Below are 60948 nucleotides of genomic sequence, written 5' to 3'. Positions count from 1 at the left end.
GGCTTTTATTCTTTAGGGAAGGGTTTCTTTCATGACCGAGCTCAAAATTTACCTTCTCAATTCTTTTTCGATTATTTATCCACGCGCCTTTGTTTTTCTTGTGCTACATAAACAAAGGAAATATTTTTATTGCTTAATAGTTAACGTGTCATTTACCGTGTCCGTGTGTTCAGCCTAGTATGCGTTTTATCGTAGAGGGTCACATATCATTGAAACAGCTGTGGCTTGAAATACAACTAAGTGTTTTTCGTTTGCAAAACGCATCAATATGGAGGTTGATCACGTTCACAGCTGAAATAGTGCTGAACCAGAATCTGGAAACTAACTGATTGAAAACGTCTCTACACACTTTTAGGGCAATTACCGTTAAGAATTGACGGCAAATTTTTATCCTTGTGTATATAGGGGGTAAGTGTCTGAAGAAATTGTGGTGCTGCCTCTGAGGGAGGTTTAACAGTTAAGATAATTTGATTTTATCACCTGAGTTGATCATGTGAATTTGCATTCATAGAGAGTTTCTGAAGCTGGTGTTTCGAGCGTCAGCCCTTCGTTTTCCTTGTGTATGTTACCTTTGGTGGAAACTTTTAGAAAAGCTTCCAGTTGATCGTTGAGAGTCTCAGATATCACAAGAAAAGCAACCAATGATAAAATCAACAGTTTATTTATTGGCTATGGATTGGAGGCAATTCGCTTAATCACTGACACAGGAATAGACTTAGTTGGAAAATTCAGAAGATCTTGCTTTGGAAAGAGTAAAGGAACAGAAGCTTTCAATGTTATTTTACTCAGATTTGAAGAAATACATATTTGGGGAGAAAGTCGTTGAGTTGTCACTTGGCTTGCTTTTGTCGACCGAGCAGCACTGGGTATGAGAGATGGAGAGCTGCTACTCCCTAAAGGGATCTGGGCACGCGCAAGTGTTGACTGCTTAAATGAAGACGAGAGTAATGATTGTCCCGATAAACAGGATGTAGATTTATCAGATGATATTTTCTTTCGTTCTTGATACCATGATTGTGAAACTTCTGGATCGTATCTGTATGGTAATTTGTCGAACTTGTACGTAAAACGCTGGCCGGGAACCTACGAGAATATGAAAATAAAATTATCGGTAGGTGAATAATAGATAGCCACAAACGACCTATAACATCAGCGAGTGAGTGAAAACCATTCCTCTGTGTTACTGTAATGGCTTGACCACAAATTCACAAGTTTACTTCATACAGTTTACCAAATTGTAAGGATCATTACATGTATTAGCTACCTTGAGCATTCGTTTGAAACTGTGCACGGTCGACGTCGATCAAAGTCTAATTCACTCAGTTAATTTGAAAGACCTGTAAGACTTCAACTTCATCAGCTGAAGCCATTGGCTGAATCCTTTCGTTCCACTGGACCGGGTGAATTATATCATATGCAACAGATACTCCTCGAAATCAGTGGAAAGCCAGAAATGAAAGTCTTGTTTTCGACAACCTGCCTCACTGACTCTTCCCTTTGGCACTATTTTCAATACGGGCACTTGGATTCCTCGCAAGGCCGCTGTCGCGAAGGACTGTTGTCACCAAAATAAGCAAAATGCGCGCCGAATTTAAGATGCCTAACGTAAAGGACGGAACATTGGGATGTTTGGTTTTGGTCATTTTACATGACGCGAAGAAGGAAAAATGAGTTTTTCGGTTTCTTATTCGGTTCTCTTTTTCCCGGCCTAAATCGTTTCATATTGGTTTGAAAAAACTGTTTTCGGTGGTTTTCCTGTTTTAATGAATATCGTTTATGGCCGGTTTCGCTCTTCAGGTCACAACGAAACTTACGAGGTCCACTTTAAAGAAGAAACGGCTTGCATCAGAGGAATATCCTTACTAATTAAGTCAAGCAAGCAATCAGTGTTAAAACGGTTATTAACAGCGAACGTCTTTTGCTTAAACAGTTGATTGAGGTGTAACACGCCTCGTTGATCTCTCGTAGGACTGAACACTTTCGAGGGTACCATAACACGGTACAAAATCATAGAGTAAACGAAAACGCACGCGTTAATTGCTAAATACTTCAAAAATCTTCACGCAAAATCAACTTACAGTCGACATTATGAACTGGTTCTGTGTCCCATCGCAATAAAAGCAAAGATAGTGAGACCACTCAAGATAAGACCCTCATCAAACACCACTTACACTAGAAACAATGTACTACTTAATCCTCTCTTGGAACAACAGTCTCTTGGAACAACAACTTAGAATGTGAATGTAGAATGTAGTGTAACCACACCTTGCATTAGATATAATGTACTATACCATAAAAAGTAACCATAATCCAAGGCAACACACATGGAACAATAGATATTAATGGTATTAATTGCATGTACAGTGTTTTCTGATAACAGGTTACAACCCTTGAACACTATTTAACCAAGTACCAAACGCCATTTAGCATAGACCAGTAAATAGTACAGAGAGCGATGAATGTTTCTTAAAAGGTAGGCACTGGAAAGATATTCAGAGCACCCTTCATGTTCGCAGGAAAGGCCATAAAACCTTAAAGAAATCTTAAAATCTCCATACTATAGGAAAAGCTAGACACATGGGTTATTGCTCATTTTATACATCATTAACCTGTTACCTCTGTGAAGTACATTTGTACTGTGAGTCATAAAAATTGGAAGATCAAATCAATTTTCCCATGTAGGTTAGGAAAAGGTACCATTCTTCACAACAAGTACCATATGGTACCATACCAATGACATACCACATTCAGTGTAACTATATACGATCGAAATATACTGTGCAAGGTATGAAAAAAACAATGTTCATCATGCCAACCCAGATACGATCCATGAACTCAATTAGCAAACAGCAAGATTATTACATTACAGGAAGCTCTGTGGGAAATCTCTTTACAATGATAGAGTCATTGTACTATAATTTTACCAAACACCATGCAACACTCCAACTGGCCGACACCATGTACAATGTACTTTTAGCAGTAAGATTCTTCAGTCTTACGACAACTGAATAAGTTTTGTATCTAAAACTTCAACGGGTATTGCATTTACCAAACTAATTGAGCATCAGGAAACTGGGTTGGTAATACAATGCACGACTATGAAACAGACAGCAATGACACACAATACAATCGCCTCTATGAGCAATATCTCTTCACACGTTTCAAGGACTATAGTTAGATTAAGCCAGGAATAATTTATGGCTGTATATTTTCCTGGGCTTCACCATTTCCAGTCCTTCAACCTTCAATTCTTTAGTAAGATGGCTTTTGCAAGCTTTTCATGTCAACTGTGAGTAAACTTTGGGTTACTTAGCTAAGAGTAAGTGTATCCATCGATCAGTAAACACTTCATGACGACAGTACTAACCTTTTGAATTATTCCCTGACCATAATAGAATCGCAAAGCCCTACTAAGTTTCTCATAATTCATTCCTTTCCTCCTTCTTCTTAGCAGACCCCATCTTCTTGCCACTTCCTCGGGTCTTTTAAGCTGAAACTCTTTGAACTCTTTCCTACTCCAGCAGATTATCGTACACAAATTGTCGTTGGCGAGAAGCTCCAACAAAAATTCCCACAAGTGGATAATGTTCTTGCGACGATATTTTTTAACTTCTGGATTTCTACCTCCATCGTTTGATTTGTTTATGACCTCGATTCCTAAATCTGTCACCGTAGTCTCTACTTTCATGGCAGTGGTTTGGTGAAAGAGAAAAGAGAAAGAAGGACTCATTAGTTTTAACATCTAACAATTTGTCAGCTTTTGAATCGTAACACCAACTTATAAAAGCTTTGATACTTCAAATAAACACTAAAACTGAGTTAAATACGTTCTAAAGTACAAAGCATCTACAACCCTTTCTGCTGGCGTAATATTTATCCCTATAACGAGCCCTTAGTAAATAACTGTGAAAGCTCAAAACCTAGTCCCTCCGTCCTCCTCGTCAAATATGGGAAGTAAGATCCCATCTGCTTTGAAATTTGGCGGAGAGCAGCTCAAAGTTCTTTCAAAGCAAACGCTGACCACATTTTCTCCGGTTAAAGAGGTTACTAGTTTCCTGACAATCCAACTACTTAAAAGTTTGTAACAAAAGCCCTGAATATACAATTAAGAGCCATATGCTCGAATGAAAGAGCTACAACGACTTAAGCTGACAATTGACGCAGTTTTACACCTGTTGGAGGGAACTAAAATTAACTAATTACAACAGATGTGTCGTTAAGCTTGCGTTGAACCTAACTTTGAATATCCGCCGAAAATTTCTTTGACTCAGTAAAGGCGAATCATGTATTTCAGATAAAGTAGGTTTCAATAGATTATTGAGTTTATGGCACACTCATACGATTATATTGTAGATATCAGTGGTAGACTTGAAAATAACTATGTTATTACTGTAAAAATAATTGCCTTTTATTCGTTTATAAAGCAATTATTATCATCAACATCTTTACAGCGAGTGTCTTCATTGCAGGAGGCAAACGATTATTGTGCTTCTGACAGAGTTCTTATCGATAAACAACTCAGTTCGCTTCGATCAATAAAAACAATATTTACCTTTTCAACTCATGATGGCCTGCATAACACCAAACGCTTTCTCTAATTAACTTAAAGAAAAGTTTTGGTTATTCTATGTCCCCCACAAAATTGTTTAAACTTACAAAGAAAACGTAAGCTTATTTAGATTTGCTCCTATTGCAAACGTTTTTCTTTCTCAAGACTACATTTGCTCTTGCTGCAGCTGTTCCTCAACAGAAGAGGATATAGTTCTTCGTGAACGCCTTTTCTAAGCTTTGAATATTTCCTAGGACACAGAACCTAAAACATGATAACATGATTAAAGATAATCCAACGAAACATATGGATGCTTTTCAAAACTTAACTATTAATGCTCTTCACCACAGTTATACTTTTGTTTATTGCACAATCGAGCCTCCTAAAAACACGGATAATGGATGACACAAAATGAAATACTTATCAACTCTACCAAAATATCAAAATCTTTCTTCGCACGAGGGCTGCACAATCACTATGTGAACTGAAACAAGAGTTCTTCGTATGAGTCATGCTTTCAGTTTCCTTGGGAAAGAGTTCCTATCTACAATAAATAAGTCTCTGGAGGCTTATCCTCCAGTTACTTGTGCACAAGACTGATAATGTCTCGATTTTCTTTGTTTCTCTCTGAGTTTTGAAACTTTAGTCATACGCCTCAGTTTCTCAGGACAATATTCTTTCATTAGCCATCGATCACACCCATTGACAGTGAACAAACTTCAGTAAAGATAGTCGAGCTGCGAACTAACACTTTTTTCCTATGGATTGCCGGCTTGGACTCTTGAGTCTTACCAGACGAGAATCCTCAGTTTGAAAACTAGATTTGCATTAATGATCATTAAATTCTGAGAAAATGGCCACTAAATCTTTGGTAATGATTGTAATTTACTTCAAAAATGAACGAGAAAACATTGTAAATTTGGATTGAAACTAGAATTGTTGGCTCTCACTTCGCTGAACTCAGCAAAGTGCATCATTCCCCCTACGTTTGGGTGATGCTCTAAAAATTCAAGTTTTATTTTGACGTGTGTCGATATGATTCCCAAATAAAAGGCTCTAGCCTCTTATCTGTTCACAGTTCAAAGAAAAAAATTGTGTTGCTCGTGAATGACACAATTCAACAAGCAAATTATTTAAATAATGACTGAGAACTGTTCCGTCGCTTAACTCAAGATACGGCTTTGCGATTCTTTGTCAGTCGTCTCTTGTCAGTGAGCCTTTAAAACTTCAAATTAACTTTAAACGAAACGAGGAGATGACACTCACTGGAAGCAACAGCTCTCTTTCTGTTCAAAATTCTAGAAATATCTTCTCTTGGTTGTGGTTAACGACATTCGTCATTATGATATCATCCCAAACAGTCGCGTGTTACCCACGCCGCACTAGCCAGTTGCCGTGAAAAGCTGTTTCAAAGTAACCAGTTGTTTTTTGTCATTAATCGCTTTATAGCTACTTTTTTAGCATCGAAAAGGATCTCCATTTGTAGAAAGTAAGTTCGCTTGTTGTTCTAAGGTGATCAGTTCGCAAAATAATAATTTTTAGACAACTCGTCGCTCATCAGGCGTTGTACTCGATATCATGATTGCCGAGTCAAAGATAATATACTATTCACGCAACCGAACAAAACCTTTCAAAATTAATTGATACATATGAAATTTTAGGCATAAGAAACCCACGGCTTGGGCTGAATAATTTTATTTTAAAATACAAAATCAAGAAAATAAAAGAATGATCTACCTGCTGTTTGCGACGCCATATTGCGCGGGAGTCAAACAGTCAGAGGTGCGTCCTTCTTCGATCACTTTCAATTTGAAATGCAACAGAAAACTGGAGGACTTTTAACTTTACATGGGTCTCACTCATAATGATAGCTGCACCTGGAAGCTTTATTTAAGCATGACTAAAGCTGCAAGGGAAGTTCTATCAATCATATAAAATTATATTTACTTCCTCTCGGCATCTTCCGGTTGAAATCACAATAGGCATGACAATCCAGAAAGTTCTGTTCCGTCACGCAATTGGTTGTGTTTTGTTTTTAGGTTTTGTTTTACAAAAAAAAATTTAAAAAAAAGGATAAAAAAGAAAAAAAGAAGAAGCTTTCAAAACAAGGTCAAAAGGTCTTTTCTCAGTTGCGGCGTTTAATTCAAAGCTCAAAATTCTTGGGGTCCTGCAAGGAAATGCAGTCGTATTTAGTTTGAGTTAAATCTCACCATATCAAATATACCAAAGGGAGGTCGTGATCTTCACCTCCGGTTCACCTCCGGTTAGTGGAAGTTAAACTTTCCACTGTGTTTTTTATTTATTTATATTTTTGAACGGTAGAAAACGCCCAGAAAAGCTGGTTACAACAATTTTGTGTTTTTAGGCACAAGAGATCGAGTTTTGCTTCTATCAACTGAGGCCTGAATATTTGAGCTGTGAGAGCGAAATATAACACAAGAAACAGAAAAGGTGACGTGTTTAACACAGACACGCTATATTTGGTTTAAGAAAAACACTGGGACAAAAAAGTATATATTTGGAAAATTTTAGAAAGAAATAGAAACAAAAAATGAAGCAGAAAGCGGATGTCGAAAACCGGAAGTTACTCTTCCAAGAGTGTCGGTGTAAGCTAATTATAGTTGTAAATTTGGTATAAAAGCCTATTTAGCAACGGCTCATGGATTTTAAAGTATTTATATAATCGATTTTTCCTAGAGGTAGAATTAAATCAGAAGGTTAAAAACGGTGAGAGGTTAAAGGCTTTTGCCTTTTGTCATCAACTCTAATTTTGTTTCCGACTTCTTACCGAAAAGTACAGCAAAGAAGTTAAACCCGTTAAAGAAGGTCTCGCGTTTTAAAATCTCAACTGCAGAACGAGTTCTTCCGGCCTCCAGGAATCATAAAATAAATGACCTGCACTTAACCACAATTGACCCCAGGAAGAAGTTCTGTCTGCGGACGCAAAAAGCAAATAGTTTCTGCGCGTGCATCATTTTTTGGCAGTAACGCCTCGGGGTTTCTTCTAGGCCGCGAAGGAGTTACTCAAATCAGAGATATATTCGTCGCTGGTACGTTCTTTCAAGGGGAAGACTTGCAGATATACGTCAAAAACCATATCAATTTATTTCCATCTTACATCATTGTGTAAAAAAAAAGGCTTTTAACTTGCAAAATTAAATTAAGTTTTACAAAAAAAAAATACGTCTTCAGACTTTTTATCACAAAATCTAAAATACTTTCTACACCTTTTCAAAAAACATACTTTTTTTAAGGGAAAATATATCTTTTTAACCGTAGCGCTTTTGGAATAAAATATTGGTCAGCCTTAAAGTATTGGAAGGATAACCTGAGATGATGACTTACTCTTTTCAGCTCGATGTTATCCCATCGAGCTGGAAAACTTAACGGCAATTTTTCTATTATTCAGACTACTTCAAAGTGGAGGAGCCTAAACGAATATATAAGCAGGATAAGTAATTGAATAATCTGTTATAAGGTAAAACGACTTTAGGTCAAGATACTTTAATCAAATATGTTGTCCTGTTTTTAAGTCCTGTTTTTTCTAATGGAAAAAAAGCTGTGAGGTGTGTCCTAAATCTCGATATCAACGTGCGTTAGACACGCTGAAAGATCGAGACCGGAATCGCAGTAACTTCAGCAGTTATCATTTTACCAACAGGTTCATCGTGTTCCCGTTTCAAATGCAACGGTAATGTATGGTGCACAGGTGGACTGGGACCAAACGGGAATACGATCATTGTCTTAGAGCTGTTAGGAGTGGAACCTGGGTACAAAACGAAAGGATTCGATGGCGTGGAAAGAAGCGGCCAAGACCAGCTCTTTTTGGGATGTCCTCGAACTGGAGTAAAAGCTGACAGTGAAGTGTTAGTATTTGTCTTGGGAGGGGTGGGGTCGGCTCGGCTTCTTTAGATTTCGTTGGTTCTTGGATGGAAACCTTGATTCTGTTCCCTTGGTAAAGAGATCTCGTTACACCAGGTTCACAGTTATATGGCAGTTCGTTAAACTTGTACACTAATCTCTGGCCTGCAACCTACAAAATGAGAAAATAAGAATGTTTAAAACCTGTACATAACAGACTTAACGAATGGTTGCTTGATTGGCCACGAGAGTTTCCGACAAAACAACAGCAAAATTGATAAATGTTCATCTTACATCCAAGAAATCTGCAACCTGACAAAACTGTCGAGCTTTTAAAAGACTGAGTCCTGGCTGCGGTTTATAACACTGTTATTTCACCCTGGATATTTCCCACATGCGATAGTTTGTTCAGCTTTATCTTGAATTTCATTCACAAAAAGGCAGCTATTTTGATGATAAGAAATTTGTTCATTGACAATTGTATGAGGCAACTCGTTTTATTACTGGGACCGGTGTAGCCTTAGTTGAATTCATTTGATTTCGCTTTAGACAACTTTGGGGACGATAACTTTCAATCTTTTTTCTACTGAAGCTTGAAATATTGCTTTCTTGAGGAGAACAATATTCAACTGTCTCCTGGCTCGCTTGTGCTGACTCTGCAAGTATGGGTACCAGACAGGGGGATGTACATCTCCCCCGGGGAGTCTTGGCAGGAGAAAGTGTTGACTGCTCAGATGAAGACGACAGTGAGGATTGTCCAGCTTTATGCAATGTAGACTTATCAGATGAAATTTTCTCTTGTTCTCTGTTGGATGAACTCGTTTTGCTTTCTTGATCACTTGACTTTGAGACTCTTGGCTCATATTTGTAAGGCAGCCTGTCGAACTTGTACGTGAAAGGTTGGCCAGGAATCTGGAGAAGATGAAAAAGATAAAAAAATAAAAAATGTATAGATATATCAGCCAGACGTACAATCATATGGATTGTTATAGAGGAAGGTACAGACTTGCATCCCGCATCCTGCATCTCGCATCCCGCATCCCGCATCCCGTATCCCGCCAAACCAATTATCTGGCTGGAGGAGGGCTTCTCTGGTTATTCCATATTCCTATTCTTTAAAGCTATGATATAATATAATGCACCATGTGCCCTGTGCTAAAACATAGGTAGAAATCACAAAGGTGCAACAGGTCATAAAGTACAAAAATTAAACATCAGAACTAGAGGTTATGTTCGGAATTATTCGCTGTCACACCTACTGTTTAGCCCTCAACCATCTCGTTATTTTGGGTAAATATTTCTTACATGTTAACGCTTTTAATACCATAACGTACCAATTCGATGATTTTGTATCACTTGTAGGCGAAAAAATTAATCTAGAATAATATATTGCAGTCACTTGTAATAAGGAGAAGGAATTCAGGAAAAAATGGAAATTTTTTCTGTCTTTATAAAATTGTATTGTGTCCTTTTTCTTCTCAACTTTTGTATTTTGATTTGTTTCTTTTCGCTACCTATTTATTTAATAATCTATTAAATTCTAGAAAATTAATACCCTATGTAGTTTAATTAACAAACAAAATTCTTATTAGTGACTGGAACAATTAACATGCAAACAATAACGCAAATAGATCAACTGTAATTCAATTTGATTAGTGGAATTGTATTGTAATATATGTATTGTAAGTAGTGCAAGTTAACGTAGTGTAAGCATCGTGTAAGAAGTATGTATAGTGTAAGTACATATGTAAGTATAATATATTGAAAAAAATAAAAATAAAAATTAAAAAAAAATCAAACATCGCATTACTTACTTGAACCATCAACAACAACAAAAAAAGCGAATTAAGGAATTATCTCGTATTGATAGCCAAATTATGTATATTATGTGTGTGGGATTGATTTTCTTAATTTTTTCAAGTTTTACTGAACTTATGGTTAAGATCAAAATGAAATTTGAAAATTTGAAACGGAAATGTAAATTTCTACGAGGAACTACAAAGAAATTAGGTTCAATAAGAAACAGGCAGCAATTTGTCTTAATAGATAATTATTATATTGTATTAATGTTAAATATATTATTAATAGAATATGTTTTCCATGAAGAAATTTTACGTAATCTCGACATTTAAGGTTGTTTATGATAAATAAATCATATGCAACTTAATTGAATGTATGGTTGACATCTTCATTGTGCCTTTTTAAATAGGCAATGTTAGTGTTAGGGTTGACTCTAGTATTGGAGTTGGTGGTACCACCAATCTAGTATTGTAAGCAATGTTGTAGTATAAAAAGTAACAATTGGTATTGTGCATTCTGGACGGAAGTATCATTGATACCATAGGTGATGTGTGTTTTTGAAATAAATGTATAAATATTTCAATCATAATAAAAAAAGGTCAGTAACAACAATAAAGGATAGAAATGCTAATCACTATTACACTTGAGAATCATGCACAAACAAGCAATGCTGTCTACAGTGGCTTGTTTTGGTATATACAAGAAACCGTTTCCCCTCAGTAGGTAAGCTTTAAGTTGATCGTTTATAGTAACAGGTTAGCACATTTATCATCTAACAATACTTGATGACTATACCAACCTTTTGAATGATTCCTTGGCCATAATAGAATCGTAATGCTCGACTGAGTTTCTCATAATTCATTCCCTTCTTTCGTTTAACCAGACCCCATCTTCTTGATACCTCCTCGGGTCTTTTCAGCTTAAATTCTTTGAATTCTCTTCGACTCCAGCATATTATAGTGCGTAAATCATCATTTGCCAGGAGATCCAGTAAAAATTCCCACAAGTAGATGGTGTTCACCCGCCGACGTTTTTTTCCTTCTGAATTTCTAGTTCCATCTTTGCGAGTTGATTTCTTGGTCAACTCGATTTCCAAAGATGATTCTGTAGCCTCTGTTCAAATACCAGTGATTTGGAGAGAAGGAGAGAGGAGTAAAAATAAAATAACGACCTCGAGTAGGGAATTTTACCAGCATTCTTTTTTTCTGTCGAATGAATACCACAACACAATCCATGTCTCTTAGCTTAAAATCATCCCTTACATGTCCATTCTTGCAAGCCAACTTTTTAAAGAAGCATCTTATATATTGTTCTCCCAGGCATTAACTGGATCGATGTCAAAAAGCGCTAACATCATTTGAGATTCACTCGAGGTCTTTCATGTGAGACAAGAGAAGCGAAACACATCGCCCCTCATCTTTATAGCCATGCAAGTAGATCGAAGAAATTCTTTAAAGGAAAGCCTAACAAATGAAGCATCAACATTGAAATCGAAAATGAACGAGCTGTGTTTACATGAGTCACTCTTTTAGTTTCATTTGGAGTTTTCTAAAGAATTTTCATACATCAAATGATCACTTGTCAATGAAATTAAGCCTTCTTATGATTCTTTTGGAGGCAAGAGAGAATATTCCCTTTCCTTCGTTTCTGCATCACTGATCGATAACTGCAGTCTTTCTATAATATCAAATAATTTTACCGGTAGATAAAAGAAATTGTTTTATTACTGTGAAATCAAAACTCGCGTTGAACCTGAAACAATCTAAAATTGACGAAAATGTACAGCTATCATGATCATACTGATTTTTAACAACTTGTGCGGGTATAACTGTGAGATAAAACAACGACGTTAAACGGCCAGTGGAACACACGAATATGGAACAACAACCAACAAAACTGTCGTTCGTTAGCCTCAAAGACCATGAACTCAATTCTTAGTATTTCTAAGGGAATCTCTCAACCTGAAATTCAGTATAAATTCACACCTATAATCCCTGAGTGTAAAATAAAAACAAGCTGATCTGTTTACAAGTCTAAAAACAAGTGTATTTCATGGTTGTTTATGCCACAATTTGGTACGAATGACTAACCAGTCACGCTCACCATCCGCAAAACTTGTGGCAAGTTTTTGGAAAAGGCTATTTAAACCTTTTTTTCTCGTAAATCGTTATCCTTGATCATCACTGAAAAGGATATGAATGCAGTATTTATTCATTTTACGTTCTTATAAAAATAATTTTCGCAAGTTATTTGTAATATCTTTGGGCGTTCTGCACGATATAAAGAGTCAAACACACGAAGAAAACTTGGATTCTAGAGCTAGAACGATTGATATTTTTCCATGCTATTGCTCCAAGTATTTATTAGGAATAAACAAATTTAAGCAAAATTTTACCTGCTGTTGTAGACGCCATTTCAGTTAATCCCACACAGTCCCTGAGGGTGTCGTTCCCAATTAATTTCACATGGAAAAGAAAAGGACTCAGACAGGAGTTTCAGCTTTGCGTGTTTCGTTAGATATAATGATATTTGCATCTTGCAGCTTTATTTAAACATGACGTATAAAACGGAAGTTTTATGTGCTATAAAAGACAATATACTTCCTCTCAAAGCTAGACAGTATTAGTACCTTCCAGGGACTTCCTGTAACAAACACGGCGTGACAGCAGACGAGAACATTTTGTCCCGCATTAGCCTATAAAACAAATAGGAAATAAAAAGATGGCTTTTCTTCAACTATGTCGTTCAAATTCAAATGATTATTATGTAATTTTTTTTTGCTATGGTATTAATATTTATTTACTAGGAAACTTTCTGAACCGAAATATCTACACAGTCTTGGAGGTCGTTATTTTCACCTCAAGACGTTTTTCAATCGTGCATTGTCCTGAGGAAAACTGAACTTTCCTCTGCTTCTTCCACCTACTTCGTCTTGTTAGACAATCCAATTCGTCATAAATGCTAAAAAGCTACATATTTTGAAGCACAAGGAAAGTGATTCTGTTTTTAGAATTTATTTCTGGGTGATCTACGAGCAGTGAAAGGGAAATTCTGAGGTTGAAGAAATTATATTGCTTTTTCCCAAGTATTAACTGGCTTTAAATCCAAGGTACCTGCATTTCTTAGTGGTAAAAGGAAAAAAAAACAGAGAAAGAGAGAGAAGATCTTGAGCCGATTGAAAGTGATGAATAGGACCGGAAGCCGGAAGCAGGTAACCGGATGTTGTTTTGTCCAAATTGCTATTGAAAGTGAATAACAACTGCGAAAGTCTTACAAAATAATTTTCAGCTGCTGTGTAAAGGCTTAAAGGGTTCCTAATCCACCTTACAATGCAGAACTAAGGTTGTTAAGCCACGTTCCTCTTCAGAGGATATGAATATTCGAAAATACCGTCGCAGCTATGAAAACAATAATAATAATAATAATAATAATAATAAAAAAACAGGAAGGTAATTGTCAATCATTAACTATGTAAATATTGATTGGAGTTAAATTTATTTTGACTTGAATTTGATTGATGCTATATTTCTTCAAGCGGAGAGAACTTATAACCATGGTATCATATTACGAGTGGATGAAGTTAATGGTCTCTTTATTTTGTATATTGTAAAAAAGATGTGTTTCTTCTTTTACGAGAACCTGGGAATAAACGGTGAAAATCTAAGGCACCCCAAAGATTCGAAATTTACCCTCAGAGGCAGTTAGCTACAGCGAATCTACACAAATTTTGGGGATTACTTGCTTTAAATGTGACAGGTACCCTATCGCTACGATCAGCGATGTTGCAAACATTGTGAGGAAGGTGTGGAGTTCTTTGTTGCTCTGTGGTGGAGCATCGGAGCGCGGAATCCGAAAAACTTGGCTTTTATTCTTTAGGGAAGGGTTTCTTTTATTTCATGACCGAGCTCAAAATTTACCTTCTCAATTCTTTTTCGATTATCTATGATACACATCCACGCGCCTTTGTTTTTCTTGTGCCACATAAACAAAGGAAATATTTTTATTGCTTAATAGTTAACGTGTCATTTACCGTGTCCGTGTGTTCACCCTAGTAAGCGTTTTATCGTAGAGGGTCACATATCATTGAAACAGCTGTGGCTTGAAATACAACTAAGTGTTTTTCGTTTGCAAAACGCATCAGTATGGAGGATGATCACGTTCACAGCTGAAATAGTGCTGAACCATAATCTGGAAACTAACTGATTTAAAACGTCTCTACACACTTTTAGGGCAATTACCGTTAAGAATTGACGGCAAATTTTTATCCTTGTGTATATAGGGGGTAAGTGTCTGAAGAAATTGTGGTGCTGCCTCTGAGGGAGGTTTAACAATTAAGATAATTTGATTTTATCAACTGAGTTGATCATGTGAATTTGCATTCATAGAGAGTTTCTGAAGCTGGCGTTTCGAGCGTCAGCCCTTCGTTTTCCTTGTGTATGTTACCTTTGGTGGAAACTTTTAGAAAAGCTTCCAGTTGATCGTTGAGAGTCTCAGATATCACAAGAAAAGCAACCAATGATAAAATCAACAATTTATTTATTGGCTATGGATTGGAGGCAATTCGCTTAATCACTGACACAGGAATAGACTTAGTTGGACAATTCAGAAGATCTTGCTTTGGAAAGAGTAAAGGAACAGAAGCTTTCAATCTTATTTTACTCAGATTTGAAGTAATACATATTTGGGGAGAAAGTTGTTGAGTTGTCACTTGGCTTGCTTTTGTCGACCGAGCAGCACTGGGTATGACAGAGGGAGAGATGCTACTCCCCAAAGGGATCCTGGCACGCGAAAGTGTTGACTGCTTAAATGAAGACGAGAGTAATGATTGTCCTGATAAACAGGATGTAGATTTATCAGATGATATTTTCTTTCGTTCTTGATACCATGATTGTGAAACTTCTGGATCGTATCTGTATGGTAATTTGTCGAACTTGTACGTAAAACGCTGGCCGGGAACCTACGAGAATATGAAAATAAAATTATCGGTAGGTGAATAATAGATAGCCACAAACGACCTATAACATCAGCGAGTGAGTGAAAACCATTCCTCTGTGTTACTGTAATAGCTTGACCACAAATTCACAAGTTTACTTTTAGCTAGAGTCCATCTTCATACAGTTTACCAAATTGTAAGGATCATTACATGTATTAGCTACCTTGAGCATTCGTTTGAAACTGTGCACGATCGACGTCGATCAAAGTCTAATTCACTTAGTTAATTTGAAAGACCTGTAAGACTTCAACTTCATCAGCTGAAGCCATTGGCTGAATCCTTTCGTTCCACTGGACCGGGTGAATTATATCATATGCAACAGATACTCCTCGAAATCAGTGGAAAGCCAGAAATGAAAGTCTTGTTTTCGACAACCTGCCTCACTGACTCTCCCCTTCGGCACTATTTTCAATACGGGCACTAGGGTTCCACGCAAGGCCGCTGTCGTGAAGGACTGTTGTCACCAAAACAAAAAAATGCGCGCCGAATTCAAGATGCCTAACGTAAAGGAAGGAACATTGGGGTGTTTGGTTTTGGTCATTTTAAATGACGCGAAGAAGGAAAAATGAGTTTTTCGGTTTCTTATTCGGTTCTCTTTTTCCCGGCCTAAATCGTTTCATATTGGTTTGAAAAAACTGTTTTCGGCAGTTTTTCAGTTTTAATGAATATCGTTTATGGCCGGTTTCCGCTCTTCAGGTCACAAAGAAACTTACGAGGTCCACTTTAAAGAAGAAACTTGCACCAGAGGAATATCCTTACCCATTAAGTCAAGCAAGCAATCAGTGTTAAAACGATTATTAATAGCGAACGTCTTTTGCTTAAACAGTTGATTGAGGTGTAACTCGCCTCGTTTATCTCTCGTAAGACTGAACACTTTGGAGGGTACCATAACACGGTACAAAATCATAGAGTAAACAAAAACGCACACGTTTATTGCTAAATACTTCAACAATCTTCATGCAAAATTAACTTACAGTCGACATTATGAACTGGTTCTGTGTCCCATCGCAATAAAAGGAAAGAGAGTGAGACCACTCAAGATAAGACCCTCATTAAACACCTTTACACTAGTAACAATGTATTACTTACTCCTTAGTGCATAAGGTACACTGGAGTCTCTTAGAACAGCAGCTTAGAATGTGAATGTAGAATATAGTGTTACCACACCTTGCATTAGATATAATGTACTATACCATAAAAAGTAACCATAATCCAAGGCCACACACATGGAATAATAGATATTAATGGTATTAATTGCATGTACAGTGTTTTCTGATAACAGGTTACAACCCTTGAACGCTATTTAACCAAGTACCAAACGCCATTTAGCATAGACCAGTACATAGCACTGGAAAGATATTCAGAGCACCCTTCATGTTCGCAGGAAAGGCCATAAAACCTTAAAGAAATCTTAAAATCTCCATACTATAGGAAAAGCTAGACACATGGGTTATTGCTCATTTTATACATCATTAACCTGTTACCTTTGTGAAGTACATTTGTACTGTGAGTCATAAAAATTGGAAGATTGAATCAATTTTCCCATGTAGGTTAGGAAAAGGGTACCATTCTTCACAACAAGTACCATATGGTACCATAGCTATGACATACCACGTTCAGTGTAATTATATACGATCGAAATATACTGTGCAAGGTATGAAAAAAACAATGTTCATCATGCTAACCCAGATACGATCCATGAACTCTAGTAGCAAACAGCAAGATTATTACATTACAGGAAGCACTGTGGGAAATCTCTTTACAATGATAGAGTCATTGCACTATAATTTTACCAAACACCATGCAACACTCCAACTGGCCGACACCATGTACAATGCACTTTTAGCAGTAAGATTCTTCAGTCTTACGACAACTGAATAAGCTTTGTATCTAAAACTTCAACGGGTATTGCATTTACCAAACTAATTGAGCATCAGGAAACTGGGTTGGTAATACAATGCACGACTACGAAACAGACAGCAATGACACACAATACAATCGCCTCTATGAGCAATATCTCTTCACACGTTTCATGGACTATAGTTAGATTAAGCCAGGAATAATTTATGGCTGTATATTTTCCTGGGCTTCACCATTTCCAGTCCTTCAACCTTCAATTCTTTAGTAAGATGGCTTTTGCAAGCTTTTCATGTCAACTGTGAGTAAACTTTGGGTTACTTAGCTAAGAGTAAGTGTATCCATCGATCAGTAAACACTTCATGACGACAGTACTAACCTTTTGAATTATTCCCTGACCATAATAGAATCGCAAAGCCCTACTAAGTTTCTCATAATTCATTCCTTTCCTCCTTCTTCTTAGCAGACCCCATCTTCTTGCCACTTCCTCGGGTCTTTTAAGCTGAAACTCTTTGAACTCCTTCCTACTCCAGCAGATTATCGTACACAAATTGTCGTTGGCGAGAAGCTCCAACAAAAATTCCCACAAGTGGATAATGTTCTTGCGACGATATTTTTTAACTTCTGGATTTCTACCTCCATCGTTTGATTTGTTTATGACCTCGATTCCTAAATCTTTCACCGTAGTCTCTACTTTCATAGCAGTGGTTTGGTGAAAGAGGAAAGAGAGAGAAAGACTTATCAGTTTTAACATCATGCAATTTGTCACCTTTTGAATCGTAACACCAACTTATAAAATCTTGATGCTTCAAATAAACACTAAAACTGAGTTAAATACGTTCTAAAGTACAAAGCATCTCTACAACCCTTTCTGCTGACGTAACATTTATCCCTATAACGAGCCCTTAGTAAAGAACTGTGAAAGTTCAAAACCAAGTCCTTCCGTCCCCGTAGTCAAAGATGGGAAGTAAGATCCCATCTGCTTTGAAATTTGGCGGAGAGCAGCTCAAAGTTCTTTCAAAGCAAACGCTGACCACGTTTTCTCCAGTTAAAGAGGGTACTAGTTTCCTGACAACCCAACTACTTAAAAGTTTGCACTAAAAGCCCTGAACATACAGTTAAGAGCCATATGCTTAAATGAAAGGGTTACAACGACTTAAGCTGACAATTGACGCAGTTTTACACCTGTTGGAGGGAACTAAAAGTTAACCAATTACAACAGATGTGTCGTTAAGCTTGCGTTGAACCTAACTTTGAATTTCCGCCGAAAATTTATTAGACTCAGTAGGCGAATCATGTATTTCAGATAAAGTGGGTTTCAATAGATTATTGAGTTAAATGGCACACTCATAAGCTTATTGTGTAGATATCAGTGATAGACTTGAAAATAACTATGTTATTGCTGTAAAAAAATTGCCTTTTATTCGTTTATAAAGCAATTATTATCATCAATATCTTCACAGCGAGTGTCTTCATTGCAGGAGACAAACGATTATTGTGCTTCAGACAGAGTTCTTATCGATAAACAACTCAGTTCGCTTCGATCAATAACAACAATATTTACCTTTTCAACTCATGATGGCCTGCATAACACCAAACGCTTTCTCTAATTAACTTAAAGAAAAAATTTGGTTATTGTGTGCCCCTACAAAATTATTAAAACTTATAAAGAAAACGTGAGCTTATTTAGATTTGCTCCTATTGCAAACGTTTTTCTTTCTTAAGACCCCATTTGCTCTTGCTGCAGCTGTTCCTCAACAGAAGAGGATATAGCTCTTCGTAAATGCCTTTTCTAAGCTTTGAATATTTTCAAGGACACAGAACCTAAAACATGATAACATGATTAAGGATAATCCAACGAAACATATGGATGCTTTTCAAAACTTAACTAGTAATACTCTTCACCACAGTTACACTTTTGTTTATTGCACAATCGAGCCTCCTAAAAACACGGATAATGGATGACAAAAAATGAAATGCTTCTCAACTCTACCAAAATATCAAAATCTTTCTTCGCACGAGGGCTGCACAATCACTATGTGAACTGAAGCAAGAGTTCTTCGTCATGCTTTCAGTTTCCTTGGGAAAGAGTTCCTATCTACAATAAATAAGTCTCTGGAGGCTTATCCTCCAGTTACTTGTGCACAAGAATGACAATGTCTCAATTTTCTTTGTTTCTCTCTGAGTTTTGGAACTTTGGTCAAACGCCTCAGTTTCTCAGAATAATATTCTTTCATTAGCCATCGATCACACCCATTGACAGTGAACAAACTTCAGTAAAGATAGTCGAGCTGCGAACTAACACTTTTTTCCTGTGGATTGCCGGCTTGGACTCTTGAGTCTTACCAGACGAGAATCCTCAGTTTGAAAACTAGATTTGCATTAATGATCATTAAATTCTGAGAAAATGGCCATTAGATCTTTGGTAATGATTGTAATTTACTTTAAAAATACACGAGAAAACATTGTAAATTTGGATTGAAACTAGAATTGTTGGCTCTCACTTCGCTGAACTCAGCAAAGTGCACCATTCTCCTTACGTTTGGGTGATGCTCTAAAAATTCAAGTTTTATTTTGACTTGTGTCGATGTGATTCCCAAATAAAAGGCTCTAGCCTCTTATCTGTTCACAGCTCAAAGAAAAAAATTGTGTTGCTCGTGAGTGACACGATTCAACAAGCAAATTATATAAATGATGACTGAGAACTGTTCCGTCGCTTAACTCAAGATACGGCTTTGCGATTCTTTGTCAGTCGTCTCTTGTGAGCCTTTAAAACTTCAAATTAACTTTAAACGAAACGAGGAGATGACACTCACTGGAAGCAACAGCTCTCTTTCTGTTCAAAATTCTAGAAATATCTTCTCTTTGTTGTGGTTACCGACATTCGTCATTATGATATAATATCAAACAGTCGCGTGCACCCACGCCGCACTAGCCAGTTGCCGAGAAAAGCTGTTTCAAAGTAACTAGTTGTTTTTTGTCATTAATCATTTTAAGATACTTTTTTAGCATCGAAAAGGATCTCCATTTGTAGAAAGTAAGTTCGCTTGTTGTTCTAAGGTGATCAGTTCGCAAAATAATAATTTTTAGACAACTCCTCGCTCGTCAGGCTTTGTACTCGATACCATGATTGCCGAGTCAAAGATAAAATACTATTCACGCAACCGAACAAAACCTTTCAAAATTAATTGATACATCTAAAATTTTAGGCATAAGAAACCCACGGCTTGGGCTGAATAATTTTATTTTAAAATACAGAATCAAGAAAATAAAAGAATGATCTACCTGCTGTTTGCGACGCCATATTGCGCGGGAGTCAAACAGTCAGAGGTGCGTCCTTCTTCGATCACTTTCAATTTGAAATGCAACAGAACACTGGAGGACTTTTAACTTTACATGGGTCTCACTCGTAATGATAGCTGCACCTGGAGGTTTTTTTTAAGCATGACTAAAGCTGCAAGGGAAGTTCTATCAATCATATAAAATTATATTTACTTCCTCTCGGCATCTTCCGGTTGAAATCACAATAGGCGTGACAATCCAGAAAGTTCTGTTCCGTCACGCAATTGGTTGTGATTAAGTATTACAAAAAAAAACAAAACAAACCAAAACCAAGAGAGATAAAAAAAAGGAGAAAAGAAGAAGTTTTCAAGACAAGGTCAATAGTTATTTTCTCAGTTGCATTGTTTAACACAAAGCTCTCAATTTCTGGGGTCCTTCAAGGAAATTTAGTCGTATTTAGTTTGAGTTAAATCTCACCATATCAAATAAAGGGAGGTCGTGATCTTCACCTCCGGTTAGCGGAAGTTTAAAGTAATAAAGAACACTGAACTTTCCACTGTCTTTTTTATTTATCTATGAACGGTGGATAACGCCCGGAGAAGCTGATTACCAACAATTTTGTGTTTTTAGGTACGAGAGATCGAGTTTTGCTTCTATCAACCGAGGCCTGAATATTTGAGCTGTGAGAGTGAAATATAACACAAGAAACAGAAAAGGTGACGTGTTTAACACAGACACGCTTTATTTGGTAAAAAAAGACACTGGGACAAAAAAGTATATATTTGGAAAATTTTTGAAAGAGATAGAAACAAAAAACGAAAGCAGAAAGCGGATGTCGAAAAGCGGAAGTTGCTCTTCTAAGAGTGTCAGTGTAAGCTAATTATAATTGTAAATTTGGTATTAAAGGCTATTTAGCAACGGCTCATGGATTTTAAAGTATATATACAATAGATTTTTCCTAAAAGCAAATTTAAATCAGAATGCTAAAAACAGTGAGAGGTTAAAGACTTTTGCCTTTTGTCATCAACTCTAATTCTGTTTCCGAGCTCTTAGCGAAAAGCACAGCGAAGAAGTTGAACCCGTTAAAGAAAGTCCCGCGTTTTAAAACCTCAACCGCAGAAGAAGTTGTTCCGGTCACCAGGAATCGTAAAATAAATGATTTGCACTTAACCACAATTGACCCCAAGAAGAAGTTCTGTCTGCGGACGCAAAAAGCAAATAGTTTCTGTGCGTGCATCATTTTTGGACAGTAACGCCAGGGGTTTCTTCTAGGCCGCAAAGGAGTTACTCAGATCAGAGATCTATTCGCCGCTGGAACGTCCTTTCAAGGGGAAAACTTGCAGATATACGTCAAAAAACATATCAATTTATTTCCATCTTACATCATTGTTTAAAAAAAATATATTTTAACTTGCAAAATTAAAATAAATTTTACAAAAAAAAATACATCTTCAGACTTTTTATCGCAAAATCTAAAATATTTTCTATATCTTTTCAAAAAACATACTTTTTTTACGGGAAAATTTACCTTTTTAACGGTAGCGCTTTTGGAATAAAATATTGGTCAGCCTTAAAGCATTGGAAGCATAATCTGAGATGATAACTTTCTCTTTCCAGCTTGATGTTATCCCATCGAGCTGGAAAACTCAGCGGCAATTTTTCTATTGTTGGGACTACGTCAAAGTGGAGGAGCCTAAATGAATATATAAGCAGGATAAGTAATTGAATAAACTGTTATAAGGTAAAGCAACTTTAGGGCAAGATACTCTAATCTAATATCTTGTCTAAGTTCTGTTTTTTTTTTTTTTTAAGGGAAAAAAAAAGCTGTGAAGTGTGTCCTAAATCTCGGTATTAGCGTGCGTTAGACACGCTGAATGACCGAAACCGGAATCGAAGTAACTTCAGAGGTTATCATTTTACCAACAGGTTTATCGTGTTCCCGTTTCAAATGCAACTGTAATGGATGGTGCACAGGTGGACTGGGACCAAACGGGAATACGATCATGGTCTTAGAGCTGTCAAATATTGTAGGCGTGTTAGGTGTGGAACCTGGGTACAACACGAAAGGGTTCGTTGGCGTGGAAAGAAGCGGCCAAGACCAGCTCTTTCTGGGATGTCCTCGGACTGGAGTAAAAGCTGACAGTGAAGTGTTAGTGTTCGTCTTGGGAGGGGTGGGGTCGGCTTCTTTAGATTTCGTTGGTTCTTGGATGCAAGCCTTGATTCTACTCCCGTGGTAAAGAGATCTCGTTACACCGGGTTCATACTTATATGGCAGTTTGTTAAACTTGTACACCAATCTCTGGCCTGCAACCTACAAAATAAAAAAAATAAGAATGTTTAAAACCTGTACATTACAGACTTAACGTATACTTGCTTGATTGGCCACGAGAGTTTCCGACGAAACAACAGCAGAATTGATAAATGCTTATCTCACATCCAAAAAAAACTGCAACCTGAAAAAACTGTCGAGCTTCTAAAAGACTGAGTCCTGGCTGCGGTTTATCACACTGTTATTTCACCTTGGATACTACATGCCATAGTTTTTCCGGTCGTCTGGGCTGTTTGTCGCCATGAGGTTAAAGATAAGAGAAATTCTATGAAGATCTTTCCATAAATCGCCCAGCGAGATAACGAATGGGAACATGGCTGCTGTCCAGGAGATGTGACGGGAAGCTGTTCCTTTACACTCAACCCTCTTGACCTGACGCACACCCACCCGTACTTTCGAAAGTAAACGAGACGTTTCATTGATTTCATATTACATTGATCGATGTTCTTTCGGAGGACGTTTGTGAGATAAACATCGCCTATTTAAGCAGTTTTTTCCAACCTGGAGCAGTTGAGAGCACATTAAAGTCTTACTTTTTTTTTCCTGTTTTGAATTTTGTTTTGCTTTATTGTGATCGAAGTTAGTCGAAAAATCATATTCCTACACTCAAAGATGCATGATAGTGGCTTTCAACTCTGAGTTACCGCGGCCAATCGAAATGCGAAATTTATCATCCATTCGCTCAGAAGGAACTACCGAAATTCATTGGCTTGCATCTGCAATTCTGATATGACTGTTTACTTGAACGTGATCTCTTCTTTCACTTTCGATTCTTTAGTCCTTCTAATAAAGTTCCTTGATCGTATATGCTTGTATTATGCTAATTAGACGGAGAAAAAAAAAGCATTCATTGCCGAAAGCATTGATGTTTTCGATAAGCCTCATGTCCTCACTCTGATAAATTTGTTTTGAAATTGTGTAATTGCGTCCGTTATCAATAGGAAGGTAACTTAAAACAAAGTGGACGAAAAGACTTGGGGGGAAACAATTACTGAGGACTTTTTTCACATGCTCTCAATGAGATCGTTATTTCCGAGTTGTGAACAGGAGAATGGTTCACCACCTATTACGAAGTTAAGAGGTTTCACCTAATAAAAATTTCATATGTTTGCTCTCTTAGCCTTCGACTAAATTTCTTCTTTATTCGATGAATACATTCAAGATAACTCAATTACGATCACTGCCATACACGCCTTACAAAAATGGATGGGCAACAATGAAACAGAAATTAAGGTCAGTCTCGTGTAAAAACGCTTACCTTTTTAATAATTCCTTTTGGATAGTAATGTCGAAGAGCTCGACTGAGTTTCTCGTAGTTCATTCCTTTTATTTTCTTGTACGCGCCCCACCTCTTTGCGACTTCTTCTTTGTTCTTTAACTTAAACTCCCCGTGTTCCTCTCTGATCCAAGCTATGATTGAGCTGCACTTGTCCCCGCTGGCAAGCAATTCGTAGAGAAACTCCCACAAGTGAACTATGTTCTTGTAGCGTGGTTCACCGCTCTCGGAATCCATGTCAGACACGATTCAACTAAAACTGCGTCTTCTTCTTCAGAGGGATTTTTTGAAGCTCCGCTCAATGCAGCATCAGCTGATAGGACAAGAAAGCCGTGTAAATATACCGCTGTAACAATAGAAGGGCTCAAATCTTGCGTTTATACAGGTGGGTTTGGCTCTTAAGGTTGTTGGAGATATTGTGACGCTTGATTAATTTTCCGAACGCGACTCACTAAGAATTAAACACTTTAGGAATCATGAATTTGCTAAATCATAGTGGTGAGACTCCTTAGGTCTAATATTCAAAACTGCACTAACTTTTCATACTCGTGGTGAAAGGTTCCTGTCACTGCCATCTCTAAATTTAGAATTAATCAAATTTTTAGCAATAGAAAGTCAGGTGCCTACGTGATGTTCTCTCAATTCTAACCTCTATATTCCGGCTCTGGATTTGCGCTAAAATAATCAGCAGAATTCACAACCTTGATAGCAAATTTAAACTTCTAAACAAAAAGTTATGACCTGTTTCATTTTTCAATCACGGCAACTTTTTAATACCTATTTCGCTGTCAGAATCAAATCTCGACTCGTTAATCACTTTCCAACCATGTGGAAACCGAAATTTTTTTCTGGCGTTTGTAACTGATATGGCGATATTTTGTCAGTATGAAAAAGGAACATTTGTAGAGAATCGTGTTTCTCCTAAAATATTCTTAGCAACAAAAATGAAACCCCAGATGCGTTTAGCATGGCTGCGGTCACGAATTTGTTTCTTACAAATGAGCAATATGGGAGTGAGTAATATATATGTCATGAAGTTTTAAGTTTAAGAAGAAAATAAAAATGTTATCCACCAGCCTAGGTCGGTTCGTATTGAGAAAAACTGCGCTCGAGGTCTTGGGTACTGCTCGAGGCCAAATGCCGAGGGCAATTATTAAGAATGCGGGCACATTTTTTCCCAATACGGACCGACTCAGGCTAGTGGATAACATTTTTCTTAAAGTTAACGAAATTCTTTCCAAAAGAACCTGAATGATAAAGGGCTGTAATTACAGCAAGATCTTCCATAAAATGAACAATTTTTGAGCTTGTAAATGGTAGCTAAAATAGCAGCAATGCAAATTAAAGAGAGTGGCCTCACCAAAACATTTTAATTTGCGTAATGATAAAGGTGAATGAAAAGGCTTCCAAACGAACTTTGAAGCATTATTGTTACAAGTATCTGTCACAATCTGACACCTGTCAATCAGAGAGCGCGCAAGAAAAAAAAACGCATGTGCATCTTTGAAAAAACAACGGATGGTCACGACAATGTTTTTTTCTAGAATAGTCTATGATCTTACGGATAGTGTCATTCACTCTTATCGAAGATTTATTAATGTACGAAGATTTACCTCTGTTCAGTAAGTAAATAGCAAGGAAAGTAATTTTATAATCAAATTTTTTATTTTGAAGTTGCAATGGCGAATGCAAATTTAGTTTGTTCAACTAAACACGAGGGGATTTAATGCGGCTTTTTCTCATTGAATTCCTTCAATTTCTGTTGTGCAATTTACGGTACAAATGTCCAAATAGAACGGACTTGGAAAGACTCACCGAAAGCGTCTTTGAAGTAGAACTGAAAACTTCGCTCGCCCGTTCACTACGAAAAAAAATTGTCTTAGAGAATTTAGATATGAAATGGATAAAAGTTCCATCGGTTAATTCAGTTGTAACGAAATACCTCTCATGTTAACTTTCTAGGTACTTTTGGTGAAGGATTGTTATTTACAGACGGTTTATAAGCCGCTTGTCAATCAATTTAATGATACTTGCTTACACAAATTAATTTCGAAACCAATATTTTTCTGTCAACCAAAGTGATTTGAGAAAAGAGAGCATTAATAAATTATATTTCGGCTTGAGGCAGAGACCGACTTCTTTGCTTAAAAATACTACTCAGCCGGAAAAACGAGATATATTTATGAAAAATGGCAACGAAAGTAGGGATGTACTCAGCGACTCAAGAAAGCCTTACTGTGCCCGTGGGCAGAGATAGGAAAATACGGACCGCGCTAAGAACCAATCAGATTGTAGATTCGTTACCGAGCCCTCTGAGGAAAAAAAAAACCAAAGTTGAACTTGCTTTTTATGAGTGTCTCGTGGTGAATAAACTTTTCCTTTAGGCTAACCAAAAACACGTCCTTATATAGTAAACGCCTCCTCCTCCTCCTCCGGAGGCGTTGACTATAGCGGACGTGTTGATCCAGTAGAAAAAAACGATTATACAGAGACTAACTAAGACAGTGTCAAAGGGTCAGAAACATGACAGACTGCACGAGCTACGGCAAACATGACTAAAATTTCAAAAGTTCTCCCATTTTATCTCTGACGAAATTGTTCATTCCAGAAGGTGGCGTCGGCTTCAAAATAAAAAACAACCAGGAGAAGATATGACCCTAAATTTTCATTTGACCTCTCTAAGTATTCCCAGCGTTACTCAGGGTTTAGCTCATACCTTACGATAATCTACCGATCTTCATCGCTGTTCGCTCCCTTGTTGAAGCGTAGTTTGTTCAATAACAAACCACCTGTCAGTTTCACACTCGTATATGAAACCGGCAAATTGATAAAATCTGTTGCTTAGTCTTGATTACTGATCTAGATTCAGAAATTTGCCTTGAAAGGAAAGATACCATGCGTTTAAAGATAATGAGAACAACAAAACAGGAATAACAGTATTTCGGCCGGAAGGAGCACCGGCAGTCATACTATAAGACAGATTTTAAAAACGAAAAGTAAATACCGGCCGTATTGAATTCTAGTTTGTATTACACTAAAGGGTAGCCTGCTTGTTAGCTTCTTCACACAGACCCGGTCAAGCGGATTGAGTCAAAGAGATGCCATAGAATTTAAATTTTACAGACGATGGCTGTAAAATAATAATTTCTAGTCTAAGTCTTGCAAATACTTTCTTAATTTTATCGTGTTGTCTTTTGATACACTGACCTGCCAGATTCCGTACCCCAGATACTCCAGATACAAGGTGTAGCTACCGAGAGAGAAGTTTATAGTGGGCCTGGCCTTAACCAAATTCATATTGAACACCTTGCCGTAGACAGCCACTATCAGCTATATCGAAAGCTTCGTAATGAAACAAAGAAAGACGAGTCCGCTATAAGGTCTAAATTTTTCGTTCAAAGAACGGGCGAGATTATACAATTTGGTTTGTGAAGTATACGTATCAGCTAAGAGATGTAGGAGCCTTTGCTCTCGTATCATTAACGATTGATCACAAGTCCCTGCAGCTAAAAGGCCGACTTAAATATGAACAAGCTATCTCCGAGAGCACTTTAATCTGTCAAATTTCATGCATTTCCAACTATTCCAAGCTGTCTGAGTTTATTATGCAAAGAACGGGTCAAGCAGCTCATCGCACTAATTTGATGAACACCGCAAGTCAAGTTTCCATAGCGAAAAGGCAAGAACCATTTGCCTCAACATTGTGATTATATACAGCTTAACTAAGTCTAAAGACTTACCTATTATGACTATGTTGCATTATCCGGCTCAATCGGTGCGCCTAGTTAGCTTGCATACATTTAGATTTCTAAATATTTCCTAGCTGTGCCACCGCCCCCACAGAAAAAAGTGCAATGGCTACGTTATAAACATACATTCATTGCGCAATGATTACCACATCATATCTTGGGATGTTGAGTTAACTTACGGAGAGAATGTGTCCTGCAGTGTAAACTTACTCAACTGATTAAATGTTCCCGTCTACATGGAGATATCATCAAGGATATTCTTCATTCATTTTTTGGCTAACTTCTCCTGGAAGTTGCTCGTCAGTTGCCTTGCGGAACAGGAAGTAGCGTTTTGTTTAGTTGTTAATTCGTTCAATCGAAGGTCATGCATTTCCTGCTGAGTGCTTTCACTTGATGAGGTAACGCATTTTTTTAGCCTAACATGTGTTCTAGAATTTGAACAGATTGTCTATTACGCATGAATCAGGTATTGTTGATTATTTCTTTGGAATGTCAAAGAAAACCGACCGCAAGTGTTCACTAAGACTTCACAATGAGCGTCATATTAAACGCTTTCCCAAGTTTTTTAATTTACTCATGTGTACACAGAGAAGATTCCCGTTGTTTTAGTGAATTCGTTCGTAAAACTTAAGGCTTGAGCTAAGAAGGCTATTTTGATCTGATTCAAAAGCAATGCTGGAATACAAGCCTAGATTTAGGAACACGCAATCGACATAAATCACAAATCTCCAGACTATATGCAGAATTTCTAATAACCCGGCAACTTTAATAATTCTTGTTTCCTTACGTCACTTTGCCATCTGCAATAATGTTTGTAGTTACCATAACGGCCCCCTGTCCAAGACCGATTTTACGCAATACACAATAAACACTTTTTCACTCAGGTTAATAAGATAATGTGTGCTGTCATGACGAGCCCCCGTCAAAACAAAAAGTTCCGTATGTCACTCACTTCCCTAAACGTTGACAGAGACCGTGACTTCCCGCATGTGAGCTGCAAAAAGTCTGACCGGGAGTGGAAATGTAATAAACTGTTCCAATAGAGCCATTGAGCCTTCATAACTTTCTTCAGAACTTAACCTACTGCTATCGTACGCAGTCGTCCATGACGCATGTCTAGATATGAAATGTTCTCGGAAACAATTTGATTCTGTGGATCGTGTAGAAATAGAAGTTCATAATTTGCGCTGAATTATTTTAAGCTCCACATCATCGAAAAAGTAATGGAACCTGTCCGAATTGCTGTCTTTTTCTCAGCCAGGAATTTGCGTGGGTGGGATAGGGCTAAATGGGATCGAGCATTTTTGACGACAGTATCAAAACAGTCAAGCATAAATGGCGTGACGTGACTGAGTTGCACCAAACGTAGAGTGGTTCACCATTGGACACGAAAAAAGAGAATGAAACACACATTCTGCGCTCTTAAGTCCTAAATTCTTTCTTAAGTTCTAAATTCCTTTAAAATGTTGTTTGTTTAATTTTGAGCATGCTTCAATTTACAAGCTGTAATATTATATTATTTCAAAGCCCGGAAGACATTTGAAAATAGAGTTGTTCCTGTTTCCGGTGTCTAGAGTTTGAAGTTCCTTTATTGGTCACGCAACGATATAAAACGACAAAACAAAGCAAATGAGATCACCATCTCCGTTTTGTCGGTCTGAAAATTAAGAATATTTTTTTACACTAGTCGAATAAACTGCTAAATATCCGAGTGGACGAATATTTCTTTATTCTAAAGAAAGTAAATCATTCTCTTTGAAACCATTCATCGCAACGTGAGCTGATCACGCGAGCGATACATGAGTTTAACCTATCATTCCAACTTATATACACTGCAAGCCTTGAATCCGTGTTCGTGAGCTTTTTCAAGCTCTCTGAGACAATTTTAATCTCGAGCAAGCCTTAGCTGCCTTCTCACAACGAGCTCAAACATTAATGGTTTTGTAAAAAATTTTTCTCGCACATTACGTAGTCGGCAGGTTCAATTTATGTTTCGGGCCAGTTAAATCGTCGAGCGATGTAGCCCAGAGGCTTAAAAATTGTATTTTTAACATTTGCAAAATTCATAGGAACCTTGTTTTAGACGCGAGGCCTTTGAAGTGTTTTGTTATGTAACCAGAAGAGATGTGCGTAATTGCGTGACCTTCACTCACCTCACGTATGCTTTTACGCAAATTGAAAGTGAATAGCAAATGACTAATTTAAGCACTTCCTGTCGCTCCAAATTCTGTTATAAATAAGCCTGTATTGATGCTTGATCAAACAGTCGAACACAGCCAATTTGAGGTTGAAACAAGGAGAAACTCATCCCATAACTCATCATAAGCAAAGCTGGTTAAAAGTTGAGGAGAAACCATTACGAACGAATGAATATGTCGACAATGGAGCGTGAAAGCCATGGTAAAACATATTTTGTTTTAAATTTCGTTTGCTGCAGGCTTGGATATCGTAGCTTATGCACTTCATAAAAATCCCGGGGTACAGGTTCGAAATCACGCAGATCTCTTAGTTTCTAATCAAGAACTAACAGAGTTGCTGCACAAATTGAAAATAACACATTTCAACTATTAGCAAACAATTCCTGATCCATGTAAAATTGAGCGAGTGAATTATAATATTTCCATCTATTCTGGGCGTTAAAGAGAAACAACTTTGCACAGAACGAAACTTTTATAAAACCTTTGTCTAATCTACGTGCAAAAGTAGTTACGTTGCGAGAGGTGAACTGAAAGCGACGAGCAGTGAAGAGATGGCAGAGATAAAGACGTACTTTAAGTTGCAAAAGAGTAGCTAAATTTTCCAAGATGCATCAGCCATATCAAATTGCCTTTAACTGCTCATATAGAGAAAATGTGATTACGTCGGTCTTTATGGACAAAGGCAATGAACTATTGACTATATGATGAGATCAGTTTAACGTTCCCTTCCTTTCATTTCATTGCAAACAGTTGATCACTCAATGCAGAAACAACCTGAAACCTTTACCGAAGAATGTTTGAACCAAGTAGATCTTCAGAAGTCCGAAATGACCTCAGTCGCAAGAGAACCTCGTTACAAAAACATAGTCCACTTGTGGGAGTTTCTATTGGAGCTGTTGGCGAGCGATGGCTGCAAAGGGATCATTTGCTGGAGTAGAAAAGACCACAGGGAGTTCAGGTTGAACAACCCTCACGAAGTTGCTAAAAGATGGGGACGCTTAAAAGGGAAGACAGGAATGAACTATGAAAAACTCAGTCGAGCTTTGAGATACTACTATCAACAAGGAATTATCAAAAAGGTGAGTTAAGGGATCCCAAGCAGATTTTGTTTTATCTTAGTGTTACATGTGATTTTTCAAACTTTGAAGCGCTTGTTATACACGGGTCGCCAGAGAAAACAGTATGTATGTCTTGAATTATTAAGAATAACAAGACTCGAGAAATTGGTAAAAAAAAAAACCCATACAATAAAAAGTGGATGCTAACTTCAAGCATTAATCAGTAGAGATTGCCTTAAGCTCGGAAAGAACGTGGGAACATAAATGTTAGGATGACGTAAATACTCAAGAAATTGACAACGTGTCAAAGATTTTATTCGCTGTAATCAAAACAATGGCAGAAAAAGAGTGAACTCTAAATTTCTTTCAAAGCTTGCGATCAGGTTAGCTTTAAAGTTGTTCGAAAATTCTTTAGCAAGGTTAATTGCTTTGACAAAATCGCCCCCACATTCAAACAGGAAAAAACACTTTTGTCTCATGTGTTGGCTAAAAATAGTGTTTCAAAATATTGGATTGTCGCTTGCTTTTGACTAGTATCTGAAGGTTTCAAATAATTTGAATGTCTTCAGCGAATATTCTCCTGATAATTAAAGCCTCACTTGTCTTAAGCTGAGCGAAACTTTCACTTTTGCCTTCTTTTTGGTCAGAAAAAAATTTGTGAATTTTTTCGAAGTTGAGCAAAGATAATGTCACTCTTGTAAAAAAAAATTATGAAGTCTGTCTTCTCGCCAATCATACTTTTCTCCTCAATAGACAGTTCATTCTTTTATTATTATATGTCTTAAAGTTTATGAGTAAAAATCTTTATCTGCTCGTTACATTGAGGGGGTGTACTCTCTCGTGCCCAAATTAATGTTAATGATAGAAAGACACTAACGTCATTTTGACGCATGAATGAGGACTTGAAATAATTGATCATGATTTCAGACGTAACAGGCTTAATAGACAGGTTAAACACACAAAAAATTGAACGATAACTTCACTTTACTCGTTGAGAGATAACAGAATAGTTGTTAAAATAGTTAGTGGTTGGGGATCTTAGAAAGAGAAATGATTCTCTTGAGGCGCGTTACTGATCAGTTATTTCTTTAACTTTCTCAGGTCCGTGGTCAAAGGCTCGTGTACAAGTTTAACAAACTTCCATATCGATACGAGCCTGGTGTAACAAGATCTCAACATCAATTAAAGAAAATAAATAAAAGCAACACCGAAGAACAACATCAAGCACCATCTCCTCAGACAGTCACTGTGCCATCGCCTGTACCTTCAGCTTTCCTTCCACCAAGTCCAACAAGTCCCATTAGCCCCGTTATTACCCCACTCAGTAAAGATTGGTCATGGCCAGTTGTTCCCGTGCCTACTCGGCCGATGTTGTGGTATCAAGGCTCCTCGCTTCTTAAACCATCAGCAATCCTCATTGGCAGAAGCAGGATTATGGTTCCGGTCATGGATCCGTTGACGTCACTTCCATTAGGTTTTAAACCAATTCAGCCTACACCTTTTAATACGTCAATACCAGTTTCAGTTATTCAGCGAACCATGTAAAGACATATTGTGCTGGAAAGCTCTCCCAGATTCTGTTATTCGAGTAGAAACTCGGTGCCACGGCCCTTCTCTCTTGTATCAACAAAGAGTGAAGGCAAGAGGACAAACCATAGCTACCGTAGTAAACATTTCTTTGTACATAGACAATAAACTTACTTGAAATGTGTATATAATGTTGTATGTAAATAAAAGGAAGGTTGTATGAAAAACTGCTTTTGAAACACAATTTTATTGTTTCCTGTATCATCTCCTGGTCTCAACGCTTACTTCACCCACCAAAGCGATAGCGTATGATCACCCGATTTCAGAGCAACTAAAAAAATCCGGGGCAGAATGTTATTTCAATATACTTCCAATCTCATGCATTGAAAAAATTGAGCCGGTGTAAAATCTCTATCTTAAACAACCAACATCATCCACAACATCTACGGAAACAGCTCGCTCTGCGTGTGCACAATGTCAGCCATGGTAAAATCTTGATCAGTTGACGCCTCACATGAAGTCCGATTGCTGATGTCAGTTCGCCAAAGGTCAGAGCACATGAAAAGATGGAGGGATGAGCCTCGATGAAAATCTTGATGAAAGGGTGTTGATTTGTGTAATAGTACAATACCCTATGACGTGCATTGAACGGTTCAGTGCACTTCATTTCTCATCGGTTGGGGAACACATTTGTATCATAACTTCCCAAGTAATCAACTATACTTTATATAAATTTATAAGTGCATCTAGTGTAAGAGGAATTGTTCAACTTGAGTTCTTCATCAAGTCGTTATAATTAACACTGTTAACTGTTAAGTTTTAGACCTGATATTCTAAAAGCTTTGAAGAGTTTGCTAGCTTTTACGTTCATTTCAGTTCCTGTCAGAAAAGTGGGATCAAATTCGCAATTCTGAGGGAGGAAAAGTGAGAGAGAATACGAGCCGAAATGGAGGGAAGGAAGCAAGGAGATTAGGATGTTATGACAGACTCGATATTGAAAAGAGTTATGACTAAAAAGTCAGTAGGGGGGATAAAACCTAGTGTCATAATATGGGTACGACGTATCAGCTATCTGATAAAATAAGCCGAAAAATCAAGAGTAATTTTCATGGTTCTGCCGCTGACAACATCGCTCTGTTTTGATTCTCCTTCTGTTATCCTTCAACGAATGCAAATTATCAACCACAAGTCAAAATCATGATTTATTTCTTTTATTGTGATCAGTGATTATGAGATTCCTTTACGAGAAAGGACACCTTCTAGACCTTGTCTTGCTACCAAAAGTTGACCGCGAAACTCAGTTGGTTCGAGTGTCCAACCTCATGTAGTATCTGGGAGGCATGTGTTCGAATATCGTCGAAGCCTGAATTTATCCACTCTTTTAGATCGTTTCTTCACTTTCTTTAATCGCAGCTCAAGTGCGAGGGCGGGTTATTTCTTTACTTTTATAAAGAGCTTATTAAAACCAAGTATGGAACTACTTCCTTTGAAGACAATTTTCATCTTCCGCTAATCAGTGTGGTACGAAATGTTGATGATTGATCATGATTGTACACATTGATTAGCGAGCCTTTGCGGTGACGGGAGAAGGTCAATATGCAAGAATCAAAATACGTTCTTCCTCTTATGTGAACATCGAAAATAGCAGATCGGAAGCCGCAAGTGGTTTTATTAATGTTTTTGTCTTTCGTTTTCTTTTCTCGGGGATGATTGCGGACGTCTGTTAGAGGAATAATTCTTAAATCCGTAGTTATTAAAGTAAATTTGCAAGTTTTCTTCGTGTTGTCAATTACTAATGACTTACGATCTCGTAAGAACTTTATTTACTTTTCTTTCAAAGTCAGAATCTTTAAAATATTTTTAAGTGAGGAAACTACTCAATCAATCGATTACTCTGTAGCGCTGTTTATGTTAACAGAAGCTAAGCTGTTCCGAGAGACCATCTTCAAGAAAACCTTTTAAAACTTAGTAATTGATTTGTCGAGTTGCTGGCGAAGCGAAACACGAGAGCCGTTTCCTCAAGGCATTCCGATATTCGACCTGACCATGTTCTGACCATGTCTTTAAATCTTGTTTTCATATTTCATAGCTTTCTTTGAATATTTTTATTCGTGGATGTAGATGGAAGATCAATCGGCTGTGACTGCAAAAGGGGCCACACAAGTCACAAAAATACTATTAATAAACGGTAGTGAAAGAGGCCCTATAATGACTTGTAAGCGGCGGTAGACCGCCGATAACTGACTGTTATTAAAATCGCTATTATCTATTTGAAATATCAAACGTGACGGCCGAACTGAAACATATCCCACAAGTATCCCTAAGTCGCAAATGTTATCCGTTTTAGGACTTTTCTCGTGCACGGAGACTCTTGAGCTAATAATTCTTGCATACATACATCGTTTTAAATACCAAACACGACAGGATTCCAAAGTGCAACTGATTTCACAGTTTACTCTCCTTCGCAAATGTTATCCGTCTTGAAACTTGTCCCTGGGCGTGGAGACTCTCTGTAGCCAAAAATTCTAGCACGTACATCGATTAAGAATCTTAACAAGTTCTAAATATACGTCAACTGTTCTATTTTTACATCAGGTCCCCCATTCAAGCGAGCACTATTCCAAAAATTGTCAAAACGGCCTAACGGATGAGACAAACGGGAACAGGTTTTAGCTGTATGTATTTGTCTAAGAGCTATCTTCATGAAAGGCCTCGTGGGTCCGACTTTTCGTCAAGATTATATTGCTTTGTATGACCTGAGATAATTTTTTATAAGTAGTCATCCAAATATTAGCATCTTCATTGCAATTACTGTATTCAACGAAAACCATTGATGGATCACCTAAAATAACGTGAATTATTCAAGTTCAGAACTAGCTGGTGAAATACATGAAATGTTTATGATATTTGATAAAAATATTTATACAGGTGAATTTACTGGAAATTTTGGCAATATCGAAATTTGTTTCCTTTACTTAGTTTCGTTGTCCCGATCATTTATTTTGTACATTCGCAAAAAAAGATTTGTCTTACGCACCCAAATGGTCCAACCCTTCCTGACCTCAGCCACAGGAATCTGAAGTGCGCAATTATGGGTTCGGAAAAGGTCGCGAGAATTTCACGGCAAAATAAACACGCGACATATCTTTCATTACTGCATGGATGGCTCTATTAAAGATCAACTTTGTGCATTCTTTGATAAACCAGATAAACACCAAAACATCTGTAGCCTGTGGTAGTTTTTTAGACATAAAAACCATACGCTCCAACGTAACTTCGGCATGTTGAATCGAACTCCTGTGCGATACCTTATTTATTTTGATTAATATGGGCAGTTCATCATTCCAGACGTACGTTATACGAGGATTCGTTACATAGGGGTTACAAAACTTTACTAATACCCTTTCCAAGGCAACCGTTTTCTGGATTGGTGAATAAAGGGGGTTGTTCCAGAAGAAACTGTGGTGCTGCGTCGGTTGGGGAGTATAACAAGATCATTTTGGGTTTATCAACTGAGTTTATAATGTAAACTGGCCACCGTAAAGGGTTTCCGAACGTTAGCCCTTCGTCAGAGCGAATGACGAAGGCTAACGCTCGAAACATCACCTTTGGTACTCTTTACGTTGGCCAATTTAAATTATCAACCCACTTCATAAAACCAAAATTATCTTTTTCAAGACTGACCGAAAACACTCGCTAGCTTGAACTGAAAAACGTCTTAACGGGATTCGAGTCAATTGACCTTGACGTCGAAATAGAGTTGCACCTCCATGAAACTCTACTTCATTGAGTGACAAGAACGCTTTCGTCTTCTCCTTATATCAAGTCCAGCAATACTGAATGAAATGTTTCGAATCTTTGGATATAGATTGATTAGAGTCAAATTCAATACTTTGACACGAGAGAAAAAACAAATTGATTATTATGTAAATCTAACACTTGATTAGCTATGCCGCATGTCAGTGACATAGACGGACAAACAGACGTGTTCCCGTTTGTGAAAATGACCTCATAGCATTTATTAGTTTATCGCTAAATTACGTCATTGATTTATTTGTCCAACGACGCGTAAGACGCCATCAGTACAGCGCGATACACTTATGATATCAAAGCGTCAATCTCATTTGTCTTTTCAAAATCCATAAGCTTTCAATCCTGTCTTCCGCTTTATCAAATTATTTTACCCAGTAACAATCAGACGGAACACAGTGCTTTTGAAACTTCCTCGGATATTGATGAGCGAGCACAATTTGCTTGAATTTTAAAATAAATTTTTTAATTGGATATTATTCCCAGAGTTGTTATTGCTGGAGAATATCAGAGAGCCGGTGGGTTCTTAAGATAAATATAGTCGTTTGTAGCGTGATAAGAGTCTCATAAGAATGTTTGAAGAAAACCTGTTGGTCCATCTCAGGGTAAAACCACAGTCTTTATTTATAGTAGTACTTCCGGTGAGCGCCAGGAACGACGTGACCAAACAACTTACGAACGAGTTTCATTCCTTAATGTTTTTTTTTCCTTTGCGGGTGCCTTAAATTTTGGAAACTAGGTTAGACCATAGCAGTGGGAGCCACTTCTCCTACTCTTTGCGAGAAGTGCGTGGGTTTTTTACAATCACCTGTTAACTAGTACAGAGAATTAAGATGCAACAGACATGGCTCAGAGTTTATTGTCCTAATTCCATATTTTATATCCCCCAGTTTTAAAGGTTGTTACACCAAGATGTCTGCCCTACAATCCGAAAAATTCGGTATAAATGCATGACATTGCGAGTCAATCGTCCCTATTGCGCGTTAATGTGTCGATCCCACGCGTCGTTCGATATCCTCACGTGAGTTTGTCTCAAACCCGCAACTTTTAATAGATTCCTTTCTTTATACATCGATGATAATGTAATATTATTCCACGCCCTTAAAATCGAATGATCCTGTTTGATCTGCTTTGTTATGTCCACCGAAATTAACATTCATTATGGGATTTCAAGGTCGACTCGACTGAGATGTTTTTTTCAATCATCTAAACGTTGATAAACGCCTTACAAATCACGAACCAACATTATCAAGCCTTTTAGTCATACTGCAATATTTTTTTAGCACAGCTTACATCCCCTAAAGCATCATCGAATGATTTTCCACATAAGGTGAGAATCCTTTAGATTTGAAGTGGAATACGTAGAGTAATAACAAAGTGCGACTGGCAACGTTCCATCGAAGGTTCAACTTCCTACTTCCTCAGGAGGACGTGCGTGAGCGCACGAGCAAAACAACTTACTGCAGGAAAACTAATATTATACTTTAGACTTGACTGGCTCCTTTGTTCCTATAACTGGTGATATCAAACTATGTCGAACACTTTTTAGAAGCACATTTTGAGAAGCGATTTCACTGTGCTGCATCTTCATGTAAACTTTAATTGACCCTGGGAATTGAGCTTACACGCAAGGAATTTATCCAGAGACTTCTAGTCTCTGTTTTTCTTCTATAGCCATTCGAAATTCGATTCTAACCCTGAGTTATGAAAAAATATATGTTTGTAAAGAACCAAATGTTTCTAGTTGTTTTAAAATTTTTTTTGACGTATGCAAATTGGCTCAGTTCTAATCTGGCTAGGCTCTGGTTACAATCCAAACAAATAAACTCTGCATCGAAGAATATTTTGAACTTCCGTTGAACAAAACAGACTGGCGACCCAAGGAAGTGGTGAAATACGACATTTGGTCCAAATACTATCAGTTTGGGGGAGACACTGAGTCATTCAAAGCAGTTTCTGCAAGAGGAGCTGATGAAATCACGATAGAGGTAATTTTAATTTAATTCTTAAAGCGCAATTCCGTCTCGATCTTTCTAGAAGTTCTTAAGCCTGAGGAAAACCAAATACGCCTTGCAAATTGCATTGTTCAATTAACTCTCTAATGTGATAAAAAGAAAGGAAAAAAGATATGGAAAGTAGTATTTTGCAAGAGCTTTATGACCCGCTATTTTCCTCGCCAGCGAATTCAAGTCGCTTTGTGATCGCTTGAATAGTAAGTTTACCCATAGGGTATTTCGATCGTACGTGATGACACCTATAGTGACAGCCTGTAGAAAGTTCAATGCATATCATTTTGAACTTCCCGTGCTTTGTCTTTTGAATTTGAAAGGAAATTGCTAGTCGGTAACGTTATTACTACACTTCCTTTAAAACCCAACAGCTTTTTAATGTGCAGGTTCAGTTGAACTGTGCGAAAGGAATATTCTGTGTAGCTGCTTGGAGTAAGCTGCAACGTGGTAAATATCCTGTGAACTTTCTTACATATCGGATTAGCTTAACTTAAGTAACGAGTTTGAAAGGACGCTTGTTTCTGGGTTATCATCCTGGTTCACTGTTGTTGAAATTACCTCAATCTATCTCGCAGAGAAACCTTATTCAGAGGCCAAACCACTTCGCCAAAAGAATATGACTCAACTGGGACAGCATGTGAGAACCAAAAGGTACCAAGTAGTCTGTACAAGGCGAAGAAAAGTTCACGGGGACTTTAAACTGAGATATCCTGAGAAAGTAGTGAAGAGAAAGAGGACGTCCAAACGAAGCAAAGACACAAAAGACGGTACGACTTGCGAGAAGATTGATCGAACCTTGAGGTTCTCTTATCAACAGAAAATCACACAAAAGGTGAGTCACTTAGAAAACTGTTCATTGTTACAAAACGAAGATAAATTTTCATCAGCAGATATGATTAATAAAGCCTTGTAAGCTCAACAGATTTGCACAACCTCTTAGCAATGAGAATATGATGAAACAGTCCCACAATTTCTTTTCAGTACAGCCATCAGAGTACCATTTGAACAAACAACAATAAAGTTTTGAAATAACGAGAGCACTATATAGTTGTAAGAACGAGCTTTAACAGAGACTTTAATCGTGACGAAAATGGTGGGAAAGTTTCAAATATTTTGATGGGCATTTTGACAAGTGTGGCAACCTTTTTGGCTCAGGAAAATGCGGAGAAATAGGTTATAAACCTTAGATAAACATGGAGTTTTTTCCGGAGGCCACTGTTACCATAAGCGATTAATTAGAGAAGTTGAAGAGTCAAAATTAAGTAATTTGAGAAGCGTCCTTCCTCTACTGGGGAACAACTACTTTCTAATTAACATATGAAAGTTTCTGTGACCTAAACATTTCATTCAACCCTGCTTTTCCTCCAATAGAGGCGGAAAAAACGAACTTTTTCACAGATTCAACTGTATTATATTGTTCACGAAGGATTATTTGCTTTGTAAATGTATTGACCAATCAAATCATGTGATGTAGTCTAACAAATGTTGTGATTGGTTGAAAATGACATCTTTCATAAGACTTGTAAAGCATGCTGCGTGGCGTTACCTTCGACTCGTTCTGGAAACACATATAATTTGTTAACAACTTAAAACGAATACGTGGCCCTCTATAACCTGTCCTAAGTACCAGAGGAATAAACACAAGCACTCGACCTACTAAAGAATTGTCTACCAGAAGTTCTGCGTATACTCTCTGAACCGCAGCAACCAACTCCTGAGGGAGTTTGTCACTTTAGTAAGCAATAGATTGTCGCAAATCAATTCAGAATCTTCGTATGCAGCAATTATATATTTCCATAGTGAACTTGTGCAGTAATCAAGCAAAAAATTGCATGTGAGGCTTTCTAAATTACAGCGGCTTCTTTCAAGGGAAAGCAAAATCCCTCCCGATTCTGATAGATCAGTTATCGCTTCTCTTCAGCTCATTACTTACAGCCTCCAAAAAGAAAAAAAGAGATAAGAATTTGTCTACAAAAAGTATAGCAATTATAGGTGTTCACAAAACAAACAGGCAAGTCAAGCATGTTTACAGAAAGTACAGCAAAGAAACTGTTTCAAAATAGCCAGGAACCAAACTGTTTCATAAAAGGAGTGTAACAAATTTGATTTCATAGGTACATTGTAAAGCAATCAAATCAATCAATCTTTCTAAAAATGTACAGCAGCCCAATTTGGTCACAAAATGTTTAGTAGCCAAACGCCTTTACATAAAGTATGACAAACAACCTAGTTTGACAAGAACAACAACCACAGTTGACAAAAAAACGTGAAGCAACCAGACTTGTTCAACGAAGGTAAAGCAACCTAAATTGTTTACAGAATGTGCAGAAACTAAGCTTGTTCAAATAAAGCACACTAACTAAACTTATTTTCAAAAAAATGCAACGACCAAACATGTCAACATAAATCATATCAAACAAATCTATTCACTGCCCTGAAAAGTGCAACAAACCTGTTCAAAATAGCAACCAAACTTGTTTAAAATAGTAGAGTGCTCAAACTTTTCTACTGATAAGGCAATCAACAAAATCCTCTAAAAAATACAGCAGCCAAAGTCATCCACCAAAATGATGGCAGAAAAAGAATATAAATTTGCTCATAGAGAGCACAGATACAAGCACTCTTCCGCGTGTGAAAAGAACAATACCCAACTTAAAACGCGTTTGCAAAAAGTATATGCCTGTAAGAGAACGGCAATTACACTAGTAAGCGAAAATTGCAGTTTTCAAGCATATTTATAAAATGAATAGCAATCAGAATTGCTTCTTAGAGAGAAAGCAATCAAACTCATCTGCCAAAAAGGGTAGCAACCAAATGTGCTTACTAGCAAGACAGCATGACATTGTTTACAAAAAACATAGTAAGCAGCGTTACTTATAAAAATCACAGCAGAAAAACCTCTTCTTTCGAGACAACAAACCAACTTGTCTCCAAAAGAAATAAAGCAACTAAACTTGTGTTCACAAAGTACTTGCCGTATCCAAAGCACCCTTCATAGGACACTCCATCCAACCCATCAACATAAATTACAGGGACTAAAGATTTTATGAATTCGACCACAAAAAGAGGAGTAACCATAAGCCCAAACAAAAATACAAAAGACAAACTGCTTTCCAAAAATGCAAGAACAAAACTTCTTCACGAAATAGAGCACAACTACACTAGTTGCAAAATCTACAGCAAGTGACGTTACGTAACAAAATACAACAACCAAACCCTTAAGCGACAGCAACCGCTCTTGAACCCTTCACTGGTGGAACAACTTGTCCTTGAGTTACGACGAGTCATCGAAAATAATCTTTAAAGTAAAATTTTGTTGTCGTAAATGGGAATGAAGTACTTGTTGTAAGAAAGATCGAGATAGATATCGGCTGTTTACAAACTGGAATTGTTTGTGTGTGTCGCCATGTTGAATCATATGAAGCGTTACGGAACAAAAGAGCTATTGTATGATGATGATGGTGGAAACCTTAAAAAGTCATACGAGCCAACAGTTGGCGCCCCCAAGAAATTCGAGCACTAATTTTGCTTTTCTTTGACTAAACTTTTCATACATTTCGGTTCTTATTTCCAAATTGTTGTCACGCATCTTCATAGTACAAGACGTTTTTATCATTTTAACGACAAATTGTTCTACCTTTGCGATGGACGAGCATCCCATCCAGGGGGGAGTAGTGATACTACTAGTCGCTTCATGGTAAAGAAATCGGGATAAGCTTCGGCTGAGTGGGCCACTTGGCCCGAGTAAAGCTACTTTCCTTTCATTCTATCATTGGAGGTTTCCTTTAACAAAATGAAGAGCAATTAACTCGTCTTCATAAAAAAGTGCCACCAGACAACTTCTACAAATTACACCAAAAAGCTTTGCTCACAAAAAGTACAGCTACTGAATAAATCTGCGGAAAGTACGGATGAAAACAGTGAACCAACATTTTTCAACAAGAGTTTTACAACTAAAATATCAAACCCTCAGAAAAAGAGAGGACAGGAGCCATAAGTTAAGAAGGAACCAAAGCTTTTTACAGTACGTAGAATTATACTGTAAAGCTGCCTATAAAATGTACAGAGACCAAAATTTTGCACCAAATCTACGGCAACCAACGTAGCCAACAGCAATGTAAGGTCCCACTAAAAGTATAACAACCAAACATGTTGATATACAGTAAGTGTATCAACAAAAGTTTCCAAAACTTTAACTACCAAACTAGCTCAAAATTATAACGTATAGCCTCAGTTTGAAGTTGTCTACAAATGCATGGCAACCAAAGCTTGTTTTAGAATGTAGAAACCAAAAAGTGCATATAAAGAGTTTGGGTCTGAGTCTTGAAGCGTCATATCACCCCGGATCAAATGGAACCCCAAGTTATACAAAGACAGAAAACAACAGCAAAACGTTAATACTGTAAGCGATATTACGAGATACTCCGAGACGAAAGAGACCATCATAATCTATGAGGTGACGATGGTAAATCCAGAACTCGTTGAAATTGAAGTGAAATAATGTTCTCTCAGCAAATATCGTCTGAACAACAGCAAGCGTTTTTTCTGAGCTTATTTGATTTGGTTGCCGGTTGTTTGTCTGACTGAATGGCCGGTTAATTGATCGAGTGGCTTACCGACTAACTGATAGACTGACCCAATGGCTGACTGGCCAACTGTTCGCCTGACTGTAGTTGGTCTGGTCAGATAGATGTTCATTAAAGCTGCTGTTGGCTCCTTGGAGTGAGAATTTAATTACGGCAGTGACTGATATATACACAATATACAATACAATTTGTTCGCCATTTAAAGAGTGACATTATCACAAATATCACAATATAATTATAAATTTAAGGTGGAGTACATTACCAGATAAACAGGTTTACAATACCTTTTAAATAACGATATTATAATGGATGCAAGACAGCCTTCAGAAACCAGGGGCTTACATTTATCGTTGAATGCGTAATGCAATTCACTTAGCGATCTTTCAAATATTTATTACAGGTTCCCCGCCAAAGGTTTGTTTACAAGCTGAGTAAACACTCAAGCAACATTGAACCAGAAATGAGCGCTTCTCGCCGATCTAAATCATCACCATTTGACAGCCACGCTGGATTCTCTTCCGTAAATTCGTTAAGCTCCACTATTTCGCCTGTGGGGAAGTCGTCGCACCAGTCAGTCATGCCTCTGTCTCACTGTCCTCGCTGCTTATGTCCAAGGTTTCTGTCTGCAACTAAATCGAGTGGAGGTAACGGAAGGATAATGGTTAGTGGGCGCCCATCACAGAAGGAAGCGGATTTACCTCTTCTTCCAGCTTCGGCGCGTTCAATCCCCGTATCCGTCATTCAGAGGATCAGTTTTTTATGAAAGACTCAATTCTTACAATAACCAACGTATGACTAATGTTCTTTAGCCGAAACTTTAACCTTCTTGATGAAATTTTGCAGTAAACAATCGTAATGACTAAAAAACTTTTTTTAAAATTATAAATAATAAATTTAATTTCTTCACGTATCTCGTTACTTTCTCATCGACATCCTGAGCAATATTACCTTAATCCTTAAACTCCAGCATCATATTGCAAATTCTTCATACTGTTACCTATAAATTTCCCGAGAATTTGTCCGACAATCAAGGGCTTCTTGAGTTTACAATCATTACCTTTATTCTCCCTCCGCATTGCTTGATTCAGGTTTGATGTTGTTGGGAGAAATTGGATGCTTATCGTTCTTAGGGGTTACAAGCTTTCGTTAACCTTATATGAAGAGGGCCACCTCCGCTGATCATGAACGTAGATGTTCCTAGATTTTTGGAGCAAACTATTTTCACCCTATCAAGTTACTAGTTAGATGAGCAATGTATGTATTTTTTAAACGCCCCCGCCCGTGTTTTTCCTGGTACAATAAGCCATGAAAGTGGGTGCACTAAGTAAGAAGTCTTTTGAATTAGTGTTCCTCAGTTTAGTGTCGTATACGTCACACGGTGTGTCTCAAGTTCATTTTCAGTCATTAAAAATATTAATTGCTTCTCTTAATGTTGTTGATTCACATTTTGATCTTAATGTGATTTTTGAATTATGCATTTGCGCCCTTGAGGAAAGATCTCGAGAAAAGCTACGCTTTTTCACCTTTTTATCAAATGGTTATTTCAATGACTACCATAATTTTAATGATTACCAGAAGAAACGTTGGAGACACACGTCACGGTGGAGCCAGAGTCACGTTGTCTCATACCACTGTCTAGTTGAGCCGGCTTCTTAGCTCACCGACCTTAAAACTTTTGTTGGATCATTTAGCACTCTCATCAGGATCCGTATAATCACGAAAGTGTCGGCTGAATATTTCGATTGAGGTGAGTTGATAAATACAAATCTAAAAGTAAGGAATGAGGTTTTTTACGAAATAAGTTTGAATGAAGCTAGTTGAGCCGGCTAGGTAGCTCACCGGTCTCAAAATTTTTGTGGGATCATTTAGGACTCTCATTAGGATCTGTATAGTCACGAAAGTGTCGGCCAAATACTTCGATTGAGGTGAGTTGATAAATACAAAAGTGAAAATACGGGGACGTAGGGATGTAGAAAACGTTCGAGTTCGGCAGGAGGATTCAAACGCCAAATTTTCCGATTTCCGCGTTTTGATACTCAACCTTTTTATACATACAAACTTGTTTGATTAGTGTCCTGCATACGGCTAGGCAAGGATCGGGGTTGTCGAAAGCGTGATTCTCGATGAGAAAAAGTTATGTAAATTAGTTCTACCGTCATACCCATCTCTGTTGAGTCTCTGAGATGTTTTTCTCTATCCATGATTGGCCGAGTGTAAATTATATGAACTAAGAGACTTTAGTTTAGCTGTCAGTATATATTTTCAAGAGAATCATACCTATAAAATTGGAGGAAACACGTTTCTAAACAGGAGCGGTTACCGTGGAACCTCTTTGTTATTCTAAAACAAAGCCGCAGTCCCTAAGGTAATCTTTTGTTTCCGCAATCGTTTTATTTGTCCGTAAATTGAATGCTCGATGAATGACAGTTCCTGAGAAAACTTCCGTCAAGACGCCAAAATCTTAGCATAACAATTCTAAAGTGGTCTCCTGTATTTCTGAATGATTCAGGTCAAATATTGATATTATTATCATAAGACTAATTTGTTAAGTCTGCTCAAAATTCGAAAGTTAACAAGACCAGCTTGTGTTTACACATATACATACATGTACACCCGGTTTAAGAAACATTGCAGATTGGAAAAATATATCTTAAATTTACATTCTATTTCTTTCCATGAAACAGTTGATGGACCATGCATGTATATTCCACATCTAAGGAGTAATACCTTATCTTTTATTGTTTAAGCTCACTGTGAATATCAATGTTCTTTTACACTACTGAATTTTACATCGTATATAAAACGACAAAAGAACAAATCAGAATGAAAAAAGCTGCAGCTTTATTCTTCTTTTACCCATCAATTCCTGCTCTTCTCAATGCCTGCTGCGTTATGATAGCTATGATATTTGCTGGTGTATCATACAGCTATACTTATCCCTATGATTTATTCTGTCAGCACCTTTTTAATTGAAAAAGGAAAGGAATATTTATTTTATCTATATTTTCAAATTGAAAAACTTTTAAAAACAGGTGTATATATATATATATATATATATATATATATATATATATATTTGTATATATATACATTCAGATGTATAGGTTTCAAAGGAATATATTTCAAATACCTTGCCTAGACTTAAACTCAGAGACTATTGGATAATTTTTTGCAGTTCTTTGGGCGAACAATTTCTGATTTCTAAATGTAAGTCCAACAGGTACAGAACCTAAATGTTATGTTTATTGTGGCACCAGAGAGATGGGCAACTATTAGACAGCTAATCATATAACCAATATATCAATGGAACCTTACTCATAGGTTACATAATCCAAATATTTTTCTATTTCTCAATACTCTAGGAAAAACATTATCATAATGAATCAGCAAAAAGAAGTTCCTTTCACCAGAAGAGCTCTGAAGAGAGTCAGTGAAGCTAACTCAAAGGAATATGAATTTTCTATTGTCACCTACAACATCCTTGCTGATTATTGGATACAACAGAGTTCAGGGAAAGAAGACTCTTACAACTATTGCCCAAAGGAATACATGATCAGAACAAATGGAAGAGCCTCACATCGTCATGTACTGCTTATGGCTGAGGTACAAAAAGCAGTTTCAATTTTTAATATTTCTTGACCCACAGAGAGCTAGTTATCTTGGGCAGACTACTATTAATTCCTTATGAAGTAAATACTTAGTAAAACCTCGCAGAATACCAACAAAATAATACTACAAATGCTAAAACATAATTTTTTATGCTGTAGTAGAAAGTTACTCATGTTACCTCATGATTTTAAGTGTGAAAATTTTGAGCACTTTGTTATAGCTCTTGATGTCTTTCAAAGGTGTGTGCATGTATAGAATGTGTCTTCATGTACATGTATTTCAAAGATTGTGATAGCAGGGTGACTTGGGTTGCTAGTCTTAATTAGAAAGGAATGAAAAGGGACTGCATGATACAGGATCCTGGTTTTTTCAAATATTTGAAGGTTTTCTGATGAAACCCACCTTACAAACATAAAACACAGTTTACACAACTTCTTTTAAATTTATGTGCAGTTATTTTGTTTCTTTACAACTTTGTTTATCTAACACCCCATCTTTGGTACCATATTTCTATGTTAGTTTCACTTTGTTTACAAATTATATAAATTTCCATCTATTGAGGTACTTATTGGTTTTGTGTGTTTCTGTGTGCTGCTCCTCATTGTGATGCATGCATTTAATGTTTTTCATATTTTACATTTAACACTTTAACTCCTATGCGTGACCAAAATAGAATTTCTCCCTACAATATTATCACAATATCAAGCAGACAAGTGATGAAAATAAAGAAAAATATCAGTAAGGTGATTGTAAATTGATCTAATACCAAATTCTCCAAACTAACATCATAAAAACTGTATGGCAGACAGTAAGGAGAATTACTAATGAGATCTTGGGGGTTTAAGGGTCAATATTTTGTTTATTGGATAAGGCATATATTGCACTAAATGCCTGTTTTGAAAAACAAATTCTAATCATTTATGTACTAGTGAGTCAAAATTTTCACCAGTCCTACCTGGTCCTGCGTGTGTCTAAACAATTTTTTCTTTATTATTTAGTTAAGATGGCTTGACAGTGATATCATCTGCTTGCAAGAGGTTGATACATCTTACTTCAATGAGATTCTGAAAGAGGAATTATCTGAGCTGGGTTATGAAGGTCTTTTTGCAAAGAAGTGTATGGGGATCCCAGAAGGGGAGGCACTGTTTTTTAAGAAGAACAAGTTTTACCTCCAAGAAACAAAGACAGTTTATTTGAATGACATGGCAGAGTGCACCTTTCAGCATACTGAGATACCTCTGTTTTGGGAGGTTGCATTACTTGCTACATTGAGGCACAAACTTAGTGATTCTCTTCTAGTATTGTGTAAGTTATTTATTTGAATTCATGAAAATATGATATCAGCATAAATCATATGAGAATAATTACATTTAAATATATAATAATAACAAGAATAGCCTTTTAATGGTGACTGATATTTTAACTGATACAGAGAGGAGTTGTTGCATGTATGCATTTCTCGGTAATTGTGAAGAACAGCTCCCCTCGGGACAGATTGCTGACAGCTGGCCAACAGATTACCAACAGTCGGCCAACAGATTACCAACAGTCAGCCGATAGATAACCAACAGTCAGCCGACTGTTAGTGAGGGGAGCTGTTCTTCACAATTACCCATTTCTCTTTTCAGTTCCATTCAATCTAAAGTCATAGAACTTTTTGAGAGCATTGGAAAAACTGGACTGTGGGAATAGAATTTCATTTGTTTAAAAGTTGTTGGTTGAATACATTTTTTAACCTTCATCTCTAATGTTTCTTTCCTGTCAGGGCATATTGCTTTTAAAAATTGTAATAAAATTATCATGTTGATAACTTGAAACTGTTAGATGTGCAGTAACATAAATACAAGGTGCTAAGAATGAGTAAATGATCATGAACATAGATTGAATAATCATTATGGTAAAGGTTTCTTTAACCTCATAAGTTTCACTTAACAATTTTGCACAATTAAACTATAAATATAGAATTGAGGTATTCAATAGTAAATTTACATCTTCTAGATAAAGCACTGTACATATATGTGACTTTTCACTTGTAGCATAAAAAATTTCCTATCTTTTGATCTTAAAGAGGGAGTAATAATGATGAAAATTATGATAAAAATGATGATTGTCACAATGTTGAGTTGGCCGGTAATTAGATCTTTGGGGAACAGCCTCTCTATGGTGGATCAGTCTTTTCCGGCAAAATGTTAAGAAACATGTGTATGTACATTAATTTTATTTGGTTGTAAACTCTAGTTGAATGGAAATGTTATACTATTTTGTTATACTGAAATCTGTGCCAGGTGTACATCTACATGTAATATATAAGTTGTACCAAGTACTAACAACATCCTTTCCTTTTGCCTTCCCCAGTGATAGCCTAATTAATCCCCTCTTTTGCTTTAACCTTGAAGGTGTAACACATATACGATGGGGAGATTTGAAAGAAACTGTTTCCCAAGTTTGTCAAATAGCAATGGTCACCAAAGCCCTTTATGATATGGTTTCATCACTGCAGGAGTCTGACGGTAATAGAGTGGCGCACATTCTTTGTGGAGACTTCAATATTGAGCCTCAATTTCCTGCCTACAAGCTTCTGGCAGAGGGAAAACTGACAGATAAAGAGATCAACACTCTGAAGGGTTATGATTACATAAGATGGGGTCGTGACACTTACATGGAGAAAAAATTGCAGGTATGGGGTAGTGCATGAATCTAAATTGCACAAACCATGAAAATGTCTCACTGAATTCACTAATTACTGCATAAAGTAGAGGAATTGTAAATTCAGTTGGTAGATATCAGATTTTGTTTGTAAATGTCTTACTTGGGCTCTCAATTCAAAGAAACTCTGTCTTAGGCACCAAACCTAACAAGCAGAAAAAACATAAGCAGCCACATTAGTGACCTATGGTGATTTTGGACATTAAATGACCTCCCTGGAAATTCTTCTCATTAGCAGCCTTTAAGAGAAAAATTGAGTCTTCAAAAAGTGTAAAGTTGTGTTATTCATTCTATTGCAAGAAACCTTTAATACCACAATAAGTATTATGATACTATCACCCGTGTGTTTTACAATACAGCTGTTACCGGATCAAGTGTCACTTTTACACAAGACTGAGGCACAACTCAAAAATCCACTTGTCAACTTGCAAAGTGCCTACAAGAGCATAATGGTAAGTCTGTAAAAGTAATGGATAAATAATAGTTATTAAATGAATGTCAACAATTACTTCGCACAACTCAGTTGATTTTTGGTTATTGAAATAAAACTTACTTGTGAAATACCCTGCCACATATCCCAGAGGATCTTCTTGTACATCAGGTTTGCTCACTCCTTAACAAGTTAGCATGTAAACATTCAACTATGACACAAACCATCAACTTCATTATTGGGACACATTTATTTTACAACATTACTTACTTAAATAAATGACAAACTCTAGGGTGCAGAACCTCAGTGTACTAACCATGAAGGACCTGAATGTGTGTGGACTCTGGACTTTATATGGTTTGACTCTAGGACTCTAGAGGTCACTGCGGCTTTAGAGACAGTTCCACCTTCTGATATTGAGCCATATACTGGCCTGCCTAATAAGTATTTTCCCTCAGATCATTTGTCACTTAAAGCATACTTCAAGTTTGCCTCTATGAAAAACAAGAATGAGTTTTAACATAGATCTTGCATGGAGTAGAATATTGTGTCGAAATATAGAGGGATTGTGCATCTGAATTTTCTCACATTTTATAACGAAGAGGCAGATATTTGAAATTTTAACAGGATCAGGCTAATTTTATGTTAGCTTTGGTTTTACTTGATATACACTGTGTTGAAAATCAGTTTGTTTCTTGCACGATTGTCGTTAAGTGAGAAAATATTAAGCACAATTTGATTAGATCTTAACTGATGATACTTTTAGATATTATAATTCAACAATAATTACTAAATGAACCGGATGTAAATAAGATGATAAAAGTCAACTCAAGAGGTTGCAGCCAAATTGAATGTAACTATTTTTTAGCTAGTGCTTTTGATTCGCTGTCCATGTTTCCCAACATCCCTTCTTTGTCTATTCCATATATTCAGTGTTTCCTACGCATTCTCAGCATTTGCATAAATTTGGTTTTATTGGACTTTTTACTTTCAATCGTCGGGAAATGACGTATTCATCGTGAACTGTGGCCAACCTCACTAAATCTATCCACGGAATAGACTTGACCTGAATTTGGTAGCTGGCACTTAATTTCTCTATTACTGGCGAGTGTTAGGGAGCGGCACCACTTCTCATTACAACCCAAAGAAAATTCAGGTTTTGTCGCAAGATAGCAAGCATACGCAGTTGGTCGGTTTTCATTGTCTGGGATATTCATGCTTTCGATGACGTCATGTAGAATTGCACGTGGATTCGGCTTTGTTCTAGTTGCTCAAAATTTTGTCACGAGACAAGTACAAGCACAAAACGCCTTAAGCAGATAAAGAGTAAAATTAGTCAGGATTTACAATTTGGTTGAACATTTTAGAGTGTCAAAAGTTTACTTAATCAATAGTTAATTATTTACCTAGTTAAAAAATCAGTATTACTGAAATACTAATTAAGAAAAAAAGAAAGTTCTTGATTCATAATAACAATAACGAAAAAATTAGCATAGACCTTGTCAAAAAAAATAAGTAGACAATTTCTTGCGAAACACTGATAAGATGTTAGACTCCCTAATGTTAGGAGTTAGTTAGTTCATTCCATGAGCAACAAACCCGAATGAAAAATGAATTCTTAAAGATTCTGTTGGAATAAAAGGGACATTACGTGTAAGGTAAGCAACCGCATTTCTTAAAGGCTTGTTGCAAAATCGAAAATCTTATATATATATATATATATTATTAAAACATTTAGAAAAGAATACTACTATGATGTAGTAAAGGTTAAGAAATATAAGTTGCTCAGAATACTCCTTGCCGAGAATTCATGGCCATGCGCTGAATTTGTACTAAGCTGGTAATATTTTTATTAGTGTATGGCGACCATACCACACTGGCATATTCTAGACGTGACCGCACCCAATTGATGTAAACAAAATTTTTTAGTTCTAATTTTAGTTATATCTTGCATGCATCCTTTGAGCTCAGGAGGAGGTAATATCAACGTGATGATAAATCGTGGCTGATCAAAATACCCAGATCCTTTTTAGTTTCTCCATGAAAATAATCCCTCTCAGAAATACATTTCTTACGTACTACCCTTAGAACCTTACGTTTTTTGACACTGAACTCCATTCTCCAAATGCGTGACCACTCCATTAGCTTATTCAAGTCTGCCTGTAATTTATTGCTATCATCTTGGCCGATAATTAGGCTAAAGTAACCTCAAAATAGCTAGGGAACCAGAACAAATTTTATCTTTCTGTGTCGATGAGCTGCTGACAGCGTCTAAGGCACCATATTTTAGGAACACTTGCCTTGCTTATTGTCTTGCTCATCCTTGACTTTCGCGGCAAGCTCTCTTTTTTGACAAAATTACAATCGATCAAGCTTCTATTTCGTTTCGTGCCGCCGTCACCTTGTCTACATTGTACCACGTGACAGGCACTTAACTAGATAAACACAGCGGTCAAACGTCGGCCATGCCCAAGGGAATAAATTCTGGCCAGAAGTTTTTAAAGGAAAATATGATAAAACAAACGCCGTTCCGCAAAATAAGCAAATCTGTAAAAGGAAACTTAAGGAGGTAAACGGAAACGCGAGTGTGTTGTTAATTGACCTTTCTGTTGGGAGTTTTGCCATAAAAGTTATAAGCTTTAAAAACACCGCAACTTGCTGACTTGTGTGGTTTTTCTAACTCGTGTGAAACTTGGTTCTAACAGTCTGAAAGCACTCCACCGAGCCAATCCAACATTCACACATGGGTGGAGACGTTTGATTGGCGTTAAAATTTAAGAAATCTGGGCCAATGATGGTCTCCGTCGAGAACCAAGGAACTTTTCGTGTGGATTGTTTTGTTTTATTTACATTCACTTTGCTCATATATTTCGGCTAATTTTGATGCGCGTCAGAACAAAATATCTGCAATAGCGTTTATTATTTATTTTATGTTTTGATTATTTTTATATTTTCCGGGTTATCCTAACTAAATATTATCTTAGGACTTTTCCGGTTAAATTCCTTACCGAACTGAGAACAGATTTTTCAGATCATAAGTCAGGTTTAAAGTCTCATTTTCTTCTTGACGCAGAAGTTTCCTTCTTTAATACATTTCAAGTTATTAAAAGAAGGAAACTTCTGCGTAAAGACGCAGAAGTTTCCTTCCCTTCCCTCCCTTTCCCTTAACGCAGAAGTTTCCTTATTTAATACATTTCAAGGTATTAAAAGAAGGAAACTTCTGAGTAAAGAAGAAATGAGATTTTAAACTGACCTATGCTCTCTAATTAGAACCTCATATGGGCCACTCACTTCCCATATTATTTTCCTTCGTCTCGAGGTTATGATAGGATCTATGCAAGTCGAGATGTTATTTTTTATTTCCACCGCAAATGACAAGCTATAAGAAGTTATTCTCAACGAACACCTGTCCGCAAATGGCTCTATCAGGAAACTTAAATTTGAGTTCATTCCATTCTTTATATGTTAAAATGTATGTGCCTTCACCACTTGGGATAGTTTGAGTGTTATAAAATTATAGCTCATTAAAAGGAAAAGAAATTCCATGACATTTTATCATCCTTAGTAGAACCATTTTGCATGTGATACAGAATGTTTTGGCGGACGATATTTTACCAATTTTTTGAATTTTAAATCGTATGGGAATCAAAACTTAAAAGTTTTCTCCTTTCCTATACGATTTGCAAAGGCTGGACATAAGATTACATTGAAATTTAAACTGATTACGGATGAACTCGTTGGATTTTGAAATGTAGAATAAGGAGGAAGATTAGAGTTTCTGCTCACACGCAAAAATAAGATGGTGGTATCAAAGCTAACGAAGAAAGATAATTTTCATGCGGTGATTATGAATGCAGTAAACAAAAGGACTTCGAGCCCCTTTTAAAATATTTATGTTACTTCCTTTCAAGAGATCACGTACTACGGGATGACTGCTGTGTAAATTCAATGTGGTAGTAGGGGAAAACTCGATAAGATCCCTACATGATAAGTTGTGACATTAAGGGAAGATATAGTAAAAATGTAAAGTGGTCCATGCATGCACGCACCGATTTCAACGATTCAGAGTAGAGGAAGAGGTTGCACGTTAGAGTCATCGTTTAGAAGAGTAAATGATACTACCAGTTCGTCAAGTAGATGAGGGACACGGAATAGAATGGAGTTAATATTAAATTCAATGTTTAGTCGACAAACGTTGACTTCATGACTGCATACCGCTGGCTAGTATGTATCGAATCAACTCAGTTAACATAGGAAAAGGTTAATCTTTATTCCGAAAAGAAAGACGCACCCAGACTTGTCAATCTTATTCCAGTCTTATTAGAGACAAAATTTGGAAAGTTTTACTAGATCTAAGAGCATAACTTTCATGTGCTAAATTCTCATGGATGTTTTTTTTTAAAGCTTGTACTTTTGGTTTTTTGATATGAACAACTGACATCGCGCACGTAAATCACGCATATGATTACGATGACTCATGTAATGATAATACACATGAGAGAGAAATGGTACTTATCGGTATTCTCTTGGATGTTTGAGGGATAATAAGTCAATGAACGTTTCAGCCCAAAAGCTTCAGAGGGTCTCGTGACTATGACGTCTGTTTATGACTCAGCCATTGTAAGACGTCATAAACACGCAGGTTCTAAAATGTTTTGATTAGCAAAACGCAAAAGATGTAAAGCATCACTAAACTAGAGATAAATAAATTGATGTGACTTTACCAACCTTTTTGAAATTTAACTTAAATTTTTATCTTTTCTTTCCTTAAGTTCCATCTCGTATTTCATTTGAAAATGTCTCTGTACTCTCAGCAAAGTTGTGTCTCTCTATCTAGGTGTTTGATTATGCGGGAAGTTATTTAAAGAAACTGAATTGTCTTTTTTATTGGATGACGTGAAGGATGACTCCAATGTTTGGGAGTTTCTTTGTGTCATTATATTAAAACATAGACGTTCTGATCTTAAAAACCAATTTCGCACGGTTCGATCTATTTTAAAGAGATATTGCAGTCGGAAAGAGACAAACAGTTTTTAATAATTTCTCAGCATTTAAGGAGCTATATGCGTTACAATATGGTGTCGTTTCTGCAAAGAAGAGGAAGAATTTTTGATTTTGTTACACTGACATGACTTGAAAAAGGGTTAGAATTTACTAGTGCATGATTGCCTCCTTAGATGGACATACCCGATTCGTCTCTCCCATGCAAATTGGGCTAACCTCTAGACAAGTCATAGAACATCGCGTTCGAAGTTCCTCTGTCAAAGAATCAAATTTCATGTTAGCGGGACTTCAAATGTGGTGTTTAACAATTTAGCCGAGCGATGTCACCAGAGGTTATTACAATTCTTTCTTAAGCAGGAGGTCAGGGTCAGCTCCTATGGAAGTAACGCAGGTTAACATCTAAGAGCATAGGAGTCAACATAGGTCTCGCTGTGAAAAAAACTGATTATTTCTTCACAATTTAACTGATTGTAAGCAAATAATTTGTCGAAAACAGAAGGGTAAGGCCTCTTCATTAGTTTGGATGCCTTACTAAGCCTTATACGAAACATTAAGTCTTTTTTTTGCAACGAAGAAGGTAAGATTCCTAATTTCGTTATATACCAATAAGAACTTTGAAAAAGCGTAAAATAAATTCATTACATAATTATTTTGCATACTTATGTTTCGTCAACGACACCAATTGCAAGCGACTCAGGCTGACCGACAGACGAATCACATTCAAGTCCCACTGGCAAACGGGAAACGTCACATTTTTATGCTTATGGGATTTCAAAAACGATGCTTTACTCTCTTCATTAGAGATGACGTCTTTGACAACGCATGCTAAATGAAAAACTACTGAAATACTCTGGTTGATAAACAGTTTGGAAAACATTCAACTGTAAACCCTCCCTAAATGAAGAGGGTAAATTACATTATATGCAGATTTACGTATACATTGACAGCTAACCCTGAGCTGTTCTACTTCAAACAGAACTCTTGAAAACCACTTTTGGCTGATGGCGACTTTCTGTCGAAAATGTTATCAAATATGCATATTCACCTTTTCATCATTATTCTTCCAAGAGTTTTTCTCGCACTTGATGTTAATAGGATAACTTGAGACACCAATTTGTATCGTATTTCCGACTTTTCAAGCAAAACCCTGAAAACGTATGAAAACTAACCGCTATTGAGTGCAAATAAGTGATGTTGATGATGAAAAATTGTGAGTAAGTATTATGACGCATCAAAACAAAAAGTCTGTCGATTACAACGGATGTGCGTCAGAAAATTATGACGTTTTTTCATTTCGCGATCACTGGTCTATTTGATAACGTCATTGAAAACGTTCAGCGGAAATATAAATTGATTCAATATATAATTTCTCAGTCTGTTGACCCCAAAATGAGTGTATTAACACGAGGTTTAATATCACACGTAAGGTATGGTAAATGAGTATTTGTCGTTGTGGTTCACCAAAGTTTTTCAAGGCCGTGGTGAGCAAATTTTGATGTTTATAAACCTTCACTTGCAAAGAATGACGAAGAAATGTATTTTATTTGAAGACACACGCATTGACCATGCGTGACGTCAAGGTATCAATTCTAATTACTAATTATCATAGCCTAATGTTAATTTCACTTTTCTTTATTATTGTGGGACAGTGATGTACACGTGCTTAAGGTCTGTTGAATAAGCTAAAAACCTGTAGATTCTTATTGGACTGATATAATGTTCGTTCCTCAATCTTTTCTTTGTTTTCTTGGAGAGGCACAATTAAAGCGACCTTGATCTTGGCAGTTCAGTTCAAAACAATCTTCCGATCATCAAAATCCTTTCATTAATGAAGGGTGATACAGCCTATGAATTCTTCTACTTTGCTTCTTCACGGTTGTCGAAATTTATTTATTGTTATCATACTTAGGTTTATGTCGTGATCTTTCATTATCTCCTTCTATTGCTCCGTGACTGTTTGTGTCCTTTGGCACATTGTGGTTTTTTTGTCATACAAATAAGGCTTGTGTATTTTGTTTTGCTAGTATTTTTTTTGTCATAATCATGCAAACTCAAAATTGGCGGAGGAGCAAAAAAAAAAGATAATCATGATAATAATAAAAAAAACAAAAAAATCACTGTCAAGTTAACAAAATGCAGAGTGATTTTCAATTGCTTCAAATTAACTTCCTCACTCGCTAGATCTGAATATCAACTCCCCTTACTGTTTACCATACCTTTCGTAAAGTTTTGATTCTAACACCTTGGTATTACTTGAAAAAATATCTTCCATTTATTTCATCAACTTTCTGCTTGACAACGTTTGGCTATCATAGGGACAAATTTCACGTCGGTCACTCGGTCGTCAAGCCGTTGAGTTTGAAAGCATGGTTACTTTGTGACACTGCAGTTGCCTATGCGTCGAAGGCATATAAGGAAACCTTATGGTAAGACTTTGCTTGAGCAGATTAACACTGGAGAAAAGACCCACAGGTACTGCAAATAACCATCTTGAAAAATTTAGGCTTAAGTTTTCATAATGCAGAATTCGTTTAAAGTTGCTTCATTAAGCATCCCTAAGGGTATCGCTGTCGGTAAATAGTTTTCCATATTCATATCCTTCTTTTGGCTTCTCCATACCTATTCAGTTCTGCGATAATTTGAAACTGTTTTTTTTTTTATAAAATTGTGGCTCCATGATTATTTGCTCTCTGCTTCAATTTGCTTTCCGAGATCTAATTTGGCGTCCTTTTTGTGTCTCACATTTCTTGTCTTTTGCTTATTGTGCGTGCGGGGGAGGCAGGATTATATAATTAGTGTTTGTCTGTTAGTAAATGTTTTCGTCTGTTCGCCTACGCATCTACAATTAGTCTTAAACACGAAGGAACTACTTTGAGAGTGCTTTTTGTGCGGTTTTTCAAGTCGGTGAACCACACAGGATGCGATAGGAACGCCCTAGAGAGTCTGGAATTGGTCTGAGCCACAAGAGTTCAGTATTGAAACCACGATTTGTTAGCATTCACGGTATGTTGTTTTTATTTAAAACATAGTAGTAAAGGATATGTGAAGCTCAGTGAGCATCAACGATCTTTAAAGCTGTTAATAGAGTAAAATTTCCGCTTAAGTTCCCGTTAAGTAGTGATAATTTAAGTGGATGTCGAAGGGTTTCATGGAGGATACCGAAAAACTGTTTTTTTCCAAGGTTTTTGATGGCTAAACAGAAAATAGTATGAGTCATTTTAAGCGCCAACACTAAATATGGTTTCAGTGGTTTAAGAGAGTTATACCTAAGTAGCTTTCAACCAATCCCTGCCCGTGTTCAGTTTTTTTAACCTCGCCTGTGATTGGTCCAAACATGGCGACACACGAGTGTTTTCAAGCGAAGAATTGAGAATTTGACGAACCTTTCCTTCGTCGGATCATTCAAATTGTTTTGTTCAGTTATGAGAGCGACAGTTTATAGGATTTGACGCTGACAACGCTCTTTCAGTGACGTTTCACTTTCTGGGTGAGTACGTGTCTACCAATTTTTGTGAAAATTGTTTTTGTCTAAAACTGTCGATTCGTGATTTTTCTAAAACATTTTCAGCGTCCTTTTTTAGAACACTTTGGTTGTGAAAAGGCCAAGTTACGATAAATCATGTAAAAACAGTCTAGACACAAAGGGTAAACGCCTATTTTTTTAGAATTGCAGTGCAAATTAATTCTTGATGACAAAAAATTAATCTCTTATTCATACCCATTTTTAATGCTAGAAAATACGCGCGAAAAAAAACACAAAAAAAATTTCCTAAGACGTCAGAACGGAAATATTGATTGTCTGAAGGTAGTTCGTAATTATCACTACAAATTTCAGTACAAGGATAAAAGAAGGTGGTTAGTCTACTAAAATAGTCTTAGTGGTTTTGGCGCCTCAAATATTCCGCCCGTAAGCGCGAAGCGTTCGTTTTCCGACGACCCGCCTGACTGAGTTGGCGGTTTTATGTTCCTTTTACCCATTCCACTTACAGGTTCGCCGCTCATCTTTTGCGGCTCTGATGCTCAAATCTCCTACCAAACAGCTTGGTATGCAAACAAATTGTCAAATTGAATCAGTAAAACTGTATCAAAATCAAGTTAAATGTAGCGCCTGGCGCAGAGAAAATATCAGCGAGGGTGATATTTTTCTTGCGCGTTGGTGTTTTCGACGCAGCTTAGAGGATGAGTGGGCACACCTAATGTAATAACGCAGATACTTCCTTTCTTACGTATCTGTTTTGATTACATTCATTCTGCATTAGTTTTGTTTGGTTGTTTTTGGTAGTATTTTCCAATTGTAACTGATTTGAAACCTGTGAAGTAACACTTCCGCTTTAAATAATTCAATCATTTTTAAATATCCTCTAAACCTTCCAGTCACTACTCCCCTCGCAAAATTTTTGCACTTAGTTGAAAATTTCATCTGAATAAAAAAACCTTAAAGTTCCTCGATTCATGTAATGCGGAATAAATGGCGATTTCAGAGGTAATTGTGCATTTTGAAATATGTATCATTTTTATTTCCTTAATTACTCCAAATCTTTTCCTTAATTTACGTTGTTTTTCTATTAATTGGATAACTGAACAGTGCGGCAGTTAGAGGTGGAAGGCTCTCAACTGAATAAATAAATATTTTTTTAGAAAAGCGTCAGAGAAGTAAGTTTCTTATCAGTGCCTATGGCTGATGTAGTCATAACATCTCCAATGTTTTGCTATTGTGAGGAGAATTAAGGGTTACTTTAATCTTTAGCGGATTTCGCGCGATATAGGTAAGTCTGCGGACTCGGAATGATTAATATCAATAGAGCAGACATGTAATATTTAATGTTCCAGTATCCTGTCACAGGAATTATATTATTGAAATAATGCCTCGTTAATGAGTCACAGTTAAAAGCACGATTTATAATTAATGAAGTGATTCAGCAATTGTTCCCATGTTAAGAAAGCCGACGGTCCTTTTACGTGCTAGAAGTCCACGGCGTGAAAGGAACAAATAATGAGGCGGTCTACAGTTAAAAACTTCGGCACTTTTCTCGGATGAGCTCAGTCTGGGAATAAAGGTATGGGAAAGAAGTGAGTTTTCACTCACAAACACACACACACGTGGGCTACAACTGTTTATATTAATTCAGCCTGATCGTATTTCTGTGGTGTTGTACAGTTCAGATCAAAGTGATTTGTTCATGCCAAGTTATCAAACCAATATGTCTCGAAAAGGTGTATGTCTTTTGCGGGTTACTTTCTATCTTGTATCGCCTGAAGCGTTCCTGGCGATTTCAGAGGCACCTGTTTCATAAAAAGTGCTTCTCAAATTTTTTTCGAAGGCTCTAGAGCTATTCATTAGGTAATTTGACGAAAACAATGCTCCTAATTATATGTTAAGTAAGGTTTATGAGTATCCACAAAGAAAATTTTCTCGTGAAGGCAAACAACACATTATCAAGTCGGAAAAGGGGACTCTTTTATACTGAGATAAGCAGCTTTGACCCCTTAATCTCGATCGATTATTTTCGCCGAAGAAACCTTTACGAGAAATGAGCAAAAGTAAAAGAGTATTACAGCGACATACAGCCTTATTTGGGTAGTAGAAGCTGATTTAATTTATCTGAATTTATCGGATGTCTGTCAAAACTTAGGATAAAAGGTGAGGTACTTAGGGTCCAAATTTTTCCCTTTTTAATAGCTGCCGCGGCTCGTATGTTTAAAAGGTACCGCCGGTGTGTATGTTTAACCTCAAATGTTTTGACATCTTAAGCATGAGCAAAGGACAGCGCATTAGGGTTATGATCACAACTGTCGTAGTACTCACGACCTGGTTCTGTGACTGGACTGATAAAAACGAACACTTCTCCGGCCGTTTCAAAAACTAAGAAAACCGTACCTCAAAGTAAGGAAGTCGTTTTAAGGTGAGCAAATCAAACGCTTAATGTTCCGCTTAACAGCGCCGTTAAAGGCTAGCCGTGATCTATCGAGGGAATTTGTGCACGCGCAAACAGAATTTCGTGGTTTGTCGCATCTAGCCACCGAAAAATTTGAGAGTATCTCTGGTTAGGTTGTTTTTCTTTGGAGCCTTTATCCGAAGCCGGTGAAAGCTGCAAGTATGATTGTTTAATATAACTTAGAACACCCTTAATTGTTTGAGCTTAGTTATGTGAGCTATCTCCAAATGGCCCAGTTCCGAGTTAGATTTGGTGCGTAACTAAAATGTACGTGTCGCCTGTGCAACCACAGAACTAATCGTCAAGCTCTAAACTGTTGAGAAAGGAAGACTATTTTACTGGATCAATCACGCAATAAAACCGTGGCTTTGAGTTCAGA

At 37.0% G+C, this 60948-nt stretch overlaps 6 protein-coding genes and 1 pseudogene across 26 annotated transcripts in view; 3 read left to right on the top strand and 4 right to left on the bottom strand.

The window, feature by feature from the left end:
* Nucleotides 1–556: 556 nt before the first annotated feature.
* LOC131781537 (uncharacterized) lies at nucleotides 557–6449 on the bottom strand. Of its 4 annotated transcripts, none has more exons than XM_059098206.2 (3): nucleotides 3921–4016; nucleotides 3368–3681; nucleotides 557–1083 (listed from the first exon to the last, which is right to left on the bottom strand). In XM_059098206.2, exons 1-3 carry the CDS (start codon nucleotides 3964–3966, stop codon nucleotides 670–672), a joined length of 774 nt encoding a protein of 257 aa, XP_058954189.1. In that variant the 5' UTR covers nucleotides 3967–4016; the 3' UTR covers nucleotides 557–669. The 4 variants fall into 4 exon arrangements, 3 of the variants coding, with proteins under 3 accessions (XP_058954189.1, XP_058954190.1, XP_066014771.1); XM_059098207.2 differs by lacking the exon at nucleotides 3921–4016 and adding an exon at nucleotides 6287–6449 and having other exon boundaries at nucleotides 560–1083; nucleotides 3368–3678; XM_066158674.1 differs by lacking the exon at nucleotides 3921–4016 and adding an exon at nucleotides 6287–6449 and having other exon boundaries at nucleotides 561–1083.
* A 1194-nt stretch (nucleotides 6450–7643) lies between these two features.
* LOC131781470 (transcriptional regulator ERG homolog) lies at nucleotides 7644–12730 on the bottom strand. 2 transcript variants are annotated; one of them, XR_009339958.2, is made up of 4 exons: nucleotides 12606–12730; nucleotides 11010–11323; nucleotides 8705–9322; nucleotides 7644–8582 (listed from the first exon to the last, which is right to left on the bottom strand). XR_009339958.2 is itself a non-coding variant. In XM_059098125.2 (3 exons), exons 1-3 carry the CDS (start codon nucleotides 12622–12624, stop codon nucleotides 8879–8881), a joined length of 777 nt encoding a protein of 258 aa, XP_058954108.2. In that variant the 5' UTR covers nucleotides 12625–12730; the 3' UTR covers nucleotides 7645–8878. The 2 variants fall into 2 exon arrangements, 1 of the variants encoding a protein (XP_058954108.2); XM_059098125.2 differs by having other exon boundaries at nucleotides 7645–9322.
* A 1999-nt stretch (nucleotides 12731–14729) lies between these two features.
* On the bottom strand, nucleotides 14730–20523 carry LOC131781472 (transcriptional regulator ERG homolog; annotated as a pseudogene).
* Nucleotides 20524–21688: 1165 nt separating this feature from the next.
* Nucleotides 21689–28049, bottom strand: LOC131781473 (transcriptional regulator ERG homolog). Of its 8 annotated transcripts, XM_059098134.2 has the most exons (4): nucleotides 27688–27900; nucleotides 23930–24260; nucleotides 22263–22653; nucleotides 21689–22035 (listed from the first exon to the last, which is right to left on the bottom strand). In XM_059098134.2, exons 2-4 carry the CDS (start codon nucleotides 24182–24184, stop codon nucleotides 22016–22018), a joined length of 666 nt encoding a protein of 221 aa, XP_058954117.1. In that variant the 5' UTR covers nucleotides 24185–24260; nucleotides 27688–27900; the 3' UTR covers nucleotides 21689–22015. The 8 variants fall into 8 exon arrangements, with proteins under 8 accessions (XP_058954117.1, XP_058954115.1, XP_058954113.1 ...); XM_059098132.2 differs by lacking the exon at nucleotides 27688–27900 and adding an exon at nucleotides 27907–28049 and having other exon boundaries at nucleotides 21689–22653; XM_059098130.2 differs by having other exon boundaries at nucleotides 21689–22653; nucleotides 27876–28009.
* Nucleotides 28050–29914: 1865 nt separating this feature from the next.
* LOC131781500 (uncharacterized) lies at nucleotides 29915–32706 on the top strand. Its single transcript, XM_059098163.2, has 3 exons — nucleotides 29915–30096; nucleotides 30645–30973; nucleotides 32054–32706. The coding sequence occupies exons 1-3, from the start codon at nucleotides 30063–30065 to the stop codon at nucleotides 32495–32497; spliced, it is 807 nt and encodes a 268-aa protein (XP_058954146.1). The 5' UTR covers nucleotides 29915–30062; the 3' UTR covers nucleotides 32498–32706.
* A 4495-nt stretch (nucleotides 32707–37201) lies between these two features.
* Nucleotides 37202–43794, top strand: LOC131781481 (uncharacterized). Its single transcript, XM_059098147.2, has 6 exons — nucleotides 37202–37229; nucleotides 37573–37619; nucleotides 38089–38277; nucleotides 38685–38745; nucleotides 38874–39130; nucleotides 43285–43794. The coding sequence occupies exons 1-6, from the start codon at nucleotides 37202–37204 to the stop codon at nucleotides 43645–43647; spliced, it is 945 nt and encodes a 314-aa protein (XP_058954130.2). The 3' UTR covers nucleotides 43648–43794.
* Nucleotides 43795–44395: 601 nt separating this feature from the next.
* Nucleotides 44396–60948, top strand: part of LOC131781553 (sonic hedgehog protein-like) — a 33436-nt gene continuing 16883 nt past the window's right edge. For 2 of the 10 annotated variants that reach the window (XM_066173896.1, XM_059098225.2), the window contains exon 1: nucleotides 60409–60536. Coding sequence is in view for 3 of the 10 variants with exons in the window: in XM_066173897.1 (XP_066029994.1) it covers nucleotides 46263–46487; nucleotides 47492–47798; nucleotides 48890–49170; nucleotides 49559–49651; nucleotides 49922–50149 (1134 nt within the window). In the remaining 7 variants the exon portion in view is untranslated. The other 8 variants (XM_066173897.1, XM_066173898.1, XM_066173899.1 and 5 more) reach the window with 8 other exon arrangements.

Source organism: Pocillopora verrucosa, chromosome 11 (assembly GCF_036669915.1).
Source record: "Pocillopora verrucosa isolate sample1 chromosome 11, ASM3666991v2, whole genome shotgun sequence".
NCBI lineage: Eukaryota > Metazoa > Cnidaria > Anthozoa > Scleractinia > Pocilloporidae > Pocillopora > Pocillopora verrucosa.
Note: the sequence above shows the minus strand (reverse complement) of the source record. Positions and strands in the feature narration are given on the sequence as shown.

Bases quoted from the DNA above. Each gene is read 5' to 3' on its own strand.
- LOC131781537 (XM_059098206.2), bottom strand. From the start codon at position 3,966: ATGGGATCTTACTTCCCATATTTGACGAGGAGGACGGAGGGACTAG. The intron at 3,682-3,920 runs GTTTTGAGCTTT...CTGCCATGAAAG, and splicing joins GAGGAGGACGGAGGGACTAG to TAGAGACTACGGTGACAGAT. The intron at 1,084-3,367 runs GTTAGTACTGTC...ATATTCTCGTAG, and splicing joins GTCAGGGAATAATTCAAAAG to GTTCCCGGCCAGCGTTTTAC.
- LOC131781470 (XM_059098125.2), bottom strand. The intron at 9,323-11,009 runs GTTGGTATAGTC...CATCTTCTCCAG, and splicing joins GCCAAGGAATCATTCAAAAG to ATTCCTGGCCAACCTTTCAC.
- LOC131781473 (XM_059098132.2), bottom strand. From the start codon at position 24,184: ATGGATTCCGAGAGCGGTGAACCACGCTACAAGAACATAGTTCACTTG. The intron at 22,654-23,929 runs GTAAGCGTTTTT...TTTATTTTGTAG, and splicing joins CAAAAGGAATTATTAAAAAG to GTTGCAGGCCAGAGATTGGT.
- LOC131781500 (XM_059098163.2), top strand. From the start codon at position 30,063: ATGAATATGTCGACAATGGAGCGTGAAAGCCATG. The intron at 30,097-30,644 runs GTAAAACATATT...CATTGCAAACAG, and splicing joins AATGGAGCGTGAAAGCCATG to TTGATCACTCAATGCAGAAA. The intron at 30,974-32,053 runs GTGAGTTAAGGG...TAACTTTCTCAG, and splicing joins AACAAGGAATTATCAAAAAG to GTCCGTGGTCAAAGGCTCGT.
- LOC131781481 (XM_059098147.2), top strand. From the start codon at position 37,202: ATGTCTGCCCTACAATCCGAAAAATTCG. The intron at 37,230-37,572 runs GTATAAATGCAT...ATATTTTTTTAG, and splicing joins CCTACAATCCGAAAAATTCG to CACAGCTTACATCCCCTAAA. The intron at 39,131-43,284 runs GTGAGTCACTTA...TATTTATTACAG, and splicing joins AACAGAAAATCACACAAAAG to GTTCCCCGCCAAAGGTTTGT.